The 72,089-nt window shown below is 43.2% G+C and overlaps 1 protein-coding gene across 1 annotated transcript; it reads right to left on the bottom strand.

Moving 5' to 3' along the window:
- Positions 1–23,551: 23,551 nt before the first annotated feature.
- LOC132591975 (uncharacterized) lies at positions 23,552–25,940 on the bottom strand. The gene has a single exon (XM_060273346.1). The coding sequence runs from the start codon at positions 25,938–25,940 to the stop codon at positions 23,616–23,618; it is 2,325 nt and encodes a 774-aa protein (XP_060129329.1). The 3' UTR covers positions 23,552–23,615.
- Positions 25,941–72,089: the final 46,149 nt, after the last annotated feature.

Here is a 72,089-nt window from a genome sequence, read left to right as displayed (position 1 = left end):
GCGGGTCAGGGATTTTCTTCAAAAAAATGTTTTTCCGCAGGTCATGTTGTCGAGGCCTGATTTTTCTTCCTATGATCAAAACCCTTCTGTTTTCTCCGCCAAATGTATCAGGGGAGTCTTTGCAACAGTTTGGCACCATTTTTGAGTGTTTAGGATAACTTCAGATTTTTGGTGGAAATCTAACCCGTGGGTCAGGGATTTTTTTCAAAAAAAAGGTTTTTCCGCAGGTCAAGTTGTCGAGGCCTGATTTTTCTTCCTATGATCAAAACCCTTCTGTTTTCACCGCCAAACGTATCAGGGGAGTCTCTGCAACAGTTTGGCACCAGTTTCGAACGAATAGGAGAACTTCAGTTTTTTGGTGAAATTCTGACCCGCGGGTAAGGGATTTTTTTTCAAAAAAAAGGTTTTTCCACAAGTCAAGTTGCCAATGCCTGATTGTTCTTCTTATGATCAAAACCCTTCTGTTTCCACCACCAAACGAATCAGGGGAGTCTTTGCAACAGTTTGGCACCATTTTTCAGTGAATAGGATAACTTCAGATTTTTGGTGAAAATCTGACCCGCGGGTCAGGGATTTTTTCCAAAAAAATGTTTTTCCGCTGGTCAAGTTGTCAAGGCCTGATTTTTCTTCCTATGATCAAAACCCTTCTGTTTTCACCACCAAACGAATCAGGGGTGTCTATGCAACAGTTTGGCACCATTTTTGAGTGATGAGCATAACTTCAGATTTTTGGTGAAATTCTGACCCGCGGGTCAGGGATTTTTTTTCAAAAAAATGTTTTTCCGCAGGTCAAGTTGCCGAGGCCTGATTTTTCTTCCTATGATCAAAACCCTTCTGTTTCCACCGCCAAATGTATCAGGGGAGTCTTTGCAACAGTTTGGCACCAGTTTCGAACGAATAGGAGAACTTCAGTTTTTTGGTGAAATTCTGACCATCAGGGGAGTCCTTGCAACAGTTTGGCACCATTTTTGAGTGATTAGGATGACTTCAGAGTTTTGGTGAAATTCTGACCCGCGGGTCTTGATTTTTTTCAAAAAAATGTTTTTCCGCAGGTCAAGTTGTCGAGGCCTGATTTTTCTTCCTATGATCAAAACCCTTCTGTTTCCATCGCCAGACGTATCAGGGGAGTCTTTGCAACAGTTTGGCACCATTTTTGAGTGATTAGGATAACATCAGATTTTTGGTGAAATTCTGACCCGCGGGTCAGGGATTTTTTTCAAAAAAATGTTTTTCCGCAGGTCAAGTTGTCGAGGCCTGATTTTTCTTCCTATGATCAAAACCCTTCTGTTTCCACCGCCAAATGTATCAGGGCAGTCTTTGCAACAGTTTGGCACCAGTTTCGAACAAATAGGAGAACTTCAGTTTTTTGGTGAAATTCTGACCATCAGGGGAGTCTTTGCAACAGTTTGGCACCATTTTTGAGTGATTAGGATAACTTCAGATTTTTGGTGAAATTCTGACCCGCGGGTCAGGATTTTTTTCAAAAAAAGTTTTTCCGCAGGTCAAGTTGTCGAGGCCTGATTTTTCTTCCTATGATCAAAACCCTTCTGCTTCCATCGCCAGACGTATCAGGGGAGTCTTTGCAACAGTTTGGCACCATTTTTTAGTGATTAGGATAACTTCAGATTTTTGGTGAAATTCTGAACCGCGGGTCAGGGATTTTTTTTCAAAAAAATGTTTTTCCGCAGGTCAAGTTGTCGAGGCCTGATTTTTCTTCCTATGATCAAAACCCTTCTGTTTCCATCGCCAGACGTATCAGGGGAGTCTTTGCAACAGTTTGGCACCATTTTTGAGTGATTAGGATAACTTCAGATTTTTGGTGAAATTCTGACCTGCGGGTCAGGGATTTTTTTCAAAAAAATGTTTTTCCGCAGGTCAAGTTGTCGAGGCCTGATTTATCTTCCTATGATCAAAATCCTTCTGTTTCCACCACCAAACGCATCAGGGGAGTCTTTGCAACAGTTTGGCACCGTTTTTGAGTGAATAGGATAACTTCAGATTTTTGGTGAAATTCTGACCCGCGGGTCAGGGATTTTTTTTGCAAAAAAATGTTTTTCCGCAGGTCAAGTTGTCAAGGCCTGATGTTTCTTCCTATGATCAAACCCTTCTGTTTCCAATACCAAACGAATCAGGGGAGTCTTTGCAACAGTTTGGCACCGTTTTTGAGTGATTAGCATAACTTCAGATTTTTGGTGAAATTCTGACCCGCGGGTCAGGGATTTTCTTCAAAAAAATGTTTTTCCGCAGGTCATGTTGTCGAGGCCTGATTTTTCTTCCTATGATCAAAACCCTTCTGTTTTCTCCGCCAAATGTATCAGGGGAGTCTTTGCAACAGTTTGGCACCATTTTTGAGTGTTTAGGATAACTTCAGATTTTTGGTGGAAATCTAACCCGCGGTCAAAGATTTTTTTTCAAAAAAATGTTTTTCCGCAGGTCAAGTTGTCGAGGCCTGATTTTTCTTCCTATGATCAAAACCCTTCTGTTTCCACCGCCAAACGTATCAGGGGAGTCTTTGCAACAGTTTGGCACCATTTTTGAGTGTTTAGGATAACTTCAGATTTTTGGTGAAAATCTAACCCGCGGGTCAGGGATTTTTTTTCAAAAAAATGTTTTTCCGCAGGTCAAGTTGTCGAGGCCTGATTTTTCTTCCTATGATCAAAACCCTTCTGTTTCCATTGCCAGACGTATCAGGGGAGTATTTGCAACAGTTTGGCACCGCTTTTGAGTGAATAGGATAACTTCAGATTTTTGGTGAAATTCTGACCCGCGGGTCAGGGATTTTTTTCAAAAAAATGTTTTTCCGCAGGTCAAGTTGTCGAGGCCTGATTTATCTTCCTATGATCAAAATCCTTCTGTTTCCACCACCAAACATATCAGGGGAGTCTTTGCAACAGTTTGGCACCGCTTTTGAGTGAATAGGATAACTTCAGATTTTTGGTGAAATTCTGACCCGCGGGTCAGGGATTTTTTTCAAAAAAATGTTTTTCCGCAGGTCAAGTTGCCGAGGCCTGATTTGTCTTTCTATGATCAAAACCCTTCTGTTTCCACCGCCAAATGTATCAGGGGAGTCTTTGCAACAGTTTGGCACCAGTTTCGAACGAATAGGAGAACTTCAGTTTTTTGGTGAAATTCTGACCCGCGGGTAAGGGATTTTTTTTTTAAAAAAAGGTTTTTCCGCAGGTCAAGTTGTCGAGGCCTGATTTTTCTTCCTATGATCAAAACCCTTCTGTTTCCATCGCCAGACGTATCAGGGGAGTCTTTGCAACAGTTTGGCACCATTTTTGAGTGATTAGGATAACTTCAGATTTTTGGTGAAATTCTGACCCGCGGGTCAGGGATTTTTTTTCAAAAAAATGTTTTTCCGCAGGTCAAGTTGCTGAGGCCTGATTTGTCTTTCTATGATCAAAACCCTTCTGTTTCCACCGCCAAATGTATCAGGGGAGTCTTTACAACAGTTTGGCACCAGTTTCGAACGAATAGGAGAACTTCAGTTTTTTGGTGAAATTCTGACACGCGGGTAAGGGATTTTTTTAAAAAAAAAGGTTTTTCCACAGGTCAAGTTGCCGAGGCCTGATTTGTCTTTCTATGATCAAAACCCTTCTGTTTCCACCGCCAAACGTATCAGGGGAGTCTTTGCAACAGTTTGGCACCATTTTTGAGTGATTAGGATAACTTCAGATTTTTGGTGAAATTCTGACCCGCGGGTCAGGGATTTTTTTCAAAAAAATGTTTTTCCGCAGGTCAAGTTGTCGAGGCCTGATTTTTCTTCCTATGATCAAAACCCTTCTGTTTCCATCGCCAGACGTATCAGGGGAGTCTTTGCAACAGTTTGGCACCATTTTTGAGTGTTTAGGATAACTTCAGATTTTTGGTGAAAATCTAACCCGCGGGTCAAGGATTTTTTTTCAAAAAAATCTTTTTCCGCAGGTCAAGTTGTCGAGACCTGATTTTTCTTCCTATGATCAAAACCCTTCTGTTTCCATCGCCAGGCGTATCAGGGGAGTCTTTGCAACAGTTTGGCACCAGTTTCGAACGAATAGGAGAACTTCAGATTTTTGGTGAAATTCTGACCCGCGGGTCAGGGATTTTTTTCAAAAAAATGTTTTTCCGCAGGTCAAGTTGTCGAGGCCTGATTTTTCTTCCTATGATCAAAACCCTTCTGTTTCCACCACCAAACGAATCAGGGGAGTCTTTGCAACAGTTTGGCACCGTTTTTGAGTGATTAGCATAACTTCAGATTTTTGGTGAAATTCTGACCCACGGGTCAGGGATTTTTTTTGCAAAAAAATGTTTTTCCGCAGGTCAAGTTGTCAAGGCCTGATGTTTCTTCCTATGATCAAACCCTTCTGTTTCCAATACCAAACGAATCAGGGGAGTCTTTGCAACAGTTTGGCACCGTTTTTGAGTGATTAGCATAACTTCAGATTTTTGGTGAAATTCTGACCCGCGGGTCAGGGATTTTCTTCAAAAAAATGTTTTTCCGCAGGTCATGTTGTCGAGGCCTGATTTTTCTTCCTATGATCAAAACCCTTCTGTTTTCTCCGCCAAATGTATCAGGGGAGTCTTTGCAACAGTTTGGCACCATTTTTGAGTGTTTAGGATAACTTCAGATTTTTGGTGGAAATCTAACCCGTGGGTCAGGGATTTTTTTCAAAAAAAAGGTTTTTCCGCAGGTCAAGTTGTCGAGGCCTGATTTTTCTTCCTATGATCAAAACCCTTCTGTTTTCACCGCCAAACGTATCAGGGGAGTCTCTGCAACAGTTTGGCACCAGTTTCGAACGAATAGGAGAACTTCAGTTTTTTGGTGAAATTCTGACCCGCGGGTAAGGGATTTTTTTCAAAAAAAAGGTTTTTCCACAAGTCAAGTTGCCAATGCCTGATTTATCTTCCTATGATCAAAATCCTTCTGTTTCCACCACCAAACATATCAGGGGAGTCTTTGCAACAGTTTGGCACCGCTTTTGAGTGAATAGGATAACTTCAGATTTTTGGTGAAATTCTGACCCGCGGGTCAGGGATTTTTTTCAAAAAAATGTTTTTCCGCAGGTCAAGTTGCCGAGGCCTGATTTGTCTTTCTATGATCAAAACCCTTCTGTTTCCACCGCCAAATGTATCAGGGGAGTCTTTGCAACAGTTTGGCACCAGTTTCGAACGAATAGGAGAACTTCAGTTTTTTGGTGAAATTCTGACCCGCGGGTAAGGGATTTTTTTTTAAAAAAAAGGTTTTTCCGCAGGTCAAGTTGTCGAGGCCTGATTTTTCTTCCTATGATCAAAACCCTTCTGTTTCCATCGCCAGACGTATCAGGGGAGTCTTTGCAACAGTTTGGCACCATTTTTGAGTGATTAGGATAACTTCAGATTTTTGGTGAAATTCTGACCCGCGGGTCAGGGATTTTTTTTCAAAAAAATGTTTTTCCGCAGGTCAAGTTGCTGAGGCCTGATTTGTCTTTCTATGATCAAAACCCTTCTGTTTCCACCGCCAAATGTATCAGGGGAGTCTTTACAACAGTTTGGCACCAGTTTCGAACGAATAGGAGAACTTCAGTTTTTTGGTGAAATTCTGACACGCGGGTAAGGGATTTTTTTTTTAAAAAAGGTTTTTCCACAGGTCAAGTTGCCGAGGCCTGATTTGTCTTTCTATGATCAAAACCCTTCTGTTTCCACCGCCAAACGTATCAGGGGAGTCTTTGCAACAGTTTGGCACCATTTTTGAGTGATTAGGATAACTTCAGATTTTTGGTGAAATTCTGACCCGCGGGTCAGGGATTTTTTTCAAAAAAATGTTTTTCCGCAGGTCAAGTTGTCGAGGCCTGATTTTTCTTCCTATGATCAAAACCCTTCTGTTTCCATCGCCAGACGTATCAGGGGAGTCTTTGCAACAGTTTGGCACCATTTTTGAGTGTTTAGGATAACTTCAGATTTTTGGTGAAAATCTAACCCGCGGGTCAAGGATTTTTTTTCAAAAAAATCTTTTTCCGCAGGTCAAGTTGTCGAGACCTGATTTTTCTTCCTATGATCAAAACCCTTCTGTTTCCATCGCCAGGCGTATCAGGGGAGTCTTTGCAACAGTTTGGCACCAGTTCCGAACGAATAGGAGAACTTCAGATTTTTGGTGAAATTCTGACCCGCGGGTCAGGGATTTTTTTCAAAAAAATGTTTTTCCGCAGGTCAAGTTGTCGAGGCCTGATTTTTCTTCCTATGATCAAAACCCTTCTGTTTCCACCACCAAACGAATCAGGGGAGTCTTTGCAACAGTTTGGCACCGTTTTTGAGTGATTAGCATAACTTCAGATTTTTGGTGAAATTCTGACCCACGGGTCAGGGATTTTTTTTGCAAAAAAATGTTTTTCCGCAGGTCAAGTTGTCAAGGCCTGATGTTTCTTCCTATGATCAAACCCTTCTGTTTCCAATACCAAACGAATCAGGGGAGTCTTTGCAACAGTTTGGCACCGTTTTTGAGTGATTAGCATAACTTCAGATTTTTGGTGAAATTCTGACCCGCGGGTCAGGGATTTTCTTCAAAAAAATGTTTTTCCGCAGGTCATGTTGTCGAGGCCTGATTTTTCTTCCTATGATCAAAACCCTTCTGTTTTCTCCGCCAAATGTATCAGGGGAGTCTTTGCAACAGTTTGGCACCATTTTTGAGTGTTTAGGATAACTTCAGATTTTTGGTGGAAATCTAACCCGTGGGTCAGGGATTTTTTTCAAAAAAAAGGTTTTTCCGCAGGTCAAGTTGTCGAGGCCTGATTTTTCTTCCTATGATTAAAACCCTTCTGTTTTCACCGCCAAACGTATCAGGGGAGTCTCTGCAACAGTTTGGCACCAGTTTCGAACGAATAGGAGAACTTCAGTTTTTTGGTGAAATTCTGACCCGCGGGTAAGGGATTTTTTTCAAAAAAAAGGTTTTTCCACAAGTCAAGTTGCCAATGCCTGATTGTTCTTCTTATGATCAAAACCCTTCTGTTTCCACCACCAAACGAATCAGGGGAGTCTTTGCAACAGTTTGGCACCATTTTTCAGTGAATAGGATAACTTCAGATTTTTGGTGAAAATCTGACCCGCGGGTCAGGGATTTTTTCCAAAAAAATGTTTTTCCGCTGGTCAAGTTGTCAAGGCCTGATTTTTCTTCCTATGATCAAAACCCTTCTGTTTTCACCACCAAACCAATCAGGGGTGTCTATGCAACAGTTTGGCACCATTTTTGAGTGATGAGCATAACTTCAGATTTTTGGTGAAATTCTGACCCGCGGGTCAGGGATTTTTTTTCAAAAAAATGTTTTTCCGCAGGTCAAGTTGCCGAGGCCTGATTTTTCTTCCTATGATCAAAACCCTTCTGTTTCCACCGCCAAATGTATCAGGGGAGTCTTTGCAACAGTTTGGCACCAGTTTCGAACGAATAGGAGAACTTCAGTTTTTTGGTGAAATTCTGACCATCAGGGGAGTCCTTGCAACAGTTTGGCACCATTTTTGAGTGATTAGGATGACTTCAGAGTTTTGGTGAAATTCTGACCCGCGGGTCTTGATTTTTTTCAAAAAAATGTTTTTCCGCAGGTCAAGTTGTCGAGGCCTGATTTTTCTTCCTATGATCAAAACCCTTCTGTTTCCATCGCCAGACGTATCAGGGGAGTCTTTGCAACAGTTTGGCACCATTTTTGAGTGATTAGGATAACATCAGATTTTTGGTGAAATTCTGACCCGCGGGTCAGGGATTTTTTTCAAAAAAATGTTTTTCCGCAGGTCAAGTTGTCGAGGCCTGATTTTTCTTCCTATGATCAAAACCCTTCTGTTTCCACCGCCAAATGTATCAGGGCAGTCTTTGCAACAGTTTGGCACCAGTTTCGAACAAATAGGAGAACTTCAGTTTTTTGGTGAAATTCTGACCATCAGGGGAGTCTTTGCAACAGTTTGGCACCATTTTTGAGTGATTAGGATAACTTCAGATTTTTGGTGAAATTCTGACCCGCGGGTCAGGATTTTTTTCAAAAAAAGTTTTTCCGCAGGTCAAGTTGTCGAGGCCTGATTTTTCTTCCTATGATCAAAACCCTTCTGCTTCCATCGCCAGACGTATCAGGGGAGTCTTTGCAACAGTTTGGCACCATTTTTTAGTGATTAGGATAACTTCAGATTTTTGGTGAAATTCTGAACCGCGGGTCAGGGATTTTTTTTCAAAAAAATGTTTTTCCGCAGGTCAAGTTGTCGAGGCCTGATTTTTCTTCCTATGATCAAAACCCTTCTGTTTCCATCGCCAGACGTATCAGGGGAGTCTTTGCAACAGTTTGGCACCATTTTTGAGTGATTAGGATAACTTCAGATTTTTGGTGAAATTCTGACCTGCGGGTCAGGGATTTTTTTCAAAAAAATGTTTTTCCGCAGGTCAAGTTGTCGAGGCCTGATTTATCTTCCTATGATCAAAATCCTTCTGTTTCCACCACCAAACGCATCAGGGGAGTCTTTGCAACAGTTTGGCACCGTTTTTGAGTGAATAGGATAACTTCAGATTTTTGGTGAAATTCTGACCCGCGGGTCAGGGATTTTTTTTCAAAAAAATGTTTTTCCACAGGTCAAGTTGCTGAGGCCTGATTTGTCTTTCTATGATCAAAACCCTTCTGTTTCCACCGCCAAATGTATCAGGGGAGTCTTTACAACAGTTTGGCACCAGTTTCGAACGAATAGGAGAACTTCAGTTTTTTGGTGAAATTCTGACCCGCGGGTAAGGGATTTTTTTTTAAAAAAAGGTTTTTCCACAGGTCAAGTTGCCGAGGCCTGATTTGTCTTTCTATGATCAAAACCCTTCTGTTTCCACCGCCAAACGTATCAGGGGAGTCTTTGCAACAGTTTGGCACCATTTTTGAGTGATTAGGATAACTTCAGATTTTTGGTGAAATTCTGACCCGCGGGTCAGGGATTTTTTTCAAAAAAATGTTTTTCCGCAGGTCAAGTTGTCGAGGCCTGATTTTTCTTCCTATGATCAAAACCCTTCTGTTTCCATCGCCAGACGTATCAGGGGAGTCTTTGCAACAGTTTGGCACCATTTTTGAGTGTTTAGGATAACTTCAGATTTTTGGTGAAAATCTAACCCGCGGGTCAAGGATTTTTTTTCAAAAAAATCTTTTTCCGCAGGTCAAGTTGTCGAGACCTGATTTTTCTTCCTATGATCAAAACCCTTCTGTTTCCATCGCCAGGCGTATCAGGGGAGTCTTTGCAACAGTTTGGCACCATTTTTGAGTGATTAGGATAACTTCAGATTTTTGGTGAAATTCTGACCAGGGATTTTTTTTCAAAAAAATGTTTGTCCGCAGGACAAGTTGTCGAGGCCTGATTTTTCTTCCTATGATCAAAACCCTTCTGTTTTCACCGCCAAACGTATCAGGGGAGTCTCTGCAACAGTTTGGCACCAGTTTCGAACGAATAGGAGAACTTCAGTTTTTTGGTGAAATTCTGACCCGCGGGTAAGGGATTTTTTTCAAAAAAAAGGTTTTTCCACAAGTCAAGTTGCCAATGCCTGATTGTTCTTCTTATGATCAAAACCCTTCTGTTTCCACCACCAAACGAATCAGGGGAGTCTTCGCAACAGTTTGGCACCATTTTTCAGTGAATAGGATAACTTCAGATTTTTGGTGAAAATCTGACCCGCGGGTCAGGGATTTTTTCCAAAAAAATGTTTTTCCGCTGGTCAAGTTGTCAAGGCCTGATTTTTCTTCCTATGATCAAAACCCTTCTGTTTTCACCACCAAACGAATCAGGGGTGTCTATGCAACAGTTTGGCACCATTTTTGAGTGATGAGCATAACTTCAGATTTTTGGTGAAATTCTGACCCGCGGGTCAGGGATTTTTTTTCAAAAAAATGTTTTTCCGCAGGTCAAGTTGCCGAGGCCTGATTTGTCTTTCTATGATCAAAACCCGTCTGTTTCCACCGCCAAATGTATCAGGGGAGTCTTTGCAACAGTTTGGCACCATTTTTGAGTGATTAGGATAACTTCAGATTTTTGGTGAAATTCTGACCCCCGGGTCAGTGATTTTTTTCAAAAAAATGTTTTTCCGCAGGTCAAGTTGTCGAGGCCTGATTTTTCTTCCTATGATCAAAACCCTTCTGTTTCCATCGCCAGACGTATCAGGGGAGTCTTTGCAACAGTTTGGCACCATTTTTGAGTGTTTAGGATAACTTCAGATTTTTGGTGAAAATCTAACCCGCGGGTCAAGGATTTTTTTTCAAAAAAATCTTTTTCCGCAGGTCAAGTTGTCGAGACCTGATTTTTCTTCCTATGATCAAAACCCTTCTGTTTCCATCGCCAGGCGTATCAGGGGAGTCTTTGCAACAGTTTGGCACCATTTTTGAGTGATTAGGATAACTTCAGATTTTTGGTGAAATTCTGACCAGGGATTTTTTTTCAAAAAAATGTTTGTCCGCAGGACAAGTTGTCGAGGCCTGATTTTTCTTCCTATGATCAAAACCCTTCTGTTTTCACCGCCAAACGTATCAGGGGAGTCTCTGCAACAGTTTGGCACCAGTTTCGAACGAATAGGAGAACTTCAGTTTTTTGGTGAAATTCTGACCCGCGGGTAAGGGATTTTTTTCAAAAAAAAGGTTTTTCCACAAGTCAAGTTGCCAATGCCTGATTGTTCTTCTTATGATCAAAACCCTTCTGTTTCCACCACCAAACGAATCAGGGGAGTCTTCGCAACAGTTTGGCACCATTTTTCAGTGAATAGGATAACTTCAGATTTTTGGTGAAAATCTGACCCGCGGGTCAGGGATTTTTTCCAAAAAAATGTTTTTCCGCTGGTCAAGTTGTCAAGGCCTGATTTTTCTTCCTATGATCAAAACCCTTCTGTTTTCACCACCAAACGAATCAGGGGTGTCTATGCAACAGTTTGGCACCATTTTTGAGTGATGAGCATAACTTCAGATTTTTGGTGAAATTCTGACCCGCGGGTCAGGGATTTTTTTTCAAAAAAATGTTTTTCCGCAGGTCAAGTTGCCGAGGCCTGATTTGTCTTTCTATGATCAAAACCCGTCTGTTTCCACCGCCAAATGTATCAGGGGAGTCTTTGCAACAGTTTGGCACCATTTTTGAGTGATTAGGATAACTTCAGATTTTTGGTGAAATTCTGACCCCCGGGTCAGTGATTTTTTTCAAAAAAATGTTTTTCCGCAGGTCAAGTTGTCGAGGCCTGATTTTTCTTCCTATGATCAAAACCCTTCTGTTTCCATCGCCAGACGTATCAGGGGAGTCTTTGCAACAGTTTGGCACCATTTTTGAGTGATTAGGATAACTTCAGATTTTTGGTGAAATTCTGACCCGCGTGTCAGGGATTTTTTTCAAAAAAAAGGTTTTTCCACAGGTCAAGTTGTCGAGGCCTGATTTCTCTTCCTATGATCAAAACCCTTCTGTTTCCACCACCAAACGTATCAGGGGAGTCTTTGCAACAGTTTGGCACCATTTTTGAGTGTTTAGGATAACTTCAGAATTTTGGTGAAAATCTGACCCGCGGGTCAGGGATTTTTTTCAAAAAAATGTTTTTCCGCAGGTCAAGTTGTCGAGGCCTGATTTTTCTTCCTATGATCAAAACCCTTCTGTTTCCATTGCCAGACGTATCAGGGGAGTCTTTGCAACAGTTTGGCACCATTTTTGAGTGATTAGGATAACTTCAGATTTTTGGTGAAATTCTGACCCGCGGGTCAGGGATTTCTTTCAAATAAATGTTTTTCCGCTGGTCAAGTTGTCGAGGCCTGATTTTTCTTCCTATGATCAAAATCCTTCTGTTTCCACCACCAAACGTATCAGGGGAGTCTTTTCAACAGTTTGGCACCGTTTTTGAGTGAATAGGATAACTTCAGATTTTTGGTGAAATTCTGACCCGCGGGTCAGGGATTTTTTTCAAAAAAATGTTTTTCCGCAGGTCAAGTTGCCGAGGCCTGATTTGTCTTTCTATGATCAAAACCCTTCTGTTTCCACCGCCAAACGTATCAGGGGAGTCTTTGCAACAGTTTGGCACCAGTTTCGAACGAATAAGATAACTGCAGTTTTTTGGTGAAATTCTGACCCGCGGGTCAGGGATTTTTTTCAAAAAAATGTTTTTCCGCAGGTCAACTTGTCGAGGCCTGATTTTTCTTTCTATGATCAAAACCCTTCTGTTTCCATCGCCAGACGTATCAGGGGAGTCTTTGCAACAGTTTGGCAGCATTTTTGAGTGATTAGGATAACTTCAGATTTTTGGTGAAATTCTGACCCGCGGGTCAGGGATTTTTTTTCAAAAAAATATTTTTACGCAGGTCAAGTTGCCAAGGCCTGATTTGTCTTTCTATGATCAAAACCCTTCTGTTTCCACCGCCGAACATATCAGGGGAGTCTTTGCAACAGTTTGGCACCATTTTTGAGTGATTAGGATAACTTCAGATTTTTGGTGAAATTCTGACCCGCGGGTCAGGGATTTTTTTTCAAAAAAATGTTTTTCCGCAGGACAAGTTGTCGAGGCCTGATTTTTCTTCCTATGATCAAAACCCTTCTGTTTTCACCGCCAAAAGTATCAGGGGAATCTTTGCAACAGTTTGGCAACAGTTTCGAACGAATAGGAGAACTTCAGTTTTTTGGTGAAATTCTGACCCGCGGGTAAGGGATTTTTTTTCAAAAAAAAGGTTTTTCCACAAGTCAAGTTGCCAATGCCTGATTGTTCTTCCTATGATCAAAACCCTTCTGTTTCCACCACCAAACGAATCAGGGGAGTCTTTGCAACAGTTTGGCACCATTTTTCAGTGAATAGGATAACTTCAGATTTTTGGTGAAATTCTGACCAGGGATTTTTTTTCAAAAAAATGTTTTTCCGCAGGACAAGTTGTCGAGGCCTGATTTTTCTTCCTATGATCAAAACCCTTCTGTTTTCACCGCCAAACGTATCAGGGGAGTCTCTGCAACAGTTTGGCACCAGTTTCGAACGAATAGGAGAACTTCAGTTTTTTGGTGAAATTCTGACCCGCGGGTAAGGGATTTTTTTCAAAAAAAAGGTTTTTCCACAAGTCAAGTTGCCAATGCCTGATTGTTCTTCCTATGATCAAAACCCTTCTGTTTCCACCACCAAACGAATCAGGGGAGTCTTTGCAACAGTTTGGCACCATTTTTCAGTGAATAGGATAACTTCAGATTTTTGGTGAAAATCTGACCCGCGGGTCAGGGATTTTTTCCAAAAAAATGTTTTTCCGCTGGTCAAGTTGTCGAGGCCTGATTTTTCTTCCTATGATCAAAACCCTTCTGTTTTCACCACCAAACGAATCAGGGGTGTCTTTGCAACAGTTTGGCACCATTTTTGAGTGATGAGCATAACTTCAGATTTTTGGTGAAATTCTGACCCGCGGGTCAGGGTTTTTTTTTCAAAAAAATGTTTTTCCGCAGGTCAAGTTGCCGAGGCCTGATTTGTCTTTCTATGATCAAAACCCGTCTGTTTCCACCGCCAAATGTATCAGGGGAGTCTTTGCAACAGTTTGGCACCAGTTTCGAACGAATAGGAGAACTTCAGTTTTGTGGTGAAATTCTGACCCGCGGGTAAGGGATTTTTTTTTAAAAAAAGGTTTTTCCACAGGTCAAGTTGCCGAGGCCTGATTTGTCTTTCTATGATCAAAACCCTTCTGTTTCCACCGCCAAACGTATCAGGGGAGTCTTTGCAACAGTTTGGCACCATTTTTGAGTGATTAGGATAACTTCAGATTTTTGGTGAAATTCTGACCCGCGGGTCAGGGATTTTTTTCAAAAAAATGTTTTTCCGCAGGTCAAGTTGTCGAGGCCTGATTTTTCTTCCTATGATCAAAACCCTTCTGTTTCCATCGCCAGACGTATCAGGGGAGTCTTTGCAACAGTTTGGCACCATTTTTGAGTGATTAGGATAACTTCAGATTTCTGGTGAAATTCTGACCCGCGGGTCAGGGATTTTTTTCAAAAAAAAGGTTTTTCCACAGGTCAAGTTGTCGAGGCCTGATTTTTCTTCCTATGATCAAAACCCTTCTGTTTCCACCACCAAACGAATCAGGGGAGTCTTTGCAACAGTTTGGCACCATTTTTGAGTGATTAGCATAACTTCAGATTTTTGGTGAAATTCTGACCCGTGGGTCAGGGATTTTTCTCAAAAAAATGTTTTTCCGCAGGTCTAGTTGTCGAGGCCTGATTTTTCTTCCTATGATCAAAACCCTTCTGTTTCCACCGCCAAATGTATCAGGGGAGTCTTTGCAACAGTTTGGCAACAGTTTCGAACGAATAAGATAACTGCAGATTTTTGGTGAAATTCTGACCCACGGGTCAGGGATTTTTTTTCAAAAAAATGTTTTTCCGCAGGTCAAGTTGCCGAGGCCTGATTTGTCTTTCTATGAGCAAAACCCTTCTGTTTCCACCGCCAAATGTATCAGGGGAGTCTTTGCAACAGTTTGGCACCAGTTTCGAACGAATAGGAGAACTTCAGATTTTTGGTGAAATTCTGACCCGCGGGTAAGGGATTTTTTTTTCAAAAAAAAGGTTTTTCCACAGTCAAGTTGCCGAGGCCTGATTTGTCTTTCTATGATCAAAACCCTTCTGTTTCCACCGCCAAACGTATCAGGGGAGTCTTTGCAACAGTTTGGCACCATTTTTGAGTGATTAGGATAACTTCAGATTTTTGGTGAAATTCTGACCCGCGGGTCAGTGATTTTTTTCAAAAAAAAGTTTTTCCGCAGTTCAAGTTGTCGAGGCCTGATTTTTCTTCCTATGATCAAAACCCTTCTGTTTCCATCGCCAGACGTATCAGGGGAGTCTTTGCAACAGTTTGGCACCATTTTTGAGTGATTAGGATAACTTCAGATTTTTGGTGAAATTCTGACCCGCGGGTCAGGGATTTCTTTCAAATAAATGTTTTTCCGCTGGTCAAGTTGTCGAGGCCTGATTTTTCTTCCTATGATCAAAATCCTTCTGTTTCCACCACCAAACGTATCAGGGGAGTCTTTTCAACAGTTTGGCACCGTTTTTGAGTGAATAGGATAACTTCAGATTTTTGGTGAAATTCTGACCCGCGGGTCAGGGATTTTTTTCAAAAAAATGTTTTTCCGCAGGTCAAGTTGCCGAGGCCTGATTTGTCTTTCTATGATCAAAACCCTTCTGTTTCCACCGCCAAACGTATCAGGGGAGTCTTTGCAACAGTTTGGCACCAGTTTCGAACGAATAAGATAACTGCAGTTTTTTGGTGAAATTCTGACCCGCGGGTCAGGGATTTTTTTTCAAAAAAATGTTTTTCCGCAGGTCAAGTTGTCGAGGCCTAATTTTTCTTTCTATGATCAAAACCCTTCTGTTTCCACCGCCAAACGTATCAGGGGAGTCTTTGCAACAGTTTGGCAGCATTTTTGAGTGATTAGGATAACTTCAGATTTTTGGTGAAATTCTGACCCGCGGGTCAGGGATTTTTTTTCAAAAAAATATTTTTACGCAGGTCAAGTTGCCGAGGCCTGATTTGTCTTTCTATGATCAAAACCCTTCTGTTTCCACCGCCAAACATATCAGGGGAGTCTTTGCAACAGTTTGGCACCATTTTTGAGTGATTAGGATAACTTCAGATTTTTGGTGAAATTCTGACCCGCGGGTCAGGGATTTTTTTTCAAAAAAATGTTTTTCCGCAGGACAAGTTGTCGAGGCCTGATTTTTCTTCCTATGATCAAAACCCTTCTGTTTTCACCGCCAAACGTATCAGGGGAGTCTCTGCAACAGTTTGGCACCAGTTTCGAACGAATAGGAGAACTTCAGTTTTTTGGTGAAATTCTGACCCGCGGGTCAGGGATTTTTTTCAAAAAAAAGGTTTTTCCACAAGTCAAGTTGCCAATGCCTGATTGTTCTTCCTATGATCAAAACCCTTCTGTTTCCACCACCAAACGAATCAGGGGAGTCTTTGCAACAGTTTGGCACCATTTTTCAGTGAATAGGATAACTTCAGATTTTTGGTGAAATTCTGACCCGCGGGTCAGGGATTTTTTTCAAAAAAATGTTTTTCCGCAGGTCAAGTTGCCGAGGCCTGATTTGTCTTTCTATGATCAAAACCCTTCTGTTTCCACCGCCAAACGTATCAGGGGAGTCTTTGCAACAGTTTGGCACCAGTTTTGAACGAATAAGATAACTGCAGTTTTTTGGTGAAATTCTGACCCGCGGGTCAGGGATTTTTTTCAAAAAAATGTTTTTCCGCAGGTCAAGTTGTCGAGGCCTGATTTGTCTTTCTATGATCAAAACCCTTCTGTTTCCACCGCCAAACATATCAGGGGAGTCTTTGCAACAGTTTGGCACCATTTTTGAGTGATTAGGATAACTTCAGATTTTTGGTGAAATTCTGACCCGCGGGTCAGGGATTTTTTTTCAAAAAAATGTTTTTCCGCAGGACAAGTTGTCGAGGCCTGATTTTTCTTCCTATGATCAAAACCCTTCTGTTTTCACCGCCAAACGTATCAGGGGAGTCTCTGCAACAGTTTGGCACCAGTTTCGAACGAATAGGAGAACTTCAGTTTTTTGGTGAAATTCTGACCCGCGGGTCAGGGATTTTTTTCAAAAAAAAGGTTTTTCCACAAGTCAAGTTGCCAATGCCTGATTGTTCTTCCTATGATCAAAACCCTTCTGTTTCCACCACCAAACGAATCAGGGGAGTCTTTGCAACAGTTTGGCACCATTTTTCAGTGAATAGGATAACTTCAGATTTTTGGTGAAATTCTGACCCGCGGGTCAGGGATTTTTTTCAAAAAAATGTTTTTCCGCAGGTCAAGTTGCCGAGGCCTGATTTGTCTTTCTATGATCAAAACCCTTCTGTTTCCACCGCCAAACGTATCAGGGGAGTCTTTGCAACAGTTTGGCACCAGTTTTGAACGAATAAGATAACTGCAGTTTTTTGGTGAAATTCTGACCCGCGGGTCAGGGATTTTTTTCAAAAAAATGTTTTTCCGCAGGTCAAGTTGTCGAGGCCTAATTTTTCTTCCTATGATCAAAACCCTTCTGTTTCCTCCGCCAAACGTATCAGGGGAGTCTTTGCAACAGTTTGGCACCGTTTTTGAGTGAATAGGATAACTTCAGATTTTTGGTGAAATTCTGACCCGCGGGTCAGGGATTTTTTTCAAAAAAAAGGTTTTTCCACAGGTCAAGTTGCCGAGTCCTGATTTGTCTTTCTATGATCAAAACCCTTCTGTTTCCACCGCCAAACGTATCAGGGGAGTCTTTGCAACAGTTTGGCACCATTATTGAGTGATTAGGATAACTTCAGATTTTTGGTGAAATTCTGACCCGCGGGTCAGGGATTTTTTTCAAAAAAATGTTTTTCCGCAGGTCAAGTTGTCGAGGCCTGATTTTTCTTCCTATGATCAAAACCCTTCTGTTTCCATCGCCAGACGTATCAGGGGAGTCTTTGCAACAGTTTGGCACCATTTTTGAGTGATTAGCATAACTTCAGATTTTTGGTGAAATTTTGACCCGCGGGTCAGGGATTTTTTTTCAAAAAAATGTTTTTCCGCAGGTCAAGTTGTCGAGGCCTGATTTTTCTTCCTATGATCAAAACCCTTCTGTTTCCATCGCCAGACGTATCAGGGGAGTCTTTGCAACAGTTTGGCACCATTTTTGAGTGATTAGGATAACTTCAGATTTTTGGTGAAATTCTGACCCGCGGGTCAGGGATTTTTTTTGCAAAAAAATGTTTTTCCGCAGGTCAAGTTGTCAAGGCCTGATTTTTCTTCCTATGATCAAACCCTTCTGTTTCCAATACCAAACGAATCAGGGGAGTCTTTGCAACAGTTTGGTACCATTTTTGAGTGAATAGGATAACTTCAGGTCAAGTTGCCGAGGCCTGATTTGTCTTTCTATGATCAAAACCCTTCTGTTTCCACCACCAAACGTATCGGGGGAGTCTTTGCAACAGTTTGGCACCGTTTTTGAGTGAATAGGATAACTTCAGTTTTTTGGTGAAATTCTGACCCGCGGGTAAGGGATTTTTTTCAAAAAAAATGTTTTTCCGCAGGTCAAGTTGCCGAGGCCTGATTTGTCTTTCTATGATCAAAACCCTTCTGTTTCCACCGCCAAACGTATCAGGGGAGTCTTTGCAACAGTTTGGCACCAGTTTTGAACGAATAAGATAACTGCAGTTTTTTGGTGAAATTCTGACCCGCGGGTCAGGGATTTTTTTCAAAAAAATGTTTTTCCGCAGGTCAAGTTGTCGAGGCCTAATTTTTCTTCCTATGATCAAAACCCTTCTGTTTCCTCCGCTAAACGTATCAGGGGAGTCTTTGCAACAGTTTGGCACCGTTTTTGAGTGAATAGGATAACTTCAGATTTTTGGTGAAATTCTGACCCGCGGGTCAGGGATTTTTTTCAAAAAAAAGGTTTTTCCACAGGTCAAGTTGCCGAGTCCTGATTTGTCTTTCTATGATCAAAACCCTTCTGTTTCCACCGCCAAACGTATCAGGGGAGTCTTTGCAACAGTTTGGCACCATTATTGAGTGATTAGGATAACTTCAGATTTTTGGTGAAATTCTGACCCGCGGGTCAGGGATTTTTTTCAAAAAAATGTTTTTCCGCAGGTCAAGTTGTCGAGGCCTGATTTTTCTTCCTATGATCAAAACCCTTCTGTTTCCATCGCCAGACGTATCAGGGGAGTCTTTGCAACAGTTTGGCACCATTTTTGAGTGATTAGCATAACTTCAGATTTTTGGTGAAATTTTGACCCGCGGGTCAGGGATTTTTTTCAAAAAAATGTTTTTCCGCAAGTCAAGTTGTCGAGGCCTGATTTTTCTTCCTATGATCAAAACCCTTCTGTTTCCATCGCCAGACGTATCAGGGGAGTCTTTGCAACAGTTTGGCACCATTTTTGAGTGATTAGGATAACTTCAGATTTTTGGTGAAATTCTGACCCGCGGGTCAGGGATTTTTTTTGCAAAAAAATGTTTTTCCGCAGGTCAAGTTGTCAAGGCCTGATTTTTTCTTCCTATGATCAAACCCTTCTGTTTCCAATACCAAACGAATCAGGGGAGTCTTTGCAACAGTTTGGTACCATTTTTGAGTGAATAGGATAACTTCAGGTCAAGTTGCCGAGGCCTGATTTGTCTTTCTATGATCAAAACCCTTCTGTTTCCACCACCAAACGTATCGGGGGAGTCTTTGCAACAGTTTGGCACCGTTTTTGAGTGAATAGGATAACTTCAGATTTTTGGTGAAATTCTGACCCGCGGGTCAGGGATTTTTTTCAAAAAAATGTTTTTCCGCAGGTCAAGTTGCCGAGGCCTGATTTGTCTTTCTATGATCAAAACCCTTCTGTTTCCACCGCCAAATGTATCAGGGGAGTCTTTGCAACAGTTTGGCACCGTTTTTGAGTGATTAGCATAACTTCAGATTTTTGGTGAAATTCTGACCCGCGGGTCAGGGATTTTTTTTGCAAAAAAATGTTTTTTCGCAGGTCAAGTTGTCATGGCCTGATTTTTCTTCCTATGATCAAACCCTTCTGTTTCCAATACCAAACGAATCAGGGAAGTCTTTGCAACAGTTTGGTACCGTTTTTGAGTGATTAGCATAACTTCAGATTTTTGGTGAAATTCTGACCCGCGGGTCAGGGATTTTTTTTCAAAAAAATGTTTTTCCGCAGGTCAAGTTGTCGAGGCCTGATTTTTCTTCCTATGATCAAAACCCTTCTGTTTTCACCGCCAAACGTATCAGGGGAGTCTTTGCAACAGTTTGGCACCGTTTTTGAGTGAATAGGATAACTTCAGATTTTTGGTGAAATTCTGACCCGCGGGTCAGGGATTTTTTTCAAAAAAATGTTTTTCCGCAGGTCAAGTTGTCGAGGCCTGATTTGTCTTTCTATGATCAAAACCCTTCTGTTTCCACCGCCAAATGTATCAGGGGAGTCTTTGCAACAGTTTGGCACCAGTTTCGAAAGAATAGGAGAACTTCAGTTTTTTGGTGAAATTCTGACCCGCGGTAAGGGATTTTTTTCAAAAAAAAGGTTTTTCCACAGGTCAAGTTGCCGAGGCCTGATTTGTCTTTCTATGATCAAAACCCTTCTGTTTCCACCGCCAAACGTATCAGGGGAGTCTTTGCAACAGTTTGGCACCATTATTTAGTGATTAGGATAACTTCAGATTTTTGGTGAAATTCTGACCCGCGGGTCAGGGATTTTTTTTCAAAAAAATGTTTTTCCGCAGGTCAAGTTGCCGAGGCCTGATTTGTCTTTCTATGATCAAAACCCTTCTGTTTCCACCACCAAACGTATCGGGGGAGTCTTTGCAACAGTTTGGCACCATTTTTGAGTGATTAGGATAACTTCAGATTTTTGGTGAAATTCTGACCCGCGGGTCAGGGATTTTTTTCAAAAAAATGTTTTTCCGCAGGTCAAGTTGTCGAGGCCTAATTTTTCTTCCTATGATCAAAACCCTTCTGTTTCCATCGCCAAACGTATCAGGGGAGTCTTTGCAACAGTTTGGCACCGTTTTTGAGTGAATAGGATAACTTCAGATTTTTGGTGAAATTCTGACCCGCGGGTCAGGGATTTTTTTTCAAAAAAATGTTTTTCCGCAGGTCAAGTTGTCAAGGCCTGATTTTTCTTCCTATGATCAAAACCCTTCTGTTTTCACCGCCAAACCTATCAGGGGAGTCTTTGCAACAGTTTGGCACCATTTTTGAGTGAATAGGATAATTGCAGATTTTTGGTGAAATAAGTCACCAATAAATAAAGTACTTAAATAATATAAAACTCATATCTTAACACAAATCAACTTTAAAGACATAATAATGCTCTTTTACAGAAGAAGAAGAAGAAGAAGAAGAAGAAGAAGAAGAAGAAGAAGAAGAAGAAGAAGAAGAAGAAGAAGAAAAGAGTTTGGATTTGATATCCCGCTTTATCACTACCCGAAGGAGTCTCAATTAACACACTATCTATCCCTCCCTCCCCCCCCCCTAAAATGAAAATTGTCTTCCAGTCATCCCTTTACTTTGGTCTTTCGGTGTTTCTGATTTTTAATTTGTACTGTCCTCCCTATTTTTATTTTGTCTCTTTTTTTATGCCTATTATATATCTGCTAAGAAATTGGTCTTTTCTATCTGTTTCTTTTGATACTGTTTGAACATACATCGGTTTATGAACACCTCGTTTTATGAATTTTCAGTTTATGAACGCCACGGACCCATCTGGAACGGATTAATTCACTTTCCATTACTTTCAATGGGAAAGTTCGCTTCAGTTTATGAATGCTTCAGTTTATGAACAGACTTCCGGAACCAATTACACCCATGCTCCGGGATAAGTACGCTTCAGGTTGAGTACTCTGCGGACCCGTCTGGAACGGATTAATCCACTTTCCATTACTTTCAATGGGAAAGTTCGCTTCAGTTTATGAACGCTTCAGTTTAAGTACTCCGTGGACCATCTGGAACAGATTAATCCACTTTCCATTACTTTCAATGGGAAAGTTCGCTTCAGTTTATGAACGCTTCAATTTATGAACAGACCTCCGGAACCAATTGTGTTCATAAACCGAGGTACCACTGTAATCCAATTCTTTTCTGGATTCTCTTCTTTTATTCCTTTTGTCTTACCTGCTCTTATTGTTAAATTTTGGTATGTTATCATCTTCTCAACCCAATCCTCTTTTGTTGGTATCTTTTCACTTCTCCAATTTCTTGCGATGAGTATTCTGCTGGCTGCTGTCACCTGCATAATTAATGTTCTATCTTTAGCCTTTATTTCATCATTTAAAAGTCCTAATAAAAACATTTCTGGTTCTTTTCTGAAAGGGTATTTTAAGATTTTTTCCGATTCATTATATACCTCGTCCCAAAACTTTTTAATTTTCTTACATCGCCACCAGATATGCAGGTAGGTTCCCGGTTCTTCCTGGCATCTCCAACACATGTTGTTCACTCTTTTATACATTCTTGCCAATTTGGTGGGCGTCAGGTACCATCTATATTGCATTTTGAAATTTTTTTCTTTCAAATCATAATTTGACTAGTATCAGTAAGCCCGTTAAATAAACGGGCGCTAGAACATATGTGGTGAAACATTTGTAAGAACAGACTTCTTATAGGGCATAATAAAAAAGTGGACAACTATGCAGTTGATTTGTATTTTATTTTTTTAGAATTGTTAAAGAAGAATAATTTGAATAATTTCTTTTTCTTTTCTTTTTTGATGTAATAAACCAAAACAATTAAGGTATGGTAATTGTTTCTTAAGTGTAAACCTTGTCAAACAATTGTAAATAAGCAAAATTAGGTTTTTTTTAATTTTTGCTTTTGTTTTTTTGGTGGGTTATGTTGAATTTCTATAAAATTTCTTTATAGACAACATTCCTTGTGAATATTTTGTCACAGTTTTCCAACAGTTTGCCTTGGTTAGGACCTTCTATGACCTTCACCATGACATCATTAAAACTCCTTACTCTTGATAATGCAACATATAACTGACCATGGCTGAATACTGGTTCCGGCAAGTAAATTCCAACTTTTTCCAAGGTTTGCCCCTGAGATTTGTTAATTGTCATTGCAAAAGCTAATGTTACTGGAAATTGTCTTCTTCGTAAGATAAACGGTAAATCAGTTGTTGTTGGAGCCAAATCCATACGGGGAATAAAGACTATGTTTCCTTCCGCTGAACCTGTTATTACTTGAGCAATTATGATGTTTTTCTTAAGTTGTTTGACGATGAGACGGGTGCCGTTGCACAATCCTTTTTTAGTGTTTAGGTTTCTAAGGAGCATAATTATAGCGGCCTTTTTAAGGTTGAGTTTATGCTTAGGCATACCTGTTGGAGTTATTTCATTGAGGAACTCAATTGGATAGTTTTGAATATCTTCCTCACTTGAGTCATCAATTGAGTTTGAACTGAGGTATGTCACGGTCTCTCCTTCTAAAATGTTAAGTACCTCTTCATTTATGGAGTTTACATCACAGTTCTTTGGGCAAAGAATAGTTTTTTTTGCTAAGTTTGGGACATCTGTAACAGGAATTTTGTCTCCAAAAAAGTTTTTTATAATATCTCCTGTGCATAAAATTTTGGAAGGTATTTCAATTACATCTTCAGGCAAACCGTCAATGTGTGGTGTATCACCACTGCCCACTTTGATCAGCCAATTGCTGAAATCAGTGTCTACTGAGCGTATATTCTTTTTAAGTTTAAGGACTTGGAAATTACTCCACAGACTATTATTCTTAACACAGGCCTCAACAATTTTTGTACGGTCACCGTGAGGTACTACGGGAAGTGTTTGCCTGAAATCTCCTCCAAGTAAGATTACTTTTCCTCCAAACGGTTTGTTGTTGTCCATTATTTCTTGGAGCAGTCTGCTAACCACTGCAAGAGCTACAGAGGGGGCCATAGTACATTCATCCCAAATTATTATTTTCGAATTTCTTAAACGTTCAGCATCAACAGAATTGAGTCGTATATTTGATGTTGTATTCTCAACTATAGGCACAGGTAACTTGAATTGGGAGTGGTATGTTCTTCCACCCTCAAGAAGATTGGCTGCTATACCTGTGGAGGCTACAGGTAGTGCAATATTTCCTTGCTGAGCAGGGTCTTGTAAAGATATGTTTTACCACTACCTCCTGGGCCATCTATGAAAAAACAGTGGTTACTAAGGTTGTCATTTTCAGTTGCTTGCAATATTGTTTGTAAAGCTGTTTTTTTGTTCTTTGTTTAATGTAATTGTCATTTCTTCTGCTTTTTGTTTTTCGAAAACTTGGTTGTAGTTATCAGTAAGTAAGTTTGAATTTGGTAGTATAGGTGGTAACCCAAAATCTTCACATTTTTTCCCATGGAGTAGTAGAATGTTACATATTTCCTGTAACGCGATATAACGGCATATTGTGCATTCATCGTTGTGATGGATATGTTTTTGAACGATATCTTCGGTGAGGTACTGTTCATATTTTACAAAAAGATCATTCATGTTCTGTAGGGAGGCAAATACACAAATGTACGCAAATAACTCTCTTAGTTGTTTTGGCATGCTGTATTGGATAGCATCTTCTAAAGTGTTCTCCCACACTTGATCATCATTGATGAGGCCTCTTTCTTTTGCAGCATCTTGGAAACTGGGATAGATATTTCCATTGACAGTTCTCAGATCTTCAAATGATATTGCACCGGGAACATGTAGCAATAGGAGACGCATGCAGTAGCGTTCTGCATCTGATGATAAATTGACAGAATACATTCGTCCAATGATTTTGTCTGCACCCCGCTGTCGTAATTTCCATGTATTGGATTCAGAGTCAAATACATAGTGTATTGGAATGTCTGAATATAAAATTTTCCTTGCTTGCTCTTGCTCTTGATTTAATTTAAACCAAGCCGTCAATTGAGTATTTCTTGTTGAAGCTCTCTGGGCTGCTGTATTGATGTCATTCGGATTGAAAAATACAGATTGTTCATCAGGCAGATGCACTGCTAACCTATGGATGGTATGTGATTGGTAATGCATTTCAAACCCATTTAAACGCCATGCTGCTTCTGGAGCGCTGACATATCTGGAATCCATGAAGGTCTTAATTTCATCATGATTTAAAGTGCCTTGTTCTTGAATCACAACATTTGCACAATCATGACCTTTGTACACATATTTAAAAAGGTATTTGACACTTTTTATGGATGCGCATACTTCAACATTAATGTGGCAATTGTACTTTAGGGCAAGATGTGGATTATATGGTACAACCCAATGGTTATCTATTGTCCTGCCATTAACAATTGAAGTTTGGTTTGTGTTTCGTCTTCTATATTTTGGATAACCATTTGTATTTGCTGATGTTTTTTCCTGGAATGGTTTTGGAAATTCCTTAGTGCATTTGTCATTTGACATACATGGTGAATTAGGGTTGAGTGGTCCGCATGGTCCATGGATCATATGTTTTGTAACAATTGCATGTAAGCGTGGAGTGTTGGTTATATTTGGAATTTCAGCAGTTACTATTTTGTCTATCAGTTCTTCGGTTTTGGGTTTGCAGTCATCTTTAAGAATAAGTAGTATGTGAGCATGAGGTAAACCCCTCTTCTGAAATTCTATTACGTAGACCATTGCTTTTGGTACTCCAAAAATATGTTTTTTACAGAGATCTTCAATTAAAGCTTTCAGTTTTAGATGAAATACTCTTGCAACTAAATCAGGTCGAGCATCAGTAGTTTGGCCATGTTGTAGGTTTTCAACAATCTCTTGCCATTTGGGGTTGCACGTCATTGTGATAAAAAGATCAGGTTTGCCATATTTCCTAACAATTGCCATTGCATCTTGATAATTTTGGAGCATGTTTCTTGGGCTACCTGCAAATGAGGATGGTAATATATATGTTTTTCCAGGAATCAGGCCTTTCTGGTTGGATTCATTAATTAAGTGGTCCATCAATCCTGAGTATTTTTCAACTCTCAATTTTTGCTGATTTTGTCGTACATAGTTGAGTCTGTTGGATTCAGTTTTTACATATGCATCAACTATATACTGTTGTGTAAGGCGGCCAGCATTTAAGAAGGGGTTAAAGTTGTCTCTGATGGAAAGACGATACCCATAGTATTGCATTTGTGTAACTCGAATTCTAGGTTTTCGTGTTTGATTTGTTAAATTTTGTAACGCTTGAGGTCTGTGTTGCAAAGGTATATCAATTCCCCAGCTTTGATCACCATAAGGGAAGAGTAATGGATAAACCATGGGTTCCAGATTGGGGTCAAGGACACTAATCCTTTGTGTTGTTCTTTTATTTATATCATCTGTACTTGCTTTGCAGTGTATTAGAAGATCTCTTTCTAGTGGTGGTTCGCCATCATCATTTTGAAAAATGAATGCAACCTCATTATGTTTTGGTGCATTATAGCATCTTTGGTCATTTCTTCGATCTTGCACTATTGTCATGGTCACTTCCTTAATAATGTTTCCAGTTGTTGCAGCATCCTCCTCATATTCTTTTTCAACTTGGTACAACATTTTGCAGGCCTCTGCAAATGGATTTGTTTGAGCAATGAGTGTGCTTAGTTTTTTTTATAATTTCTGGATTTATTCCAGTATTTGCGGAATTTTGCATTCTTTGCTCTGCTGCTTCAGAAGGATCTAAAATATATAATTGAGCAAACTGTCTGTTTTGTCCCTGTTCTGGGTGCAGTGTGCCTGCTCTGTGACAAATTGATCCGTGGATCCGGAAACAATATGGGCCATTGCCAGGTGGTGGAGTAATGTTTGCTCCCATGGAGGCAAATGCTAATGCACTATTTATAGATCTAATATTGTTGAAGAAATTTTTGCTGTAGTAATGTTGTCCAGTCATGAGCTGTTGGATTAATGGGTTTGTACTAATTGAGGGGAGATTTACTTTTCCTTTTGAACAACATTGTGAAAATTTTCGATCAGAAGGTCTTTCAGCTTCAAAATGTTTAGCACTACAAAACTGGCATATCTGATCTAAATGTCCACACGTGTGTGTTTTAATGATGTCCTCATTGAAGTTTTCCAATTCATTCATAAGTGTCATTGTTAGTTTAGCAGGCCTTGAGTCTTGGTTTTGTATTGTTTCTCTCTCTATGTTTTTCCTTTGTCGTAATTCTCTTTTCCTCTGTGTTAATTGCTGTTTCCGTAATTGGCGTTCATCTGGAGGCAGATGTGTTAACCTTTCTCTTTCTAGTGTGGCATGTCGTTTACATTGTATTTTTCGTTCCTCTGGAGTTCTATTTGCTCTCCTTGCTTTTTGTCTTTCGGCATCTTGCTGTCGTTTTTGAATTTCTTTTTTAGCATTTCTATTTTTCTCTATAGAAAATGTTTTGTTTTTTCTGCGAGTTAGTGTCTTTGCATCTTCATGTAAATGTCTTTTATCTGTTATACTGTCATTCTTGTTTGTGTTTTGTTTCTGATTTAGAGGTTGTCGGTCATTATGAGTTAAAGTTGCTCTTTTAGATCTTTTTCTTTCAGTGTCTTTCTTTTGATTTTTTACCTTTTCTTCAATTGATCTATTTACTCGTCTTTTTTTTCCCTTTTGCTGTTTTGTTGACGTATTCTTAGTTGTTCATCTGGGGTTTGACTTGCTCTCTTAGCTCTGCGTCTTTCTGTGTTTTTATTTAGCTCATTTTCGTCTCCTTTTTTTCTTTTTTGGGCTGGTTTTTGTCTTTCACTTTCTGCTTTTTGTTGTTGTAAAGATTGTAGTTCTTCAGGAGTCAGATTTTCCCCTCTTTGTTTTACATTTAACATGCTTAGGGTATATACCTCAGAGGAGTGCATAGTACTGATATATGTGCAGGTTGTTTTCAATTAAACTGACGCTTCACTTGGGTTTTTATAGGTTTTTCATATGACTGGTTTGATGTACACATATAGTAGTTACCTAACACAGACTGACAGGACATGGGATTTGGGACAGGCTTCCCCCCACAGCCCTTATAGGAAAGAGTTTTGAAGTGAATGAGTGGAATGGATCACTTAGTACTGCAGTTGTCGTAAAGATTTTAGTTCTTCAGGAGTCAGATTTTCTCTCTCTCTTTTTTTACATTTAACATGCCTAGTGCAGAGTACTGACCTTTGTGAGGCACAGTTTATTCAGATTAGCTTTTGGTCCACTCACAGTAAATAGGGACAATAAAAGTTTCAGAACAGGCTTGAGTTGCAACCAGATCCGTAATGAGTGTCAGTTTACCAACAGTCCCTTGCTTCAGAAACCAATACTGATCAGGAGATTTACATGTATTTCAGACGGAGAAAAGATTTCCCAATCTGCAAGTAGGTGGTGGTGGGGGAGGCAAGCAGAGCTGCTTTGAGAAAGTAAGGAAACGTTAGGCAGATGGGTGGGGGTGGGGAGAGCTCCCACGTGTGCCGCTTGCTGCTGGTCGCCTAACAAAAGCAGCCTCCTTCTCCTCCCGTAAGGAAACGTTAGCAGAGGGGTGGGGGTGCGGAGAAGCGAAAATAAGCAGCCTCCTTCTCCTCGTGTAAGGAGACGTTAGGCAGAGGGGTGGGGGTGAGGAGAGCGCCTGCGTGGAGACAGAGCGCTCGCTCGCACGGAAACGTTAGGCAGAGGGGTGGGGTTGAGGAGAGCTCGTGCTTTGAAGCGAGTGCGCCTGCGTGGAGACAGCGCGCGCTCTCGCATGGGGCTATCTTGCAGCCTCATCCTCCTCAAGCTGCTGTTTTGAAGCAAGTGCGCCTGCGTGGAGACAGAGCGCGCTCTCGCACGGGGCTATCTTGCAGCCTCATCCTCCTCAAGCTGCTGTTTTGAAGCAAGTGCGCCTGCGTGGATACAGAGCGCGTGCTCACACGGGACTATCTGGTAACCTGATCCTCCTCACGCTGCTGCTTTGAAGCGTGTGCGCCTGCGTGGAGACAGAGCACGCGCTCGCACAGGGAGCTGCGGTTGGCGGCCTCAGGTAGGTGGGGGGGAGAGCACGCGCGTCCAATCCCTGTGTCCCTGGTTGTCCCTCCGTCCAATCCCTGTGTGCCTGGGGGACATGCGCAGTACCCCAGGGACACACGGGACAACTGGACGCAGGGACAACATGGACATTATTATATAGGATACGTGTTTCAGATCTCGTTTCCATAAGTTTTCCTATTTCTCAATTGTAATTATTTTTTCCTAGATCTTTGGCCCATTTGATCATCGTTTCTTTTGTTAATTCGTCTTTTGTATCCCATTGCAATATCAATTCGTATAAATTTTTAATATATTTTCCCTTCCCCTCTAACATAATTTCCCCAAATTTAGACATTTCTTTCTCAAATCCTACCTTGATATCCAATTGAAACCTTTGTTTGATTTGAAAATATTGTAGCCACACACTACATAAATTTTTAATCTCCTCATACTCCTTTAGTTTCAAATTGCCCTCTGACTCTTCTATTATTTCTCTATATGTTGGCCATGTTGTTCCCATATTTATTTTTTTAACTGATATTATTTCAAATGGTGACACCCACCATGGCGTTTTAGGTTCCAATATTCTTTGGTATTTTTTCCAAATTTTGTACAAGAACTTTCTTATTATATTTTTCAAAAAGCAATTGTGATTTCCCATTTTTTCTTTCATCATATATAGATGCCATCCGAAGCCAAATCCTGCTCCCTCGAAATCTAATAAAGCATTATTTTTAAGTTCTATCCAATCTTTTATCCATACCAATCCTGCTGCATCGTGATATACAGTATCTCTAAATTTGGTAGGCCGAATCCCCCTCTTTCCTTTGAATCCATCATTATTTTATATTTTATTCTAGATTTTTCCCCATTCCAAATAAATTTTACAATTTCCTTCCGCCAATCATTAAAGCATTTCCCTCCCCCCAAAACTGGTGTAGTTTGAAATAGATACATTAATTTTGGTAATATATTCATTTTAATCACAGATATCCTTCCTAAAATTGATGAATTTAGTTTAGTCCATATTTCCATTGTATTTTAATTTCTCTCCAAATCCTTTCATAATTTTCTTGGTATAAGTCAATACTCTTGCTCGTCATGTATATCCCCAGATATTTTATTTTTTTCTTCATTTCTATCCCCGTCAGTTCCTGTAATTTAATTTTTTCCTCTTTCTCCAGATTTTTTACTAACATTCCACTTTTTTTACAATTTATTTTAAAACCCGCTAATTTTCCGAATTCATTAATTCTTTTTATTGCCTTTGGTACACATTCTAGTGGATTCTCAGTTGTAATAATCACGTCATCCGCGGGGTCAGGGATTTTTTTAAAAAAATGTTTTTCCGCAGGTCAAGTTGTCGAGGCCTGATTTTTCTTCCTATGATCAAAACCCTTCTGTTTCCACCGCCAAACCTATCAGGGGAGTCTTTGGAAGAGTTTGGCACCATTTTTGAGTGAATTGGATAACTGCAGATTTTTGGTGAAAGTCTGACCAGGGTCAGGGATTTTTTCCAAAAAATGTTGCGCAGGCAAAGCGTCTTCTGTTTCCACCACCAAACGTATCGGGGAGGGGGGGGGTTGGCAACAGTTTGGCACCATTTTTGAGTGAATTGGATAACGGGAGATTTTTCCTCAGGGTTTCTTTCAAAAAAATGAGTTTCCACAGGTTCAGTTGTCGAGTCCTGATTTTTTTTGCCTATGATCAAAACCCTTTTGTTTCTACCGCCAAACATAGTATAGAGTTCTGGAGCAAGGGGTCCCAGGCAAGAAGTTTGCCTTCCCTCCTTTCCCCCATATAACTGAACAGTTGCCTTTCACTCCTTGTTGCATATAAGTCCAGGCAATGGGGTTGTAACAATCTCTTTATTCACAGCAGACAAGTAAAAGACAAAGACCAACTCCCACCCTACTGCTATATATATGTAGCCAACTGGGCCAGCCTACAAACTCCAGGTGAAACTAATTAAACTAACTAAAACAGTCACTCCTAGCCTTAACTCCTTCCTGGCTACTCTGCTCCTGTGTTGTGCCTGCTATTCAATACACAACACTCCTGCTCTGCGTTTTGTTGCCGCTTTTTGGCTCCCTCATAGCTGCCAAGTTATCCCTTTTTTTAAGGGATTTTCCCTCATGCTGAATAGGCTTCCTCGTGAGAAAAGGGAAAACTTGGCAGCTATGGGCTCCCTTTATAACACTTTCCAGGGCAACCTCTTCCCTCCACGATGCAACACAGTTCATACATCACATTCAACTATAGTTAAAAACTATAGTTAAAAATCAGGGATTGGGTTGCAAAATGGCTTAAAAGAAAAAAATGCACACACATGTAGCTTTAAGAATAGAAGATGTAATCTGAAAAAGCAGCACACCAAAATCACTTTCTTATACACAGTGGCAAGCACAGGAACTGATTGTTATTATTTTTGTTATGAAAAATAATTACTGCAGGACTGAAACAAAACCATCTCTAGCTTTTCCCTCATCAGATCTGTGACAGGCGAGGGTTTTAGAGTTTTATTTGTTCAGACACTTGAACAGCACACAACTTTTTTCTGTTTTCATATTCAACTGGTTCATGCATGCACAATTACCATCTGATGTCTGAAACATCAAGTGAACATCTGTGCAGATGTGTAGGCAATCACTGATTTAGCATCACGGATATGTATTTTATAGCCACTTGTATCACCTTGATGTTAATTCCTTTTCAGAGGGATCAATTCACACAGGTTGGCTGCAATCCCAATCGCCCTGCCTGTGTAATTTCGCAAAATGGTGGCTACTCATGAAGTTGCAGAAGAAGGGGGGAGGGGGCTATCAGGGTTCAGGCTGATCCAGTGATCAGATCTGGATCTGGCCTAATGCTATGATACTGGCTTGGGATCCAGCAGATCTGAGGCTAGTTTAGCACCGTTCTCTCCCAGCCTGTGAAATGTCTCATTTTGTGGGCTTTCAACTACTGGTAGGGATACTGCTAGCAGGTCTCCCACCCATCCTATTGGTAGAATCACCAAGGATGTAACCCTTGTAATATCATTCCATTGGCAGTGGCTAGTGGGAGGCTACCTCACCTAAGAGAGCCAGGTGAGTGGATGCAAACCCCACCCCAAAAACCTGGCATGGTTTTTTAATTGTTCTGTTAATTGCCAATCACCAAGTCCCAGATCATACACTTTAATCTGCCCACCCACCCTCCTCAAAAATGTATCGACCAAATAGTAGTACCACATCAGCTGTCAAACTGAGTTCATACACACTCCACTCCTAGCCCTGTTGTGATGCCCTGCTTGCATGATTTCATTCCCTTGAAAAGAGTTGCTGTTTTTTTTGTCATCCCCTTCTCCTTGTGCCCTCAATCTTACCCATCATCAGAGTTTTCCCCCCCAGAGAGTCTTCTCTTCTCATGAGGTGGCCAATGTATTTGAGCTTCAGCTTCAGGATCTGTCCTTCCAGTGAGCACTCAGGGTTGATTTCTTTCAGAATGGAAAGGTTTGACCTTTTTGCAGTCTATGGGACTCTCTTGGGTGCATGCTCCTTCTTCATTCACAATCCCTGTTAAGTCCTTTGTGTGCTTCCTTCCTTCCTTCTTGAGGCCTAGATTTGCTTTTCGTATACTTGTCGAGCAAAATGATTTATTCCCTACTCATATTCACTGGTCATTCTCAAAGGCAAGGGGGGTGGGTGGAATCCATGTTCATCAAAGTAACTCTTCTCCCAACAGCAAGCCAAGGACAAAAAATTGGTTTGGTAAAAGCACTTTGAATTGGTATTCTGTGTCCCCCCCAGTAGGTCTGTGACACCCGTCTTTTACCAACAATTTATGGTTTGTTTGTTTTTTTCATGCTTAAGGACTCAGTTGGACGTTGCAAGCTTTTGGTTAAGAACATAATCCTTGGCTTTCTTAGTAATCTGTTAAAAAGCAAAAGCCGGAGGATACCATCTCCTGGTATATCTGAAAATGTGAACAACATGCAAATTTTGGGAATGCATTTATTCTAAGTGGGAGGAAGCGCTGTCTAAAAGTTCTAGCTGAAAGAATACAGAATGCTATAAATGTATGCATGTTGAAAATTGATGGCTGCTGCATTTTCTTTTACAATTTTTTTAAATAAGGATGTGCAGAATTTCACAGATATTCCTATACTTAAAAGTTAAAAGTGACATTACATGTTCAGGGCATATATATATATATATAGAGAGAGAGAGAGAGAGAGAGAGAGAGATATTTTGATTGAACAATTCATTTGATAGTTCAGGTGCTTGCATTAGTGTTAGCAGGGTGAATGATTTTGAGAGATTGGTTTTGAACTCATGTCAGGGTTCAAAGTTCGATAAGGAATACTGTATTCACAGGGGTGACTCCCATGTTAAATGAATGTATATACATAGCCTTAAAGCCTTAAAGCAGCTGAAAATTTCAGGTTTTGGAAGCTGAATGAAGGGTTTTTTTAGTGCAAATTTCCAGCATTTGTAGAACCTGACAACCTGGCACTATTCTCCTTCTTGGTTTTGTGAGAAATAAGTTTGCTCTCACCTTTCATTCATCCATCTATGTATGTATGTATGGATGGATGGATGGATGGTGTGTCTATGTATATTTATTTATTTGTAGGATTTACTTCTACACTCTGAAAAATTCTCATGGGTGCCCATACATAAGAACCTTAGGCAAGGTTCAACTTGAAATGGGACACATCTTTTCAGAGAGGGAGAAATTCACATGTTGATATCATCACCCCTCAAACTTGGTCAGCACTGCCTCTTTAATAGCCTCTCCCTGATAGGAAAACCAAGTTGACGGAAGTCTTATATTATGTGTGGGGGCCTTCTGCTCTTTATCTACACCAAGGATCAAGAACTTGATGCCCTCCACATCTGGACTCTAGCAACCTCTGAAGGACCACAGGTTCCTCTATCCTGATCTGTAGCTATCTCTTTCATTGCCGTTAGGAGTTGAAGGGGAAACAGCTTGTTTTGACGACATCAAATTCTTCCAGGTTTCTTTGCTTATCCATAAGGATCTTCCAAATATGGAACAGGCAAAAAGCAACAACAACAACAACCCACACAGCATTTTGAGTGTTAAGTGTAATATGTGTCTCTACTCACTTAGTTGGGTTGTCTCCTTCCCCCCGGAATGAGCTGGCATTTGACAAACATTAAATAAAAGATTATGTTAGGGTACAGGATGCTTTCTCTTATTTTATTCTATTTTAAAATGCTCTCATGTGTCATCCTTAAGTGAAAACTATGATTTGTTATTCCAGTTTATATCTCTTTCTCTATATTTCTCTTGGTTTAATTGCCTGATAAAGCATGCCATTGCCTGTGATCTCTGAACTACAACACCAATATCTGATGGCAGTTGAGCAATATCGGTCTATCGCTTAATTTGCACTCATCCCTCCCTTCCTCGACCTAGTTCAGTCAGCAGTTCTGAAGACCTTTTACATAAATGGCATTAATGCTCTTTCACACTGAATCATGCCACATTGCACAAGCATCCATCAACATGGTTTTTCCCTAACTCCCGTGGAGAACTAGCACAAATTACCCCTGAATATTTTCTACTTCATCATTATGCACAGATGAAAACAAAGCCAACCTCGCCAGCCACACAAAAAAACTTTAGAAGTAAACAGTTTGTTACCGAAAGACAGAGAATTGGTACCTGCATGCAGGTACATTTATATCTACTTTGTCCATTTGTTCTCTGTGTGCCTTGTGAGATATCAACAGCAAACTCGGCCCAAGGGTGCTGGAGGGGGGGGGGCAGCAGTTTGGGTCAATGCTTGGACACCTGTCACCATTTTGAATCAGGATGGAGGTGCAAAATGTGATTTTTGGCATAACTTGGCACAATTTTTGTTTTGATGGGTCCAAATTGTGTCCTTATCAGTACCTACAGAGCAAGTTAAGGAATCCTTCCAGTAGCACCTTAGAGACCAACTAAGTTTGTCATAGGTATGAGCTTTTGCGTGCATGCACTGTATCTGAAGAAGTGTGCATGCACACGAAAGCTCATACCTATGACAAACTTAGTTGGTCTCTAAGCTGCTACTGGAATGATTTTTTATTTTTATTTTGACTGCGTCAGACCAACACGGCTACTTACCTGTAACTAGCAAGTTAAGGAGAAAATCTTCATTTGTCTACTACACATTGGTTTATATAATGAGGGGGGAAATCATGGTGACAATATTGGATAGTACAATTTCTATCCATTGCACAAATATAATCATATGCACCTATTATTGCCAGGGACCATGCTGAGGAGGGCTGCGCTGAGGGGAATGGTGGGTGCCTGCCCCTCCCCCTGATCCTGATTTGGATTCTGAATCTTACCATGAGCAGGGAAGTAGTATAGATTTGGAACAGTGGTTTGCAGAGGGATGCAGTTCAGAAGGCAGAAGCTGGGAAATACTGGATGAGGGACAGCTAGGAGAAGAAGCACTGGGAGAGAGAGAGTTAACAGTTTTACAGTCTCTGGACAGCATTCCCACCCACCCCCAAGTACAAGGAGAACTCAGAAACTGGCAGAACAGAAAGCACAGAAAGCACAGAGGGTACAAACTCAGATTACAAAACATAGAAGTGACATACAGTAGATTAATAGGGACAGAAGGAGGTGGGATCCTGAATTGGAAGGATTGCCATTTCTAGGAGAGGTGTCCTTTGTTCTCTCACTGTGATTATTAAAGTTTCTAACTGGTAAGAAGACTCCTTTTCCTTTATTCTGCTTATCTACTGCCATGGGGGGGGGGGATGGAAAGTTTGAAATTTTTGGTATCTGTTGATATAATATGATTTTAAAAGTATAAACTGTGTGGAAATGAAAATACAATATAAATAAGACTTTGATTTGTGGCTTGCTTGGAAGAGGATAAAAGTTTTCCATATTTTGCTGACAATAGACAGAAACAGATCTCACTAATTGCTGGACTTTTGATAAAAACTCTGGATGGATTCCCAGAATCTTTATCTTTATCAACAGTGACGCAGCTGAAAAATGGAAATCCGCCATGTTGGAACCCAGCTGAGTTGCAGAAATGAAAAGAGTTATAGGGGGCGGTGAACCCTTAATCTACTTTAATATTTGTACTTACAGTCTAATTTGGTCCCCCCCCCCCCCGGAAAAATTATGTTGATGCAACAGGTTTGGAAAATTATTGAGCGGACACTTAGATTTGAATTCATCGGAATTGTGTGAAGATGGCGTCAGCCGGCAGTAGCGTCTGCTTGTTATAAGAATACCTTTGGAATGATTTGGCAGAATACCAGCGTGTGATGAGATACTGCAAACTAATTGAAGGGAACCAAGGGCATAAAAATCCACACAGAAACATATTATTGTTTGCTCTAACTTGCTTGTGGGAATAACTCAGAGGCTGTGAACAAAGGAAGGATGACAACAGAAAGAGAAATAAGAATTATCAGAAGATCTGAAATGCAGTAGGATTATGATGTTGATTAGAGCCCTCCAAAGTTTTGAAGCATGGAGAGTCCCCCCAAAATTATAATTTGGCAGAATATTTGGATTATTTGATATGTATATGTATAATGTGGAACATTTGATGTGATTTGATTGGATTGTTAAAATGGACAATTTAATTAAAATGATTTTTTTTTAAGGAGATTGCGTCATCATGAGATAGCAATGTCCAAGATGTTTATGTCTCTGTACAGACAAGGAATGAAACAGAGAGAATGCGGTGCCATTCATGTTTATTTCCACATACGTTTTAATGTATATGGTGTTGAGGACTTTCCATAGGCACGTGGTTGGCCACTGTGAGAACAGGATGTTGGACTAGATGGACCACCAGGGCCCATCAAATATTCCACAGACATATAGAGCTAGGCTGGATGAGAATGACAAAATTGAAACATGCCACTTTCTCTCTGAGTAATTACTTCTTCTAATAGTATATAAAGAGGATGTTTTGATTTCTTCAAGTGTATAGAACAAAGAGCAAAGAAAAAAAGAGAGGCAAATATGTAACTGAATGCTAAAGTGATCACAGGCAAAGACAACTGTTAACCATGAGAGGTATATGTTCGGCTATATTGATGCACTTAACTAAAACAAAGCTAAAACCTTAAAATGTTCAATGGTGCGAGGCTGTTTCCCTCAATGGAAGCTGGACAACAAATCTGGATTTTTTTTTTGTTTGAAGTGGCACGCACGCACACACACACACACACATGTTTTTGCATACAGCAGGAGCAGGCAAAATATTAATAGTAATGAATGAATTTCCATTTCAAAAGAGAGGAACTCATTACAGTGTCAGATGCTGAGATTATCTGAGGCTGCAGCTTTGTTTAAGCAGAAGCTGCCTTCTAGACAGATCAGAGGCTAGAAAGCAGATGTCTTCAGTTAAATGCTTTCTGACTGGATAAGCATTTTCAAATGTGACGGCATGCAAACTCTGCACTTGTCGGCTGAACATGGAAGGTGGGAATTTAAGGTCTCCTATTAGAGCAGTCACTTTCTGGGGAACCTGCAGGGTTCCTTAGAAACTTAACAGAAGCTCCTTAAATTAGCAGAGGAGTGATTGTAGATAAGCTTCCCTGAAAGGCAGCTCGCCTACCAGTTCTGAACTTCAATCTACTACAATGCTGAGTCACAGAGAACTATTATATGTGCACCAGTCTTCCCCAAGTAGAGATCCTGTAGATGTTTTGGCCTACATGCCCATCAACCCCAGCCATCATGCTGTGGTTAGAATATTGCTCCCCAGGAACAATTAGTTTGTTCATGTTCCAGGGTTTGTCCTCCCAATGAGAAGTTCATTTGAAGGATTGATGGCATGAATCTATGTAAGATGCATGCCATAACTTGTGGCATGGTTGCCAGGCCACCCCTTTCAGGGGAATGGCAGGGTACCCACCAGGCTGGCAACTCTCCTCCATGCGCAACTGCTACCCCTAAATGGCTTCTGTGGCTTTTTTTATATACCTGTCCAGGCCTCTATTCCATTGGCTGGACATTTTCTGCCCCTTTCATCATGACTGAAGACACAACAGCAGCTGTAGATGTTTGGACTGGTGGGAGAGAACAAAAGACAAGAGGAGACGGAGTGAGCTGAGCAGTACAAATTCAGCCATTGCGTGCCGAGGTACCAAGATGACCCCCCAATAACTCACACCAAACACCATAATTTTAGTTTAAGGTTTTTTGGCATTAAATTTGGCCACAACTTTATTAAAATACAAATCAAATGTGAGTGGTTGCTTAGTCATTGGTTCCCCAGCCATCTGTCCCCCGCCTGGGACAGATCTGACTCCCTCTAGCCTAGTAGGGGAGCCAGTAAGTAAGCACCTCGTGAGAGAGGACAGGGCAGGGGGCACAAGCCCTTCTTGTCCTCGCCCAGATGCTCCCCAAGGCTCATGCGCAGTCCTGGCCCCTAGCGGGGATAAACAGACAAACATGTGGAGCCCCAGGATTCCTTTAACAGAATACTTCTATATGGCAGCAGCAATCAAATGAGGGTCAGGCCCATCCAAAATCCGTACCCCTCGACCAATTTATTTGAACCAATGACTAATCGCAACTTTACAAGTTGTGACTAATTGCAGCATGGTAGGTAAAAACCACCTGGTACCAGCCAATCAACCAAGTGGCAAAATTCCTACCAGGCCCCTGAATACAGGCGACCCCATGACAGGCGCTGCAAGGTGAGTGCAAAGGCCTAAACATAGCAGAGGCATAGCTGCCAAGTTTTCCTTTTTCTCGCGAGGAAGCCTATTCAGCATAAGGGAAAATCCCTTTAAAAAGGGGATAACTTGGCAGCTATGAGCAGAGGGCGGGTGGGAGATTCAATGTGAGCAGCAAAGAGGTGGCACAAACTGCTCCATTGCCTTGGCTGTCGATCAAGCAATTGCAACAAGCTAAATTCCCCAGCAACAGCCATTCCCACCAATCATCCAGAGGTCATCCAGACTGACCCACCCCCAACAGCCCTGGGTCATCTTGTTAACCCTTCCGCAACCCATGCTCTCCCCTATGGAGAGAACCTGCTTTATGTACCCAGTAAAAGAAAAAGGAGGCTAATAGGAGCTTTGGGAGGTAATGGGTGAGAGCTTCCAGATATTCTGGTCCCAAACTTGACTGCCTCCTCTTCTCTGCATACTGTATTGTAAAATAAAAAAATGTGTTGTGTATTCATGAAACTCTTATTTAGCTTGAAGTTTGACTTGAAAGATAAGGAGAAGGAGAGAAGGAACCATTGAAACTGTGATTCAATGAACATAATATTAAGTATCAGGGAGTGCCCTTTGTGTGCTTGCACCTAAAGAGATGACAAATAGTAACAAATAGCACTGTCTGTTTGCCCCCAACCCCATGAAACATTAGTGCAGCTGCAACGTTGATGCCTGAACATCAAGCACTGAGGAGGACATAATGGACGACAGCACAGAATTTATTGGCTGTGTCTCCAGCACCATCTGGGAGAGATCAACAGGTAAAAACTAATGATGAGTGAATTCTGCATTGATTCTCAGCATGCACCAGGAAGGAATTGCAAAAAAAGAGGACATTGATCTTTTCTCATAGCCACATATCCCAAGTGGGATTTTGTGACATCTTTTTCATCCGTATGTGTTCTACAAAGCTTCCTAGGACTTGCATGACGGCATCTCCTCCTTCTCATATCTACACATTTCTTCTCTCTGCCACACCCATAGGCCTCATGTTCCTGGTTTTTGTTGTTGTTTGCAACTCAGGGTTAAGATCCAAGGCTCCTGAGCCACTAGCTAGCTTCCTCACCCATTTCAGGTGCTATAACTTTCTCACCAGTGTTTAGATCTTGAAAATGGGTAAAGAATGCAAAAAGGTGTATATTAGGAGAAAGTTGCACTAAAATGCTCATGGATTTTCACGAGGGCTTAAACAAAATCATAAACAGATGTGGAAATGTGGACAACTGAAGTTAGCATTGGAAAAATGAGAGACTGAGAGAAATGGAAAGATTTGTTCATTCCTACTAGGCAGCAGCTCTAATCACTGTGCTTCACTCCTAACTTATAAAACAATGTTCTTTTGCTTGCTTTGCTCTTGAGTCTCAAGGCTTGAGCCCTATGAGAGTTATGCCAGTTAAAGTGGCATCAAAACAATACAGGTTTGTACCTTGGCAGGACCAAAACGGATTTCAGCTAGGGCCCCAAATCTATTGAGACCTTCAGTGCAGGAAAATATCTTTTCAGGAAGTGCTACATTTGCATAACTTAAAAATATGCATAATTGGAATCTGTAACTTCACTGGACTTCAATGTGCTTCAGGAAGAATACAAATGAATGTTTGTATGAAGAAGAATACAAATTTCTAATTGTGTGCCCCCCCCCATTAAAATATGAAAAATGCAGTAGCAGTTAGGACATTTGTATAAGTGTTGGATGAGCATTTGCACAGAGCTTTTACAGTTATTCTATTTTTAAAATAAAATAGCATTTTTTAATCATTTAATGCTTTTTCTAAACAAGAAAACACTACTGCCATAAATTAATGATTCCCATTAATCTCCATAATTTATTAGATTTTTGGAAGTTACTACAAGGGGCATTTTGTTCCGTAATCATGTTTCTGTGGATTATTAATAAGCATGTTAAACGAAAACCAGGAAAATTAATTATATCCTAAAACTATTAATGGTTTAAATATGTGTATTGAAATCTGCTATTTTGTTAGGTTTTCCACTTGAAAAAAATATTTGTGGAGTGAGTTTCTCTCTCTCTCTCTCTCTTAACCTTTTCATACATGGTGCGTGAGTGTCTTATCATATTTACCAATATAAAGTGTCTTTATTGAGTTCAGTTAAGACATGCCTTGCTCATTTGAACAGAGAAAACTGCCAAGTGAATGGAACACAATGTGATGACAGAACACTAGCTTAGCTAGCTTTGAAAATAGATACAATGAATTCACAGGGGATAAGTGTCAGGATGTCCTACACATGAGTAGAACACATGCCCGGCTGGCATGTTCTCTCCCTCCTGGTAGATCATTTGGGAGCTTCACAAGCTTTCTTCAGCCCGAACATCACAGTGACTGATGCCTTGGAGACATCAGCACACTTACGGGATCTGCAGAGGTTTGCACTGTTGCGTAACAGAACTCAGTAGCACAGCATTTGGCTAATCTACTTTATTTACATATAAACACATGGAGCACTGCAACATGGCTCCCTCTCTCTCTCTAGCATCAGGCAGCGAAGAGAAAGAACAAAGGACAAAAGTCCCACTTCAGGAACACAGTAAGACCAACATCCTGTCTACGTCACTTCCCATTCTGTGGAATGTAAAGACATATACAGTCATGTGATAGACAACAAACCCATGACTGCACACAGGGGATGAATCTTCAAGTCTATCATCAGCTGGTAGCCGTGATAAGTATATGAAACATCCATTAACAAGGTGATGGGGACCAACAAAAGACAATGGCCGTTGCTCCCATCCTGCTTGTGAACTTACAGTGAGATATTAGTCAGGATCAGTACTGGAAACAAAATGCTGGACTAATGGGCATTGTGGTACCAATGTTTTAAAGTTATTCTGCACTATGTTGTAAATACTGTGGTGATCCACGACTGAAGTTATGACTACCTTGATCAGGCATCCCCAAACTCCAGATGTTTTGGACTACAATTCCCATCATCCCTGACAACTTGTCCTGTTAGCTAGGGATCATGGGAGTTGTAGGACAAAACATCTGGAGGGCCGCCGTTTGGGGATGCCTGACCTTGATACATCCAACTCAGTTCACTTAGCTACAATGGAGACATACATACATTGTGGGAGAAAAGCTTGTAATTTTTATTCGAGCCACAGGTGATAGAACTGAAATTCCTGATAAATTGTAACATTTGAGCAGTCAAATTTAGAGAAAACCCAGTGAGGTGCCTGCATGTGTGAACTGACCCAAACATTCTTGCAGCTGTAGGAAGCCCTTATCAGGCCTCCTCCTCTCCCTCTCCTTCTAGTTTGGAGTCAGGTATCCCATTAGCAGAATGTTTTGATCAGAGGAGACATAGCGCTTTCCTACCTTTTTGCTTAAAACATTTTTGGCTGCGTCCATAAATACACTTGGCTTGTGTCTGCTGGCAGTCGCCTGGCAGAGATAATGGGCACAACCAGAGGGGACGCGGCTTTGCCATCTGCTGCAACTAAAGCAGTGTGCCTCTGCTTTGCCACAATCTCCCACAACACCTGGGAGGGGGTAACAGCAGGTCTTGCGCTCATGCGTTCCACACCACTGACACACACCTGGTATCCCCGAAGCAACGCTGCCAAGTTTCTGGCGACTCACTCCGAAGGCTCCCCTGATAACAGCCTTCTCTAATCAGTGCCTCGGAGACACACATCCCAAAACAATTAGCGTGAATATCGGAACACAGAAATACAGATTCAGGCACAGTGCTCTGCGTTTCATGGCATCGCTTAACAAGCAGACATCTGTGTCTTTGCAATAGCTTAACACGAGCATCTGAACAGGTGACAATGAGGACAACCCACCAGTTCTAGGCCCATGAGTTTGCCTCTCCCTGAGCCAACCAACCAGTTCTGCGTTTGGCTAGCGTTACAGAAAAAGGACGATGGAGAAAGTGGTCCTGGCAGTGATTTGGCTGCTAAATGGACCTGTAAGCAACACATCTGCTCTAACTATTCGTGAACAGTCCATGAGATCCCCTTGAAAATATTACAGCCTTCTAAGCAATCAAGGATTGAGCAGAAATAGGGGCCCAGCTGTCATTTTATTCATGGAGCCACTGGTATGTGGTACACAGGTAATCTAAGGTCAGCCATGTAGGGACATCATTATTAATGCAATAAAAATACAGCTGCTCCAATTAAACTTTATTGGGAGCCAGTTGTTCATGAAAACATAATGGATTTTTCAAAGCTCCTTTTCATTACGCTCCCTGCGAGATAAACTGTTAAAATTCATTTGGAAAATGGGAGGTATTGATTAGATTCAGTGATTAACTGAACGTTGACAAGAACATTTATCATATTAAGATATTTCTCAGTAACAAGGACTTGATGGATCTTTATTCTGTAGTGTTAAAGGTGATGCATTATGTGATAGGCATTTTCCTCACGTAAAGACAAATGCAAAGTCAAGCTGCCTTCAGTTTTTCCAAGAGCCCATTTGCTTCCATGGACTGTGGCTTTTTTTATTAATCAGCATGTTTCCAATTTTTCTCTTGTAGAGGCTCTTTAAGCTGAAAGCTGGTTAATTAAATAAGGGCAAAGTATCATCTCATGCAGATGGGTGTTTAATCTATTATTATTTGTACCTATTAAAGATTAATTTTGAAGGCCTGCATCCCAAACAATAGCTTTAGTGAATCAATCCAGCTTTATGAACTAACCACTGAATAATTCTAATAAGTGCTTTAAATAAATGGTTTTGACTTTTCATATGGCTCTATCACTTACCACTCTGAGCTTGCCTGTGAGTGTACATGCAGCAGAAATATGTGCTTATTCCTGATTGTGTGCTAAGTGCAGACGTGTGACACATTTATATATATATATATATATATATATATATATATATATATATATATATATATATATATATATAATACATTCATACATTACACTTTTGGTTGTATCTCTTTTAAAAAATAAATAGTTGGGCTAAATTCAAACAGTACTTTATCCCATTTTCCTGACTGTACCTGATTATTTCCATGTTTTATGAGTTCTTTCACATCCAGGGGATAATTTTTTTTAATAGGAACTTGGAGAAACTGGGTTCCCTTACCTTTTTAAAATTAAATTTATTATTATTATTATTATTATTATTATTATTATTATTATTATTATTTTGTCAGTGCAATGCTTGAGCCAAAAATCCACCTATCTCTGTAATCAATAAAGTTGAGGACATTTCTAATCCAGATGAATGTTTGCTTAAGTTTATTAATCACATCTTACATTTAGCCACTGCTTGGGGTTGGCACTGCATCTGGGCCAGCAATAAACAAACAAACTCTGTGGTGAGTTTCCCCACCTTTATTTCCCGGGGGGGGGGGGGGAAGCACTGCATGTGACATAAAAGCCACTTCTGGTAAGCTAGTAGAATCTAGTAGAAGTTTAGTTCATATTTCCATGATAATGGCTTCCGGGGTGGGTGGGTGGGGTGAATCAATTTACAAGCCTGTTAAGATGGAGAAACATTTGGGTTTTGTTCTGTAATTACCTTGCCATTTTCATGGATCACTCCATTTGATGAAATTTGGGGCAGTATGCTGGCATACATTTCTTTCCTGATGTTTTCAGGGGTGAATCAGGGGGAACAGAAGCACACATATGCAGAAAGGGTTCTGTCAAGTTCCTCTCTCTCTCTCTCTCTCTCTCTCTCTCTCTCTCTCTCTCTCTCATCATCTATCTGTTTATCTATCTCTATCATCATCATCTATCAATTATCTATCTATCTATCTATCTATCTATCTATCTATCTATCATCATCTCTCTCTCTCTCTCTCTCTCTCTCTCTCTCTCTCTCTCTCTCTCCCTCCCTCCCTCCCTCCCTCCCTCCCTCCCTCCCTCCCATATTGCCCCAAATATAAGCCACACTCCCCCCCCCCATTCCAATCCAGAAAAGTTAAAGTGTGGCTTATATTCATGACCTTATAATATCGTTGTTGAAACAACTGCCCAGGAGGGGCATCGGAAGCGGAGGACAACAGTGTGCCACTTGGCTGTGACTCCCAAGCCTCCCTCGGCTGTCAAAATGAAGGGGGAAGGCCACTGGCAAAGCACCGCCGCCCCTGGAAGCAGCCTGTGAGCACGGAGCAACAGTGCGCTGCCCGCTCGCAACTCCCAAGCCTCCCTCGAACTGTCAGTGAAGTGGGGGAGACTGCCGGCAAAGCAGAGCGGCTCCCCCCAGGAAGCAGCCTGGGAGCGTGGAGCAACGGCACGCAGCCTGCCTGCCGCTCCCAAGCCTCCCCTGGCGCCAATTTAGAAAGGTAGTGCCGGGAGGTGGGCCACACCCGCAAATAAGCCTTGAATTTTAAAGGTGTGGTTTATTTGTGGGTGCGTCTTATATTTGGGCCAATACGGTATCTATTTCACCACCCTATACTTGGAGGTCTCAGGGCGGTTCAATGGTGTCTTCTGTTGTGTCACACCATGTCCACTGGTATGAATGAAATTTAATGCAGCAAAGCAGTACATTGACCAAAAAGCCACAGTTCCTTAATACAACAAGTAAAGGTAAAGGCACTCCTGGCCGTTAGGGCCAGTCGCAGACTACTCTGGGGTTGCGTGCTCTATAGGCCGAGGGAGCCAGCGTTTGCCCACAGACAGCTTCCGGGTCATGTGGCCAGCATGACTAAGCCGCTTCTGGCGAAACCAGAGCAGCGCACGGAAACGCCATTTACCTTCCCAACCAGAGCGGTACCTATTTATCTACTTGCACTTTGATGTGCTTTCAAACTGCTAGGTTGGCAGGAGCAGAGACTGAGCAATGACCTTCTGAACGCTGACCTTCTGATCGGCAAGCCCTAGGCTCTGTGGTTTAGACCACAGCGCCACCCGCATCCCTAATACAACAAGTACTGCAGTATAAAAGGAACGTTCAAAACACAGACAGATTAATGGAAACAGGAAAGTGAATGCAATAATCCCTACATCTGAATGCACCCATAGGAAGCAAAATCTGTGAAGTGACCTTAGGAATTTATTCACCATAACATTTTATCTTCATTTCATCAATAAAGCTACAATTCTAACCCCAGTTTCCTGGGAGTAAGCCTTGTTGAATTCAGTAGAACTAACATCAGGGCCGTCTCAAGGAGGTCGGGCGCCCTGGCGCTGTGGCGTGGAGATCGCTCCGGCGCCCCCGCCCTGGTGGGCGGGTGCAGTGCGCAGCACGGCTTCAGCGCCCCCCCTGCCGGCCCCGCGCCCTGGCGCCCCGCGCCACCGGGACTACCCCTAGAGCCGGGCCTGACTAACATCTAAGTAGACTGGGGTAGAATTCTGCTGAATCAAAAGCCACCACTCTATATATGAGATTGTTGACCTATTGTCTGGTCAAAATATTCTTATCACATAATTAGGGACTGATGGATATTGCATTCAGGAGTTACGTGGAGGCTCATCCATCAGTACCAATGGATTGAGATTTGTTGTTGTTGTTGTTGTTGTTGCTGCTGCTGCTGCTGCTTGTATATCCTATTTAAGCTTCTTTGTTATTTCTGTTTCTATTGCATAAATTGCTTTGAGACACTTACATGCAAAAATGTGACTAAGAAATCAATTAAAACAACAATCACAAATGCTTATTTACCTTACAGGTAGGTAGCCGTGTTGGTCTGAGTCGAAGCAAAATAAGAAAATTCCTTCAGTAGCACCTTAAAGACCAACTAAGTTTATATTTTGGTATGAGCTTTCGTGTGCTCATTTCGTGTATCTTTCGTGTATCTGAAGAAGTGTGCATGTGTATTTGTATTTTTGCCATCTGATGATTGCACCATCAGTGATGATTTACATCTATGGATGGAGCATTGTACTGATGTCACTGGCAGAATTTTCATATCACGCCATATGCAGTGAATGGGATATTTTTTTTAAAAAAAAACCAAAACAAAACCCAGAGGTCATTCTGCATGCCCTCCCATGCAACCAAAGTCAGATTATCTGTTTGTAGGAGTTTATAGAAACCCCAACCAGATGGTGGGATATAAACAATAAAATTACTACTACTACTACTACTACTACTACTACTACTACTACTACTGTAAAGATGGCCCATTCACATGTGCAAGTGCCTCTAGATTTGAAGTGGGTTTGAAGAACCGTTTTTATTGGTTTTAGATCATCCTCATACACCCTCAACCATCATTAGTCTTTAGGTAGATGTTATGATAAAGGTAAACCGTGGTTGCAGCAAACCATGAAAATGAAGGCATATTTGTTCATGTAAGGGAAAGATTATGGGTTCAATAGGGCTTCCGTGCCTTTGCCGGAGGTGGAGTTGTGGGCAGCCCGACGAGCCCATTGTGCGGGGGCTGCAGTGTCAGCCCCTGCGCAATGGAAGCTCCCGCCTGCGTCACCCACGCCCCTGTCCAATAGGGATGGGGGGGCGGGGCCGCAGCGTTTAAACCCCACCGCGCTGCCGGAGCTCATTCTCTTTATGCCCAGTTCGCCGGAGCGAACAGAAGCTTGAAGCACCTTTGGTTAGGTTTATTTCTTCTACAAGGATTTCTGCATCCCATTTTGTCGTTTGTTTTTTTTTCCCTTGTCTGTTGCCCCTCTTGTGTCTCCTGTACAGGCTCTGTGAACCAGCGCGGGAAGCCGGGAGCTGCAAGCGGTGACGCTACCGCTCATCAGCTGTTCGCTGAGAGCGCTCATCAGCTGTTCCCCTCCACCGGCATCGGAGTCCCTTTCTAGGCATCCAGCTACCGCTCATCAGCTGTTCGCTGAGAGCGCTCATCAGCTGTTCCCCTCCACCGGCATCGGAGTCCCTTTCTAGGCATCCAGCTACCGCTCATCAGCTGTTCGCTGAGAGCGCTCATCAGCTGTTCCCCTCCACCGGCATTGGAGTCCCTTCAAGGCATCCAGCTTGCAGCCGCATCCGCTGTAGAGCCTCGCCAGGGTCCCGGGCTCCTGCAGCATCGGGAAGCCCTGCAGCCGACTCTAGCTTCTCTGCACTGGGCTCGCTCTTCCTCTTCTGTGGCCAGGTTTTCAGCGGCCAGGAATTTTTGGCGCTAGGCAGGAGCGCGCTTCGCCAGTGGCAAGGAGGTTTTTCTGTCTGTTCTTGTTTGGGTTGCAGAGTCGAGGCGGCTGCCTCCTCTCCCCTTTTGCGTGTGGGGTCTCTCTGTGAAACAGCGCCACGACCTTCCTGGACATCGCCGTGAGGTCGGGTGAGTGAATTCCATCTCCCCCCCATTTGCTTAGTCCTCTTCACGCCCCCTCCCCGTCCTGCAGGCAGCTCCCCTGTTTATCCCAGGTTACCCCCGTCATTCTGGGAGGGGGTTTGGAACCACGTGGTGTCCGGTGGCCATCTCAGGGGGGTTTGGTTTGACCTGTGCATTGCTCTAAAGAGGCTATTTTGATTGGGGCCGCGTGTGTCTGCTAGCGGCCGCCATTTTGAGTGGGTATTTTTTGTTGTGCATATCTGGCAGCCATTTTGAGTGTGGCCGCGTGCGTCTGCTGGCGGCCGCCATTTTGAGTGGGGATCTTTGTTGTTGCATATCTGGCAGCCATTTTGAGTGTGGCCGCGTGCCTCTGCTGGCGGACGCCATTTTGAGTGGGACTCTTTGTGGTGCATATTCGGCAGCCATTTTGAGTGTGGCACCATTTTGTGTGTGGCCACGTGTGTCTCCTAGCGGCCGCCATTTTGAGTGTGGCTTTTGCTGTGCATATTTGGCAGCCATTTTGGGTGTGGCTCTGAGTTGCCTACATCAGTAACTGTATCATAAGCAGTGACCGGGTGTCAGTGCTATAGTGCAGAATCAGTTGATAGCGTCCCAATTTAATCACGTAGGAGCAGTGAATTTATTAGCGGACTTTAATTAAATTGATTGGTGATCTAGTGTGTCTCTAGGCTGGTGATATTCCCCAAGTGCATTTATTAATTATTGGTAAACTTGCTTCTTTGGGCAGCTAGTAATAATTGATTGGATACGGGCGTATACACAGATAAATTTAGTTAACAAACGTATAAATAATAAATAAATTTAAAATTAGATAAATAAATAAATAAATAAATAAATAATAAAAAAAATTAATAAAATAAAATAAAATAAATAAAATAATAGTAATAATAGTATTAATAATAAATAAATAAATAAATATATATATACATAAAATAATAATAATAATAATAGTAATAATAATAATAAAATAAATAAATAAAAAATAAATAAATAAATAAATAAAATAAAATAAAATAAGGTATAAATACATATCGTAAGTATATAAGTGAGGGAGTTAATTCCATAGTATTTGTCAAAAGTCCTTGCGACCATGGCTTCCAAGGGCAAGCAGGGCCAGGCCAAAAACCTGGCAGCTAAGGTGAATCCTAAGGCTTTCGCCCAGGCGGTAAATGCATTGCAATCCATTTGTGGCCAGCTGGGCCCTCTCTGCAGCACGCTGGTCCCACTGGCCGAAAGCCTACAGGATGACTCCCCACCCAGTTCACAGGATTGTGTAGCAGATACCCAGTTTGATGACCGGGATGGGCCCTCCACCTCTGCTTCTTTTTTGTCTACCTCCACCTCTGGGGGGTTTAGCGATGGGGCTCAGGGACCGCGTACCCGGTCGCAGAAAGCACGCTCTAATACTCCCGGCCAGCAATCAGTGGCTTCGGGGTCTCAGGTGCCCGGCTCCCTCAGCGGAGCGGCCCAGTCTGTTGCAGGTCAGCCGGGAACCCAGCCCGCGGCGGCTGCGGCTCAGCAGGGGGCGCAGGCGCGCGATTCGACCACGGATGACGAGGCGGCGGGGCGCGCGGCGGGCGGAGCCGCGGAGTCGCGGGATGGTGAAGACCGTCGCCAGGGAGGAAAGGCGAAGAAGAAGTCGGAGAAACGTAAGAGGAGCAGAAGGGACGATTCGGACGACGACACAGGTACGTCCTCGGATTCGGAATGCGACATCCCAATGGAGGATTATTGGGGTGTGGGGGAGGACCAGATGGGTTTCCCCCTCTGGGTGCATAAAAGGAGGGCCAGCGCCCATCGTAAGTCATTTAGGGGTACGCTGGAGTGGCGCGACGGTGCGTTAATTCCCGACGAGAAGTATGCCACGAATTCGGACACGGATATCCTTTTGGGTTCTCATTTGTCAGATAAAAGGAGGGAGAAAATTTTAAATGGGGACTATATCGATGTGTTCACCATTCTTCCCCTGACTCAGATGATGGGAAAGGGGGAGAAGCGCCGGGATTACAGGGGTCGGCGATATAGGACGCCTCGGGCTGATCGCACGTTTGAAAATTGGTTAGAGGGCATTCACATCTGGGCGGCCGTGATCTCTGCGGCATATCCAAAGCGGGCGGTGCACCTATTTGCTTACATGGCCGACGTTAGGTTGGCTCACAAGATGGCGGGGGAGACGGCAGCTTTGAACTACGACGAAGACTTCCGCAGGAATGCTTCAAAAAACCCAAAAACGCGTTGGGACCAACGGCACCAACATTACTGGAGTAACCATGTAGTGCCGTATGTTGAGAAAAAACAAACTGACCCCCCGAAGGTAAGCAGGTTTGAGCCTAGAAAAGACCCGCGGCGCAGGGTCTGTTGGGAGTTCAATAAAGGACTCTGCCAGAGGCCCAATTGCAAATACACTCACGAATGTGAGAAGTGCCTGGGTCAGCATCCGGGGGTATCCTGCTTCAAGGGGAAGCAGTCCTTTCGGGGGGCCAAGGGCAATTCTCACCAGGGCCCCAGATACCCCCCCCGGTGCCTCCCACGGTGCAGCCTCCGGACAGCATAGAGTCTAACTGTTCCCTAGCCATGGCCTACTCCCCTGTAAAACTGAACCCCTTAAAAATGTTGCTAGCCCTATACCCTAATAGATCTGCTGCAGTGTACCTCGAAGAAGGTTTCTCTTCTGGTTTTCGCATCCCCGTCCAGATCCCGCCTTCCACAACCGACCCACCAAATCAAAAATCAGTCAGGGAGCGACCCGACATAGCCATCAAGAAAATAAATAAAGAGCTATCGGCGGGCCGGGTCGCGGGCCCATTTTTAACTCCTCCCATAGCCAACCTTCACATTTCCCCGCTAGGCATAGTTCCTAAAAAGGCCCCAGGAGAATTTAGGTTGATTCATAATCTTTCTCACCCTAGGGGCAGCTCAGTTAATGACGGTATTCCGCAAGAGCTTTGTACGGTAAAATACACGTCCTTTGACCACGCCGTGAAGCTGGTTCGCCAGTTTGGCAAAGGGGCCATGATGGCGAAGTGCGATATCGAATCGGCCTTCCGCCTCCTTCCTGTACACCCCCTCGACTACAAATGGTTGGGTTTTAGGTTCAAGGGCGCTTATTTCATCGACAAAGCTATGCCCATGGGATGTTCCGTCGCTTGTTCGGCCTTTGAAACATTTAGCACATTCCTGGACTGGGCCCTTCGTGCTAGGACTGGTCTGTCAGGTGTCACTCATTACCTGGACGACTTCCTTTTCGTGGGTGGAGCGCTCAGTGCTGATTGCGCAGGTCTCATGGAGGCCTTCGCCTCCCTTACAAGCGAACTGGGGGTGCCACTAGCAGCTGATAAAACTGAAGGACCTGTGTCTCGTTTGACGTATTTAGGTATTGAATTGGATACGGTAGCCCAAACCTCGCGTTTACCGGCTGAGAAACTAACAGCCCTCAAGGAGTTGATCAGACAGCTTATTCCCCGTAAAAAAGTCACGTTGAGACAAATCCAATCGCTACTAGGGCACCTTAATTTCGCTTGTAGAGTAATCTCGCCTGGGCGCCCTTTTTGCCGGAGGGTTGCCAGGCTCACTGTAGGACTAACCCGACCGTTCCATAGGGCTCGCTTGCCAAAAGGGGTGAAAGCGGACCTGCTGAACTGGCTGACCTTTCTAGAACACTACAATGGCGTATCGTTATGGCAGGATAACATTACATTATATTCAGACTTTCAGATTCATTCAGACGCAGCGGGCGCATTGGGTTTCGGGGTATATTTCAGAGGAAGATGGTGTGCCGAACCTTGGCCTCCTAGTTGGAAAAACACAGACATTACTCGGGATTTAACATTTCTAGAATTCTTTCCCATAGTTGTAGCAGTGCATCTTTGGTCGGACGACTTCAGGAACCGGAGGGTCTGCTTCAACACGGACAATCAAGCGGTAGTCAGTGTGCTTACCAGGCAATCGTCGCGGTTGGAGCGGGTGTCTGCCCTCCTACGTCATTTTGTGCTGCGCAGTCTCGAGTTAAATATGCACTTCTCAGCCAAATTCGTGCCGGGGCTGAGCAATAATATCGCAGATGCTTTGTCTCGTTTCCAGATGGACCGCTTCCGCTCATTAGCACCAGATGCGCAGCAGTGTCCAGAGAGGTTCCCGGAACACCTATGGAACCTTGGAAACGGGAAATCCTGAAGGGAGTATTTGCTTCCGTGGCCCCCGCCACCCTCAGCTCCTACAAACGAGCATGGGCAGACTTCCTTGCCTTCCGACAGAAGGGCGCTGGCGGGCACATCGAGAGTCCACCAACCCCTGAGGAGGTTATGCAATACGTGGTATACCTCAGAGGGCTGGGCCGCGCCGCCAAGACCCTTGGCATCCACACTGCAGCTATCACCTTTTTCTCGAAATCTCTCTATCTCAACGACCCGTGTGATAACTTCCATTTGCGTAGAGCAATGGAAGGCTGGCGTAGGCAGCAGCCTCCCGTTGCCGATTCCAGGCGGCCCATCACGTTTGAGATGCTTACCCAAATCCATAGGCAATTGAGAACTCTTTGTTGGTCCAAATTTGAAGCGCGGCTGTTTTCGGCAGCCTTTTCGTTAGCTTACTTCGGGGCCCTTAGGGTTGGGGAAGTGGTGTGTGAGGACCACCCTGATGGTATTACCCGGGGTATATTATTACGGGATCTATCACTGTCCGAAGCCCAAGCTATCGTGCACGTCCGCCACTCAAAAACGGACCAGAGGGGGAGAGGCGCTAGCATTCGCCTCCCGGCAACAGGTGCCGCAGGTCCTTGTCCAGTGAAGGACACTAGACGGTATCTTTATCTCCGACCGCCGGGTCCTGGCCCGTTGCTCATTCACCATGATGGTGCTCGGCTCACTCGCCAGCAATTTACCAGGGTACTTCGCAAAGCCATTGCATCTTGCGGGTACAACCCCACGGAATATTCTGCCCATTCCTTTAGAATTGGCGCTGCCACTTCCGCTATGCATCTAGGCTTGTCATCGGAGAGGATCCAGGAGATGGGGAGATGGAAGTCGAATGCTTATAAAAGGTACATTCGCACGTAGGTTGACGCTGGCCGCTCTGGTGGCAGTGCTGATACGGCTTTCATCTTTACTTTTCAGGTTACCATTTCATCCGGGTTTGGATAGCAGGGCACAGTATAGTGCACTGGGCCCAGGAAAGAGCAATTGAAGTTGGTCTGGGATGCAGGCTCGGCCTCCCAGATAATGTGGAGGTTTCCTGGATATCCAGAAGGGGTATGCGGTGGAACGAGTTGCTGCCGATCATCCAGGCCCGGGCTGCTTCACTTGGCCCCCCAGATTTCCTGATTGTGCAACTCGGCGAAAACGACCTGGCTTACCGCAACGCGGTCGAGTTGAGGAAACGTATATTCAAAGATATTGACCTGATGAGGGAGAGTTTCCCGCGGATGACGTTACTGTGGTCCTCTTTGCTGGAAAGGCGCTGTTGGCGTGATGGCCGTTGCCCTAAAGCCTTGAACAAATCCAGGAGGCTTTTGAACTCAGTGGTGGCCCGCAGAGTGTTATCATTGAATGGCCGGGTTATACAGCATCCCACCCTGAAACGAAGTGAAGCAGCCCTCTATCGCGATGATGGCGTTCACCTTTCTCCGATCGGGAATGACGCCTGGCTACTGAACGTTATTGCCGCCATACGTGATGTACTGGATGATGTAGATCTTAATTAGGCGAATAAGAGAGTAGGGTCACACTCCCCCGGTAATAATTTAATTCATATCTTACAACGAATTAACAGAGTGCTAAACCTCTAATTAGGGTTACGCTGAAATTAATACCTAGGTTATTATAACATGTGAGCGGATTGGCGGCGAGCCTGGGGGGGCTCGAGTGGCGGTTAGGCGTTGGAAATTTGCATAACAATAAGATGGAGGAGGGGCAGATTGCGTCATCACCTGCCCAAATTTGGAGAAGTAATTCCGTTAAAGGATTCCGGGGGCGAGGCTTGGTCCAGAGCCGGGAGTCGCCAGGGCCGTAAGGCACGCCCCGTACGGTGGCCACAGAAGGAGTTCCGGTTGATCGGCATCGCCGGGTTCCTTACTGGTGGTTAACTTCTCACGGACTTCAACACACGGGTTGGAGTCGGATTTAGTCTGATAGGTTCCAACGCCTAAGCCAATTCCGCTCAACATGCATATTTAATAAAGTTGTGGCCTGAACCACCCAATTTAACCTTTTAATCCTGTGTCACGTGTCATTATTATTACACTGATCGGAGGGCATTGCTACACAAAACCACTTCCGTGCCTTTGCCGGAGGTGGAGTTGTGGGCAGCCCGACGAGCCCATTGTGCGGGGGCTGCAGTGTCAGCCCCTGCGCAATGGAAGCTCCCGCCTGCGTCACCCACGCCCCTGTCCAATAGGGATGGGGGGGCGGGGCCGCAGCGTTTAAACCCCACCGCGCTGCCGGAGCTCATTCTCTTTATGCCCAGTTCGCCGGAGCGAACAGAAGCACCCGCCCACCCGCCCCTTAAAAAGAGAATAGGGGGCGCTGCTGCGGACCTGGTCGGTTGCCTGGTTAGTCAGTGGACCGGGTAGGACTTTTCCCATACTGGGCTAGCCATGATGGGTTTTTCGCCTACCTCGTAGCATGTCGTCACAACTTAGGTTAGGCGGTTAGGCGTTGGAAATTTGCATAACAATAAGATGGAGGAGGGGCAGATTGCGTCATCACCTGCCCAAATTTGGAGAAGTAATTCCGTTAAAGGATTCCGGGGGCGAGGCTTGGTCCAGAGCCGGGAGTCGCCAGGGCCGTAAGGCACGCCCCGTACGGTGGCCACAGAAGGAGTTCCGGTTGATCGGCATCGCCGGGTTCCTTACTGGTGGTTAACTTCTCACGGACTTCAACACACGGGTTGGAGTCGGATTTAGTCTGATAGGTTCCAACGCCTAAGCCAATTCCGCTCAACATGCATATTTAATAAAGTTGTGGCCTGAACCACCCAATTTAACCTTTTAATCCTGTGTCACGTGTCATTATTATTACACTGATCGGAGGGCATTGCTACACAACCGTTTTTATTGGTTTTAGATCATCCTCATACACCCTCAACCATCATTAGTCTTTAGGTAGATGTTATGATAAAGGTAAACCGTGGTTGCAGCAAACCATGAAAATGAAGGCATATTTGTTCATGTAAGGGAAAGATTATGGGTTCAATAGGGCTGTTGGCAGCTCATCCCCAATGCAGGTCAATATGGGAAGTTCAATTCTGCTGGGGTCTGCTTCCCAAGCACATTCTCTATGTGTGTTCCTTTGTTGGAAGCAGATGTACAGATCCAAACCTGTATCTTCTCACCTGATGGTCCCGTATCACTCCCAGCCCAGGACAGTCCAGGGCTTTCTCCATCTTGACTCAGCCAAAACACAAGATCCACCCCAAATCAGGCCAGTTTGGTTTAGGATTTAGTATTCAGCAAAATCCGGTGTAGAGATTCACTGTGTCTGTTGCTAGCACACTTTCCTCTCGCTTTTGATGTGCAAAACAGACTTGGCTATTGGGAAAGATGTAGCCACAGAACCGAGCCCCTGAGTTACACCACTCCAAACAGGACAAAGAGGAAGAATGGTAGAAAGTGACCTTTCTAGGAAGAGGTCTTTGCAGTACTTAATTCTGATGACTGACTGGGTGAGAGCTGAGCTATAAAGCTCACCCACCGCCCTGTTTTGCCAAGATATGAGCAGCAGAGTGTAATCAGTCCTAAAAGTAAATTAACATCACTGTCAAATGCCATTGTAAACCTATTGTTTTGTGTCCCGTAGTCAGGATGAATTTGTACTGTGGGTTATATTCAGAGGCTTATTAAAGGAGGACGTTTTAGTCATTTTGATTTAATCTTTGCCAGGACTTATGCTACATATTTTGGCTTGCCTGGAGAAGCTGTCAGGAGACATAATTTATGGGAAGACCTAGAGGGCAAGCTACGCAATGAGCCACCCCCTCCCCTGTCTTTTGCCCTTTTATCTCCAGACAAGGACTTTTCCTTCGCATAAGAAGAGCAAGTTAGACTAAGGAAGACATGGGATTCATTTCCTGCTTTTATTATTTTGGATTGTTCCAAGTCTTGAATAACTACCCCCAAATCAACACCGTGCCCCTCATTCTAATGAAATAACATTAGAATTCCCTTTCATCTGTGCACTTCATTAGAAATCCTTGCAATTAAAATCCATTTCTCAAAAGCTACATTTGCATATAACATGGCCTCATTTAGTGGAATGGTTTGAAAAACACTTTTAAAAAATTGTTCAGATAAATGCCAGTCCTATACCTCGTTTACACATAGGTGTGGCTCATCTCCTCTTCATTTTCAGAGCCATGTTGGGTTATGAAAGTTCTCTATGTGGTTCTGAGAGCTGTGGTGGTCCATAGTCCTCACTTGGGGAGGGGCCAAAATGTGAGAATTAGATTCTAGTTCCCATTTACAGAGCTATGTGAAAGGAAGAGACCAGGTTGTTTAACCCTTTCATTAACTGCCTTTTCCCTCCTATAAAAATTGGGGACATAGGTGGCGCTGTGGTCTAAACCACCGAGCCTCTTGGGCTTGCTGATCGGAAGGTCGGCGGTTCGAATCTGCACCACAGTGGTGAGGTCCCATTGCTCTGTCCCAGCTTCGGCCAACCTAGAAGTTCAAGAGCATACCAATGTGAGTAGATAAATAGGTACCGCTGCGGTGGGAAGGTAAACGGCGTTTCCATGCGCTCTAGCACTCATCACAGTGTTCCATCACACCAAAAGTGTAGGAATGACCACAGGCATGAGGCAGACCTCCGCCTGGCAAGCCACAACTTGACCTTTGGGCGTGAGGTACACCTCCGCCCACAGGCAAGCCGGAGCTGCCTGAACACCATGCCCTCGGTCTCACCTTTTGCTTTCTTAGTGGTCTGCCATGCCCTGTCTGTGACCTTTGTCTCCTTTCAATTAAACATTGTTCAAGGGGAAAGTGATGCTGTGGAAACAGGTGCCAAAATAACTTTGTACCACCCCACGACCTCGTGATTGGAGTATGTTTAAAGGGCGCAGTCCAAAATGTATCTGACTGGTTTTGCATATTGTGCTCATAAAAGGAGCCTTTGCCGAGCTACCAATCAGCTTGCTTACGCACAGCTCATCTGCAACCACAATTCCTGACTTGCGTACTTCACTTCAAGAAGCAGTTTAGTCATACTGGCCACATGGCATGGAAAGTTGTCTGCGGACAAACACCGGTTCTCTCAACTTGAAAAGCGAGATGAGTGCTGCACCCCATAGTCGCCTTTGACTGGACTTAAATGTCCAGGGGTCCTTTACCTTTTTACCTATAAAAATTATGCAATTACCTCACTTTTAAAGTTTAAATAACATATAACGTTTATTCAGTGTATTTGCACTTGTTAGAAAAAAATAAACAACACAGGCAGATGTTACTTTAGTTATTAATACGTAGTCAATAGATTTGTACCTGAAACAAAAACTGTTACAGACGGAATAACTCTTAGGCAAATAGCAGCTCACAACAGAACAGACCTACTGCTCAGCATTTTGGATGCTTTCATGTTTTAAAGGTTTAACAGCCTATATTTTCATGCTTTACTTTGCTGCATATTTTGTGGTTTTAAATCTCTGCTGGGATTCTATCACCCAAAAGTACTTGCACAAAACCTGGATCTGTATCCAGGAAATGCTCCTTTCTCGCCACCAACATTTCAAAGCCCTGCTGAATCATTTCTGAAACTTGCAGCTGATGAGGAGAGGATCTGCCAGTTCGCTTGATTCCTCATATTCCCAGTCTTAAATTCAGTTCTCCACATTTTGCTGCAAACTGCATTTTTAAAAAATAAAAATAAAAAACCCACCATCAAGCTCCATCTGCATTTTAGGGCAAATTTCTCCTAATAGACACATTTTCCCATGTATTTTAGACTAACGTATGCACATTTTTTTGCAAGCAATTTTGTCAAATATAATGGATTTTTGTATGCTATTTTCACTACCTTCATTTTTATAATCACTTATAAAAACTTCCTCGTTCACAGCCAGGGATCAGGAGGAAATTCATTTCAGTTTGCATTTTCAGTTTGCATGATTAAGTTGTTGTGTAAACTGAATCATTTCCCACTTTCCAAAACAATACGCAAACAGAAACACGATGTGGCCCTGATCCAAATTGTCCAGATGCCACAGCTGTTTTCTTCAAAAAGGAAAAGGTGTCAGGTCTTCCCACATCATGTCTATTATATATGATCCTTCACATTTTCATGAAAATTTATATATATATATATATATATATATATATATATATATATATATATATAGTTTGATTTGAAGCAGGTACTTCTTCTTTTTTTTGATTAAAAAAACTTTATTTCAAATTTTTAAAACATTACAAATATATTACAAAAAACCCAAAAAGAATTACAAAACATAACGTAACTTATAAATGTATAATCAGATCAAAACCTCTTTTCATCCTCCTCCACCCACCCTTTCCCACCCTTTCCCTCCCTCTTCTTCCCCCCACGCTTACCCGACTTCCGTTTCCACTCTGATGTTCACCCGTGCATTTATTTTCTGTACAACTCTATATTAATACTAAATGATACTAACTCAGACACTATTTATTTTATGTTTCTCTTCATATCACCTATTCAACGCATATTAGCATATCCTCTTTCGAACAATGCTTTGAAGCATTGAAGCAGGTACTTCTTCGTTCACAACCCAATTTTAGCTGTGAAACTATACTTACTCTGTTATAATTTCCTTTTGCCCACCAATGATGCAATTTGGCATCAACATTATTATCTTTTTACACTGTGATATCTGTTATAAAGTGCTGCACTTTGGACTAAATTGAAATTGCGGTTTGTTTCCATGTGCAGTTTGCCTGCTGCATGGAATCAAAGTTACCAATGTTCCTAATTCCTGTCTGTTTCCCTTGGGTACACTTAAGATGCTTAAAGTTGTCTCTCATTTCCTTAAGCTTCATTTGACCTCCAGCTTCATCCTCTGAGAGGTGTTATGTCAGGAATGTGTTTACACTCTACATCAAACACAGAATGAGTTGCATTATTGTACCAGCTCAAATCACTTGTCATGTTCTGTTCTTGTCACTGGTTGTATTCTATCACAGTGGGTTTTAGGGACAGTCATAGCATTTTGGTGGTATAAAGTGCAGAGGAACATGGGAGACATACTGTAGTGTACTTTTAAAAAAATAAAAATTCAGACTTATGTATCAACTTCCCACTGTATTTTACCATGCAATGGTCACATTTTTTGGTGCCAATTTTGTCAGTTTGCATTTCTTAGTGCAGAAAGTTTTGATCTGATGTGTGGAGATCTTTCCTATTCTTTCCTATTCTGATTAATACAGGAGGATTCTAGAAGCTACTACAGTAGAAGCTTCTCTGTGTGAGAGAAGCAGGCAGAAGGGTCATGATTGTTTGGGTTATACCTTCTGGGAAGCTGGTCTGAACTAGTTCTCTTATCTCTTCCAATTAAGGTCATGCTGACTATAAATATAGGCCAGAAGGAGTCTGGGTGTTACTTTCTCTTTCTATCTCTCTTCCTTCTGGTGTGGTGTTCTGTACATAGTATGCTTAGTGTTAAGTTTTAGTCTTGTTATAAGTTACTGTAAGTTTAAGTGAAGTCTGCTGCAACTGGATTTCTTATTGTCAGCTACTTCTGCTCAGGCGGGCAGGCGTTAACAGGGCTTTTCAGCTGGGTCCAAAAACCAAGGAGTTTTCCACTTGCACTCTCTGAAACAGTGACTCAATAGTCGATGGTTCTCCCAAGTGTCACCGCTTTATAAACGATCCCTTAAAACAGTGATTGGAAACCTCAGTCCTTCCAGATATTATTGGACAACAAGTCCCATCACCCCTGAGTAGATGGAAGCTGGACTTCAGTAACATTTGTAGGACCACGTTAGCTGTGCCAGCCCTATGAATGCAAGTGCCCCCTAAATAGCAACTTGAATTGGCACTAACCACAAACACCTCTTTCTGCTGCCTACTTTCTATTAGTCTGCATCAGCTAAATTTAGGCTCCGCTAATATCTCCTCTCCCTCACAGAACCGTTTATTGGATTTCTCCTGGCAGTACTGCCTGTGTAAATCACACATATTGCTGACTCTAAACTGAGTGTATGCCGATTGAATCCTCTAGTTCACAGAAGGACTGTACATTCCACACACTACCAGGATTTAGCCTATGGTTCCATCTACTGATTAATTCTACCCGTACAAATATAAGTGAGGAAATTGTCAACCGCGGCTTGTGAATTTTATTGTGAAACCTACTGGTATCATTCATTTTTAGAGTTTTAATCATGCCTTTGTCATTGATGGATTGATCATATCAGATTTCAGCTGCAGGTAATCTCCGTGATTGCCTGGCTATGATGTTATGTCGCTGATAAAATTCTCCAAAAGATGGTTTGGCCTTGCTGAAAGCATACACCTTGGTGCTTGAATTTGTTCCAGAATGGTGCACAACAAACTGCAAATTTCATGCCTTCGTAGCAAGTGACCTCTTATACACATGGAATTAGACTAATGATAGCCACACATGTGCTTCTTTGAACGTTGACATTTTGGTCCTTAGAGATGAGAAAGAAGCTTTCCATCTCAGTTCTGCAGCCCAAATATGTCCTTCCTCAGCTCTCCGTGTGGCCTTGCTAACTCTCCACTGCCGGCACACTCTCCCAAGTCACTCCCATTCTTGCTTTAGCACAAGCTGTTGTGTTTTTTAACCATGCTTCTTCATTTTGTATATGTCCCAAACTTCTGTCATTTTATTTGGTGCCTTAATCAATGACTCATTCCTGTATTCAAATATTTTTGGCTACAATTAAAGTGGAATGCAAAATGTCATTGAATTTATTATCTCCCAGTGTGACATTCACATATTTTTCTTATTTTTCTCTTTGTCAAAAACATTTGATTGCTTTTGAGTTTTCATGGGATGCATTGTTGAGTTGTGATCTTTCATGCACTGGAGCTACCAAGCAGATTCTTTTTAGAACTTATTATCTTAAGTACAATGAGGTACATCTCACCTATCATATGAAAGCACAGAGAATAATTTTTAGGAGAAGAGAAGGTGATATGACACAGACAGCATGTGATTGTGAAACGTGATCACGTCTTTCATCCGACAGTCTTCTCCAGTCAAATGGCTCTTGGAGCGCTTTTAAAAGTCTGCAACACCACCAGGCATGGTATGTAGGATGTGCTAAGAGGGTTCTTGCAAATCACGTTCAAGAGAAAATTGAAAATGGAAAGGAGATGATTCAGCCATAGATGTGTAAATCTCAGGTCTAAGCAGCTTCATTTACTTGATGGAAGAAGTTAACTTCAAATAATTATTTGTTTTCAAGAGTCGATCTCATGTTTAAATGCCCATATTTTCAATATTTGCAGCTCCAAAGTTTATGTGGAAGAGGCAGAACACTGTGTAAATTTGCCAGAATTGTGTAGAAAGTGGGGTTGGAAGCAGGTCCAGTATCAGTCCCTGGGCCTCATGGCTCTAGTCCCTTGTCAGCCAGTATTGAGTCTTGCCCTGGGTCTGAGAGCCAATGTGGTGTAGTGGTTAAGAGCAGTAGACTCGTAATCTGGGGAACCAGGTTCGTGTCTCCGCTCCTCCACATGCAGCTGCTGGGTGACCTTGGGCTAGTCACACTTCTCTGAAGTCTCTCAGCCCCACCCACCTCACAGGGTGTCTGTTGTGGGGGAGGAGGGGAAAGGAGATTGTTAGTCACTTTGAGACTCCTTAAGGGGAGTGAAAGGCGGGATGTCAAGTCCAAACTCTTCTTCTCTTCTTCTTCCTTTAAAAAAGAGAGGCAGGATCTAGGAGCTGAGGAAGAGCTGCTCTGCTAACTTTCTGTAGGAGAGTCACTAATTATGAGGAGGGGCAAAGTGGTGGGTAGGTTGCGGAATAATAAACCTTGTCTTGTTGGTGCATTTGCATCTTGCCAACCTCCCCACTTTCTCACCCTGCTGCCCAGTAAATAACAGCAACCTACCTGCTGTGGGTTAAACCACAGAGCCTAGGGCTTACCGATCAGAAAGTTGGTGGTTCGAATCCCCATGACGGGGTGAGCTCCCGTTGCTTGGTCCCAGCTCCTGCCCACCTAGCAGTTCGAAAGCATGTCAAAGTGCAAGTAGATAAATAGGTACCACTTCAGCAGGAAGGTAAACAGCGTTTCCGTATGCTGCTCCATGTACTGACCTGGAAGCTATACACCGGCTCCCTCAGCCAATAACGCAAGATGAGTGCTGCAACCCCAGAGTCGGTCACGACTGGACCTAATTGGTCAGGGGTCCCTTTACCTTTACCCTTTACCTGCCAGGAAGCTAGCATAGCAGCTTTCCCCACTTTAATATCCCTCAGTGCCCGGAAGAGATGCTAAGCTGGGGACATTATGGAAATTTTAAGCTGTGGTTCCCAGAATCAGCCACCAGCTATTGGTTGGATCACTGCTGCTACCTCTCAACACCAGGCCCATTAGGACCACTGATGTAGAAAGGGAGCATTGTTGCTGATACCTGGAGTCAGCCCTGTGCAATCTAAGGAACAAGTTGGGTGTACAGGTAGGCAATTCTGTCCTAAATTACCTTTTTGCTTCTTGGCATCAAAAGGCCACCCCTCTCTCCCCACCACATGCTTTTGATATAATAATAATAATAATAATAATAATAATAATAATAATAATAATACGGACTTATGTGAATATGGCTGCCATTGTGCCTAGTTTAGCTTTTGGTTTCCAAAGCTGCTGGGTGTTTCCAGGTGTCGCTGTGGTCTAAACCACTGAGCCTCTTGGGCTTGTTTATCAGAAGGTTGGCACTTTGAATCCTCGCAATGGAGTGAGCTCCTGTTGCTCTGTCCCAGCTTCTGCCAACCTAGCAGTTCGAAAGCATACCAGTGCAAGTAGATAAATAGGTACTGCTGTGGTGGGAAGGTAAACGGCATTTCTGTGCTCTCTGACTTCCATCACGGTGTTCTGTTGCACCAGAAGCAGTTTAGTCATACTGGCCACAAGACCCGGAAAGCTGTCTGTGGACAAATGCCAGCTCCCTCGGCCTGAAAGTGAGATGAGTGTCACAACCCCATAGTCACTTGATGTAACATTGAATAATCAAGTCAAGTCAAGAGGAATGATCAACAAACAAGTTAACTGGAAGCGGCCTAATTGCAACCAAATTGGATACTCTCGTGTGAGAAGTTTAAGAGTCACACATGTTAAAGGTTATCTGAATTTTCCATAATCAAATCTTTAGTCAATACATTTCTGCCCCTTTAAATAAAAACAAAGTAGAACTCTGAGAAAGAAATAACAACAACAACAACAACAACAACAACAACAACAACAACTTATTATTTATACCCCGCTGGGTTTCCCCAGCCACTCTGGGCGGTTTCCAACAGAAATATTAAAATACAATAATTTATTAAACATTAAAAGCTTCCCTAAACAGGGCTGCCTTCAGATGACTTCCGAGGCAGTTAAGGAGGAGTTTTGGGTGGCACAATTCTTTTTAAAGGCTTCTGTTAAACCACAGGAGTAGTTCTGTAAGAAAAGAGAAATTAATTTGTTCATATCATCCTTGACTCGAGTGTAGCACATATATAGAAGGTAATACCTATTTCTAATTATTCAACAATAAGTTCAGGAATGAAGAGTTTGTATAGTGCAAATTCCTACCTTAAAACAGCTCGGAGAATGACTTAAGAAGAAAACTGAAGAAGCCTGGTTGTCATGCAGAAAATTTAAATTTTTACATGAAAAATGAATGTGTATTTAGATGTCTATTGATATGTTAATGCTCTTGACAGCCCTTCAGTCTCTTAATTGGAGATTATGAAGACTTGCTGCAAATGCATATTTACAACCAAGATAGTGTTTTATTCAAGGATCAGGTTAATTTTAGAGTATGTTTTTCACTTTGAATAATCCATGCTCCTTTACAGATTTTTTTTAAATAAAAATCTTTTCCTCTTCAGAGACCAAAGTAAAATTCTCAGGCAAGTAGAATCCTATTTATATTGTGGGATATTTATTCTTCCAAGGGATGTTGGGGATGTTAGAGGAGGGGCAGTGCATCTGGTATGGGGACACATCATGCTCCTTCTGGGCTAGTTTGTCTACCTTTGGTCCCCATCCTGCACTCAGCTCTCACCTATGGCCCCTAGAAGCTGTCACACCCCAGGAAACGGCTTTGACTGGCTGACTAAAACAGGTGAGAGTAGCCAATGGGTCTTAAACCCTCAGTGGATTAGGGACTTGTCTATCCCCTGCAGGCAGACTTTGGTGGATTGAGTTCACAAGACCAACGGACTCGAAGGTGGTTTCTGTACATGCTGTTGAGGGAAATGAGAGCTAGATGGGGCTTGTTAACCTGGGATGGTAGTCCTTATGGCTATAGTAATTTGTGATACCATGATGAAAGCTAGCTGTCTGCAGACAAATGCCAGCTCCCTTGGCCTGAAAGCAGAGATGAGTGTCATACCCCATATTTAAATTTGAGCTCACTCCATTGCAGGGATTCAAACCACTGACCTTCTGATTGGCAAGCCCAAGAGGCTCAGTGGTTTAGACCACAGCGCCACCCGTTTCCCATTGCTCTGTCCCAGCTCCTGCCAACCTAGCAGTTTGAAAGCATGCCAGTGCAAATAGATAAATAGGTACTGCTGTGGTGGGAAGGTAAACGGTGTTTCCATGTGCTCTGGTTTCCATCACAGTGTTCCGTTGTGCCAGAAGTGGTTTAGTCATACTGGCCACATGACCTGGAAAGCTGTCTGTGGACAAACACTGGCTCCCTTGGCCTGAAAGCGAGATACCGTGTTTCCCCTTTTTTAAGACATAGTCATAAAGTAAGCCATGGCAGGATTTTTAAGCTTTTGCAAAACATAAGACATACCCCGAAAATAAGACATACACCCATGACATGTGGAGCGAGACCGCCAAGCGCCCCAGCCAGCCAGCGGGACCTAGCACGCCAGCTGTGGCAGCAGCAGGAGGGTGAGGCCTGCATGCTGTCCCGCCACCCAGAACTGGCTGCTGGAGCGCGGAGCGCCCAGCAACTCAGAGCGCCGGGCGGAGTGCCGGAGCCAGCGGCCTCACCTCCACCCGGCCAAGGAGGCCTGCCATCCCACGGCGCTGAACCAGCTGCTGGAGTGCACAGAGCGCCCAGCAGCTTGGAGGATCCAGCAGTGCCGAGTGGAGCGCCGGAGCCAGCGGACTCGCCTCCACCCGGCCGAGGAAGCCTGCCATCCCGCCACCCTGAACCGGCTGCTGGAGCGCGCGGAGCACCCAGCAGCTCGGAGAACCCAGCAGCGCCGGGCGGAGCGCCGGAGCCAACGGCCCCGCCTCCGCCCAGCCGAGGACGCCCGCCATCCCGCCGCCCTGAACCGGCTGCTGGAGCGCGCGGAGCGCCCAGCAGCTCGGAGAACCCAGCAGCGCCGGGCGGAGTGCCGGAGCCAACGGCCTCGCCTCCGCCCAGCCGAGGACGCCCGCCATCCCGCCGCCCTGAACCGGCTGCTGGAGCGCGCGGAGCGCCCAGCAGCTCGGAGAACCCAGCAGCGCCGGGCGGAGCGCCGGAGCCAACGGCCCCGCCTCCGCCCAGCCGAGGACGCCCGCCATCCCGCCGCCCTGAACCGGCTGCTGGAGCGCGCGGAGCGCCCAGCAGCTCGGAGAACCCAGCAGCGCCGGGCGGAGTGCCGGAGCCAACGGCCTCGCCTCCGCCCAGCCGAGGACGCCCGCCATCCCGCCGCCCTGAACCGGCTGCTGGAGTGCGCGGAGTGCCCAGCAGCTCGGAGAACGCAGCAGCGCCGTGCGGAGCGCCGGAGCCAACGGCCCCGCCTCCGCCCAGCCGAGGACGCCCGCCATCCCGCCGCCCTGAACCGGCTGCTGGAGCGCACGGAGCGCCCAGTAGCTCGGAGAACCCAGCAGCGCCGGGCGGAGTGCCGGAGCCAACGGCCTCGCCTCCGCCCAGCCGAGGACACCTGCCATCCCGCCGCCCAGAGCAAAACAAGCGCATGCTTTCCCTTGGCTTGTAAGGCTCTTGCTGCAGACAAGTGTGCTTCACGGCACTCCAGCCTCTGTTGTTTTCCCCAGCAGAAAGTGCCATGGGGGCACTCATCCATACCACAGCAGAGTGTGTCTGCTTCAAAGGATGAGTTTGCCCCTGACGAGGGCCAAGTGTGGCTTGCTAGCCCAGTATTTCTGTGGTCCCTGCTCAGGCATTCCTGTATTGAGATACCCAGTTCTGGTGACAACTGGGGTGTCTTTTAAAACCTCCAATTTACAGAGCTACCTGACCTTCTGGAGGCAGCTGCATTCTGATCTGGTAGATTCTAAACTTGCTCTTTTTCAGTCAGTGGGATACTTCCAGACTCTGCTTCTGCTCTATCTGCCCTGGCTCTGTCTTCCAGCCCTGTCTCGAGGGCTATTGTTTTTCAAAACAAAAGTCTGCAATCCCATACAGTATCCCCGTAAGTGAACATATCTAACAATTGCTCATAAAATTATGCTGATGCCCTTCTCCTTCCTCAGAACAGGTCTCAAGCCAAATCATTCTGAAGTTGAAATTTAAGACACAAGCTAGCCTAATGGCTGGATTTCCAAAAGATAAAAACACAATTCTGACAACCCTTTGAATAAGCAGCATTGCCATTTGGGCCAGGGCATGGGAATCTGGTATCTGTGGACAATGGTGAGTGGAACTGGCGGCTGCTGCAGCGCCGAGCACTCAGAGAGCCCAGCAGTGCCCCGAGCCAGCGGCCCGGCCGAGGAGACCGTAAAGTAAAAACCATAATAAAAAATAAGACATCCCACTGAAAATAAGCCACCCTGTGTTTTTTTGAGAGAAAAAAGTTATAAGACGGTGTCTTAAAAAAGGGGAAACACGGTAAGCGCTGCAACCCCAATGTCACCTTTGACTAGACTTAACCCTCCAGGGGTCCTTTAGCTTCCTTTTACCTTACTCATTTGTGAGCAAGGCATCAGGAGTAAACCCTAAGGAATAATTCATATCTGCTGTGTTGTGGGATGTCTTCAGGAAAAGAAAAGGCCAATGAATAAACCCTACACAAATCTGGAGTGGAGTCCCTTAGGTAGGCTTCCTTCTGTCAACTCCAGTGGCCAAGTTGGTGTCAAATGCATTGCTCTGCTTTCCTTTGGACCACATCAGTGAGGCTGAGAGGGGGGGTTGTTGTCTGGGCAGCCTGGGACGTCCATATACACTGCCCAGGCTTGAGAGGTCACTTCGGTGCTGCAAATGCAGCAAAAACAATGTGGGAGGCAGCATCTTCTCTCCCTTAGAGACACAGGAGGTTTTTTTTATGGGTAGTGGTAGCCTTCACCTAGAGGTGCAGCAATACAACTGCTTGCACATTTGCAAAGCTATGCCAGGTCCAGTACGGTTTCAAATGGAATAGGGGACCTCATGATGTGATCCCTGCATTGCAGGGGGTTGGACTAGATGACCCCCAGAGTCACTTCCCCAGCTGTACAATTCTATGATTCTATGATTCACACATGAAGAGGCAACGAAGAAAGCAAGAGCCACAGGAGAGAGAAAGAGAAGGATTGCAATGGCTCAAGGGCACCAACCATAATATTGCTTCCTAAGGATACGGCCTTGGTAGGATTCTGCTCCATTCAGAACAGCTCTGCTACATAAAGACTAATACTAGACTTCCATTTGAGGTTTCAGATAAAAGTCACTTCACATTGACAGCTTCCACCTTCTGACTACTGGGATAGTTCAAACAAGGCCATGGTTTTTCCCAAGTGGGGAGCGTCTTGGTGTATCTTAGAGTCTTCTGCTGATCTGTTGTTGCGGGTAACTGAAGTTTGAGTGGACAAATTGGGGCAATGATGGGGTGATTGCTGATTACCAACTCCTCACTCCAATAGAAAGGCTGATATTCACTACCACATTACAGGAGACAGGGCCGGCTCTAAGGCAAGCCCGGGTGGTGCAGAGCGCCAGAGCGCTGGGCCACCAGGGGGGCGCCGTGCGGCTGTGCCTGCTGCAGCGGCGCTGCGCCCGCCCGCCCACCGCGGTGAGAAACAGGGCGGGGGGCGGAGCGATCATCGCACCACGGCGCCCGGGCGCCCAACATGCTTAAGACGGCCCTGACAGGAGACCGGATAAATTTGTGGAGAATTGATATCTTTTACGAACTAGCTGTTTGTCATGAAAGCATAATAGGTCATTCATGTCCAGGGATAATATGCCTCCTCAGGTCAATTTTTGCAGACTCAAACTGGTGGAAAAGGCAGTGGCAACCATGCCCTTTTGGTGGGATTTCAGAAGGCCCCCGTCTTGCCACTTTGGGCAAAGAAGATGCTCTGCTAGATGGAATCTTGGTGCGATCCACTAGGGCTCTTTCAGCCTTTTTCAGGTTCATTTGCAGATTGTTTCTTAGTGCGCAACAACTCTTTTATAAAGGGTAACCAGTTTGTTTACAATTTTCTGGCATGAAAGATGGAAATTGTCTTGGGATTTTTTTTAATGACTGAAATTGTATTTACAGTACAGTACCTGAAGGAACATATAAATATTGTTTTATCGGAAGAATATAGGAAAACTCAAACTACTGCTTATGACCAATTATCTGTGCAGGCCTAGGAGACAAAATAAGTGACATTACTGTAAAGAGCATTTAACATATGAACCCATCTTGTCTGTAACAATATCTTTAAAGGTTATGCCTTCAAGAGAATAAAATCCTCCCATGTTTTTAAGACATACTGTGACACGAAGTTGAGTTCCATCACAGAGCTGCAGCCTTGAGGATAGCAGGACACTTAAGCACAAAACATACCTTGGGTATATGAATTACTCAGAAATGGAAAGCTCAAATATTACTTCAGAGTAATGACCGGATAAGTGTACCTTGGGAATTATCCATGTTGCCAACCTAACCTGGAAGAAGATGCAGGAGACAGAGAAAAGGTGGAAACGTCATATTTATTAAATATAACAAATAGAAGATCTGCAAAACAATAGTCAAATGATATAAGTGTGGACCATTCAGATTGAATTAATGTGTATGAGGGATGCACCTCTCCACTCTCCTGGTCATATAAACAGTTGCATCCCATGGCTCTCCAGCCAAGGATTGGGTCAATGTTCTCCCTCCATGCTAAGTTCTCCAGCTACCATTGCTTACAATCAAGGATGGTGGTGGCATTGTAGTCACATGGCATCTGAAGGGCCAAAGGTTCCACAGCCCTGTTGTAATTGTGACATCACACAGCAAAGATTTATAGAAACAAATAGGTAGAGGGAATATTTTTCTCCAAACTAATTCTTGATGTATTTAGAGGAAAAACTTACAGACAGCGAAAGCACATACCCTCCAACTTTTCTTCGATGAAAATTGGGACATCCCATTCCATAACGATAATTTTACTATTAAAGGTAAAGGTAAAGGGACCCCTGACCATTAGGTCCAGTCGTGACCGGCTCTGGGGTTGTGCACTCATCTCGCATTATTGGCCGAGGGAGCCGGCGTACAGCTTCCAGGTCATGTGGCCAGCATGACAAAGCCACTTCTGGCAAACCAGAGCAGCACATGGAAACGCCGTTTACCTTCCCACTGTAGCGGTTCCTATTTATCTACTTGCATTTTGATGTGCTTTCGAACTGTTAGGTTGGTAGGAGCTGGGACCAAGCAACAGGAGCTCACCCCGTCACAGGGATTCGAACCGCCGACCTTCTGATCAGCAAGCCCTAGGCTCAGTGATTTAACCACAGCGCCACCTGGGTCCCTCTAATTTTACTATTAATACCCCACAAAACTTACTGGGTTGCCCCAGCCACTCTAGGCAGCTGCCAACATATATAAAAACATAATAAAACATTAAACATTTTAAAAGAAACTTCCCTATACAGAATTGCCTTCAGATTGCTTGGGGGTTGGATAACTCCATACCCTCAAACGTTTCTCCAATGAAAATAGGGACATCCTAAGGAAAAGTGGGACATCCCAGAATCAAATCTGAAACTGGGACAGGTTCTTTAAATCAGGGACGTCCCTGGAAAATAGGGACAATTGGAGGGTCTGAAAGCAGCTTCACTATAAGCTAGAAGCCAGAATAGAACAACAATTTCTTTCTTTCTTTCTTTCTTTCTTTCTTTCTTTCTTTCTTTCTTTCTTTCTTTCTTTCTTTCTTATTCTGTACAAGTGAGATATCACTTCTTACTGAGTGATGAGTGATCACCAGGCTGGCTTCTTGCCAAGGATCGTTATACCTTTATCCTCCCAGAAAGCATGTTCTTTCTCATACTTTGCCATGTGTCATTCTATTATTTCCCACCAAATAAATGCAAAATATACAAATACATATTAAATCTTGCAAGCATTGGGTGAAATGCTAGGCTGAGGTCTGTTTGGGCATTATCCTGAGGCAGCATAGTTCGGAAAGCTCAGTTGGCTAGGGCATGGTGCTGATAGTTTAGGGTGGCTTTTAATGTTTAATCGATTGTTTTATTTTATTTTTCTGTTGGAAGCCACCCAGAGTGGCTGGGGAAACCCAGCCAGATGGGCGGGGTATAAATAATAAATTATTATTATTATTATTATTATTATTATTATTATTATTATTATTATGCCAAGATTGCAGGTTTGATCCCCATATGGGGCTGCTGCATATTCATGTTTTGCAGGGGTTTGGACAAGTTGATTCCAACCCTATGATTCCATGATTCTATGATTAAGGAAAAAGCTGATGACATCACACTATCTCTTCATGATACAATTCTCTTATATGATGCAGACCCTCCAAGTGTCCCGTCTGAAGGCAATCCTGTATTCCGAAGTTTTTTTTAATATGTTTTATTATGCTCTTATATATGTTGGAAGCTGCGCAGAGTGGCTGGGGCAACTCAGTAAGATGTGTGGGGTATAAAGAGTAAAATAATCATTATGGAATGTGACAGCCCTATTTTCATTGGAGAATTGTTGGAGGGTAGAGCTACAGGGCTTTATCGTGCCTTTGGCCCTGTTGTGGCTCACAGTCATCCCCTAGTGGTTTGCCTGATGGTTCAGTTCCATTACATGCATGCACCCGATTCATTCTCCAGCCTTTCATTGGGCATGAAATGGATTTAGCCATGAATAAATGTATACTGATTCTAAATTCAGTTTGAAAGCAAATGTAGGCAGACTGTGTCTGCTTCCTGTGTATGACTCAGATGCCACCCTTTTATCGTATTTATTTCCCAGTAAACTTTCAGGGAAAGCATTGCTATATATATATATATGTCTTCTTTCTTTCTAATTGCATACTGGCTAGAGATAGCACTGGTTTTTTTCCTTCCTCTATGTGTGCCTAAAATTTTCAGAGAAAAGAAGTCTCAGCTCTGATGTCACTGAAGCTCATCACAAGAGTCACTGGAACTGATTCTATTCTCAGGTAAATGACTGCAAACCCAGAGTCAGGGGGGGACGGGGGACAGAGCAGCTCCAATAGATTGCTTACAATGCAATCCTATCAATGTCTACTAAGAACTTAATGCCATAGAAATCAACGGTGCTTATTCGCAAAAACACATTTTTATTTATTTATTAAATTTATATGCTGCCCTTCAACTGAAGATCGCAGGGTGGTTTACGATATAAACACACAAAAATACACACCATAATAATAAGCATAAAGTACCCCTCCCCAATTTAAAGGGCCTGGGGAAAGTGGAATATTTTTGCCTGGCACCTAAAGATATGTAACAGAGGCACCAGGTGAGCAATACCCTCCAGCATTTCTCTGATGAAAATAGGGACGTCCTTTAAAAAATAACAAAGCTTCGTGCATCTGCATCTAATCTTGCTCCTTTCTAAAATTTATTTATTGCTGTGTATTTTTCCCCTTTTTGTAAATGTACCATAAAATAAAACAAAACATGGATTAAGAGGTTTTCTCAGGATGGTAGAGAGCATGTGTGTCCCTTTGCTGAAGTGCTGGCAGCCCTTGCTCTTCTCCTGATGTTATATGTTCTGGTAGGAGGGACACCAAAAATGGGAGGGAGATGTTGAGGAGGGTCAGTTGTGGGGTGTGAAACACAGAGCAGTCAAATACAACATGCCTAGAGTGGACATAAAAAGGGGGGGGGTGTTTGGACCAGCCAGTCGGAACTTCCTGTTTACTCCTGGGCTGGGATAAACTTCCTTTCCATGTGACCAGAGGTGGGCGTGACCTTACCTGTGCGAGCACAGGGCTGGCCACCATCTCTCTCTCTCTCTTCTCCATCTTCCTTTTGTCGAAGAAGCATCAGCTACTTAGCCTGAGGTGCTCTCTTGGCTTCCAGCCAAGAGAGGACAAAGGAACTATCTCCTTATGGGATAGATTCCACGTGTATATATTTTGTAATCTAAGTCTGCCTTCTGGGATTCATCTGCGAACAGAATGTGTGAGTAAACTTCTTTTATACTAGACTGTGTCGTTTCTATTCTTTTTAAGAGGGAATAAAGGGGAAATACCAGAATCTTATTTTAGAGGCTTAAGCGAGTCTGGCAACAAGTTATCCGCTGTGCAAGTTTTAAAAGGGGGAATGTTACTCTGCTAAGTTATAGAACTTGCTAACACAAGTTAGGAAGGATATTATTAAACAATGTATCCTCTCCTGCCTCCCTGAACATTCCCACAAGTTTGGGGGGGGGGGGAGTGAGAAATGTCCCTATTTTCATCTGAAGAATGTTGCAAGGTATGAATTCAGGAAGGATAAACTTTTCAATCGTGATGTTCTACATCCACTCTTCAAGGTGGTAGTGTCAGGCTTTAGGAATTGGATCCCTCCCCCGTGGAAGTCAATAAGCAGATCA

This window comes from Zootoca vivipara, chromosome 4, assembly GCF_963506605.1.
Source record: "Zootoca vivipara chromosome 4, rZooViv1.1, whole genome shotgun sequence".
NCBI lineage: Eukaryota > Metazoa > Chordata > Lepidosauria > Squamata > Lacertidae > Zootoca > Zootoca vivipara.
The sequence above is the reverse complement of the archived record's forward strand: the minus strand, read 5'-3'. Positions and strand labels throughout refer to the sequence as shown.

Bases quoted from the DNA above. Each gene is read 5' to 3' on its own strand.
- LOC132591975 (XM_060273346.1), bottom strand. From the start codon at position 25,940: ATGTTGTACCAAGTTGAAAAAGAATATGAGGAGGATGCTGCAACAACT.